The following is a 67,390-nucleotide window of genomic DNA, read 5'->3' as shown; positions in this document are numbered from 1 at the left end:
TCTTTTTCATGCCTTTGCCAAGAAATGCCAGAATCCCCTCATCTTTTCCTTGAAGCGTCACAGAATCATAGAATAGTTTGGGTTGGAAGGGACCTTTACAGGCCACCTAGTCCAATCCCCCTGCCATGGGCAGGGACTTCTTCAACCAGCTTAGGTTACTCAGAGCCCAGTCCAACCTGACCTGGAATGTTTCCAGGGATGGGGCACCACCACCTCTCTGGGCAACCTGGGCCCATGCCTCACCACCCTCATTGCAAAAAAATTTCTTCTTTATATCTAGTTTGAATCTACCCTCTTTTAGCCTAAAACCATTACCATTTTTCCTACCACAACAGGCCCTGCTAAAAAGTTTGTCCCCATTTTTCCAGTACCTTTAGGTACCTTTAGGGACTTGAAGGGGCTCTAAGGTCTCCCTGGAGCCTTCTCTTCTCCAGGCTGAAACCCTCCAACTCTCTCAGCCTGTCCTCACAGCAGAGGGGCTCCAGCCCTCCCAGCATCTCCGTGGCCTCCTCTGGCCCTGCTCCAACAGCTCCATGTCCTTCTGATGTTGGTGGCCCCAGAGCTGGAGGCAGCACTGCAGGGGGGTCTCCCCAGAGTGGAGAAGAGTCACAAATAGGAAGTTTCTCCCAGAGTCAAGGAATCAAAAATCCTCAATTTCTGCTGCTTTCCTACATTTTTAATTAACATTTTATATTCAGCGTTGCTTTTACCCCCCTTTCTGGTTGTTTTTTTTAAAGGTACAATACAACACAAGCAGTAATGATACCCAATCCTAGTGGGTAAAAGCTGGAAAAAAAAGCCCACTAATTTTAGGACAGCAATAAATTTTTCTTTGGCCATAAAATCTAATCTTTGCATTCAACTGACCCGCTGCCAGAGCAGTCCCATACAGTAAATCCCCACTGAGACATTTCTGATGCCAGGAGGAGGCTGAGATAAAGAAGAGAGTGTTGCAGATGATATGTTTTGTTGCAGGCGGGTTGAAGAGGGAAGGTTGTGCTTGGAAATATCACACCAATGAGGTTTGTTTTCCCAGGTACCTTCTCCCAATTCCTTAACTGTGGCTTTACAGTTGTGCTCAAAAGAAACCCATAGCCCTGCTGCAACACCATATGTGCCATATAAATAAATATTATAGGGATATTTTGGAGTGCGTCGGGCTGCTGGGCATCATTTCATCTCCAGATCTTGAGTTACCATCAACCCCAACCCAACTATGCTGGATACAACAGATGGCATTAAGCAACAAGCAACATGGCTAAAACCTGGCCACTGGATGTGGCTGCTGAGGTGTAGGTCAGATTTATTCTTCAGCCTCTGGCCAAATATCTGGGATGTGGCATGGTCCAGCAGAGGGTTCGATAGCTGGATGATTCAAGCTCTCTGCTGCAACCTTTCGACCTTGCTTAACATCGACATTGCCAGCATCAAGAAATTACCAGGCAGCACCAAGAGATGGAGGAGATAATAAATAGTGAAAAGACCCAGTCAATACGGGAACAGGTTAAAATGCCGTGGTAAAAGCTGCAGATAAAAGGCAGAAAGGAAAATTCAGTAAAGGGAAAGTATCATTGGTTGATGGACAAAGATTATCACTTATAGATGGAAAGCCAATGATGGAAGAGAAATGGCAGAAAGAGAAGGGCACCTATGAAAACAGGGCTATGAAGAAGAAATTAGGGGTTTTAGAAACAACCGGGGTCCAAAATGCAAAGAAATAAGAAAACAGAGAAAAACAAAGGGAGGTTCTGATCGCCAACAGGAGCAGAGAATAACAGAAGAGAACGGTTGGGAAAACGCTGGCAAAGATGGACATCACTGACGAGAAAAAAACCCAAACCCTTTCCAGTGGGTTAAATGGCACAAGACAGTGCGAGAAGGAGTTTGCTATCAAACATACGCTTTTAATATGTTGGCAGGCGGTTCCTACTCGGTGCCAAGCAAAGGCAGGTGTCGGCGATGGTTTGCGCTCCGCTTGCCCAACCGGTTGGTGTCACACTGGTGGCTTCAATTTCATCGCAGGAAAAGGCAGGTCGGTGCCGCGCAGCATCATTAACTCACCGGTTTATTCCTCCCATTGAAAGAAATGACAGAAAGAAAACAGCGGTAACGTTACATTTTATGCAAAGTATCACCAGATTTCAAGGAGTTGAGAGGAAAAACTGAATATATCAATGTATTTACTTTTTTTCAGGTTAACCAATAGAGGAGCGGTGAGTACTGGCATACAGTCGCCCATCAAACCACACTGGCCAGAATGTGATGGGTGCCATGAGATGGGGAAGAAATGGGATTTAAAAACTGGCAGAAAAATGGGTTTAAAGTGGAAATAACTCCTGTCTTGGTGCATTGACAAACCTCCTTGGCTAAGCTCGGAGGCCCTGGATGCCTGGTGTGGCTGTCTCACAGCAACATGAAACCCTGCCATATTCCACTGGGTATTAACCAAATCTACCTGATTTTGGCCCTAAATATTTTAAGGACATGAGCAGCTAAATTTTGGGGGTTCGGGGGCTGAAACCTTGCTCAGAAAGAGGTGCTGCCTCCAGCGGGGTAGCCAGGCGACCAGGGCCGGTGGCACAGCCTGTACAACGCGTAACGCTGGGTTAATTAAGCACCGATCCGTGACGGGAGCGGTGGGGGTTCGGACATTCCCGTTCCACCGGGAGCATCACCCTGGGCCGGGATGGGGGCGCCCGTCGCGAGGGGGGCCAGCGACTGCGAGAGGCTCCTGTGAGCTGCCCGCCACCGGGAGACCCAGACCCGGCACCGGGAGACCCGGACCCGGCACCAGAAGCGGCTCGCACCCCGCCGGCGCGCCCCCGCCTCCCGCGGCGCGGGAAAACCCGCGGCCCGCCCCCTCGCCCCGCCCCTCAACCAATGTGAAGCGGCGGGCGGGCGTATGGCGGCGTTGATTGGCTGGGGAGCGGCGGCGCAGCGCCGTTGCTAGGGGGAAGCGGCGGTGGAGCGGCATGGCGGGCACGGCGCTGGGCGTGGGGCCCGGCGTGCTGGTGCTGCAGCTGCTATGGGGCCTGGCGCTGCTGCTCTGCCTGGCTCTGTCCCGCACGGCTGGCCGGGCTCGGTGAGCAGCGGGAAAAGGCGGGGGTGGGATCAGGCCGGGACCGGTGCTGAAGGCCGCTGTGCCCGCCTCTCCCCGCAGGTTCGCCGTGGTGCTGGTGGCGCTGGGAGCCGCCGTCCTTAGCGCCGCGCTGCTGCTCTTTCCTCGGGAGGATGAGCACCCGGCCGCAGCCGCCGCCGCTGAGGTGAGCCCACGCCACGGCCTGCGGGGCCCAGAGGGGCCGGGGGTGGTGGGATGTTACCTCAGAGATGGCCATGGGGACAGGCCTTTACCCTCAGGAATAGCCCTGGGGATGGGGCTTTACTTCGGGGATGGGCCCCACGGGTGCACCGAGGCCTCGGGGATGGTGTTTACCTCAGGGAAGGCCGCACGGGCTGCCCTGAGGCCCTGGAGATGGGCCTTTACCCCAGGGATGGGCCTTTAATTCGGGGTGGCCCCCATGGATGCCCCAGATCCCAGGGGTGGGCCTTTACCTTCAGGAATGGGTCCCAGGGGCTGCCCTGAGGCCCTGGGGATGGGCCTTTACCTCGGGAACGGCCCCTAAGGGTGTTCAGAGGCTGTGAGGATGGGCCTTTACCTCCGGGATGAGCCCTAAGGGCCATCCTGAGGCCCCATGGATGGGCCTTTACACTCAGGAATAGCCCTGGGGATGGGCCTTTACCGCAGGGCTGGATCCCAAGGGTTGCCCCAAGGTCTTAGGGATGGGTCTTTATTTCAGGTATGGGCCCCAACACCTGCCCTGAGGCACCGGGGATGGGTTTTTACCTTAAGAATGGGTTCCATGGGTGCCCCAAGGCCCTGGTGATGGGTCTGTACATCGGGGATGGCCCTGCGCTGCCTTTTCGGTCTCGAGCAGTTCATTCTGTGGCACAGGCTGCCATGGGTGCAGGCTGCATCACCCATGGAGCAGGGACCTGATTATTTCTTTAATAAAATCCCTTATTTATGTGCAGTTATATGTGACCTGTGGGGTTTAGCTCCCATTCTCAAAGGGGAGAACTGCACTCATAGTTTCATCCCACCCAGCTCAGCCCTGAGCTCCAGTAGCTTCTGCTAACCCTCTGCTATCCCCTTTCACACCTTGGTGCTGGTTTTCCATGCTCCCCACCTGCCTCCATCTTCCAGCACGCCCCAGAGCACGCCCATAGCCACATGGCAGATAGTTTTGATAGTTTTCTCTCTATTTCTGCAGCCTCTTGCTTTCCCCCAGCTCTGTTTTCTATTTTAAAGCCCAGTAACATCATTTTGGCTCTCTTGTAGGTGATTGCCACGCTCAGGCATGGAGCCATCTGTGTTTTCAGGCAGCCCCTTGTCTGTGGTGTTAGGCGTGGGGATCTCCCCAAATTTAGAGTCACATCGGGCTGCCTGCGCTATCTTGAGCTTTCCCAGAGCTCTTTGGGCTTTGAATACACAGAGTTTTGTGGCAGTTTAGGTGCTGTTTCCTCTGTTCTATTATTAACACACATCAATTATTGCTCTTCTGGAGCTTGATCTGTGTAAATCCCTGCTAAAGCTTCTTGTAGTTTTCCTTCTCTCTGCCTTGCATGGGACCTGTTCGTGTAAAGGTTGGAAGCAAGATGAAGGGCAGCTGGGTGCGTGTTTGTGCCCGGGAGGCCAACAGAAATGGAAAGCGGTTTTTTTTTTTTTTGGATCTTCAATTGGACTGGACCTGCCCTGACTATCAATAATACATGACCTGGGCTTTCTGCACCGAAACTCTGCTAATTGGCTAATTAAAAAGTGAAACGTGCAGAAGGAGCCAACGCATCACTCACAAGAGACTCTTTCTGCAGCAGCACCGAGGCTGAGCGTGTGCTAATGCGATTTATCAAACTGAGCCGGGGGTGAGCGGAGCTCTGGGGCAGTCTCAGGAGCCGAGAGGATGATTTCATAGCCAGCCTTCTCACGGTTGGCTTCTCATTGTGTCTTGCCTTGCCGCTGTGTCTTTTTTTTTTAATCTTTTTTTCTTTCCCCCTCCTCCTTGCCCCCCCCTTCATTTTCCTTCTAAAAGGGAAGAACTGTGTGCAGTTCCTTGCAGCGCTGGGAGGTTTGTGGCTGGGGAGAGCTTTTGACTTGTGTTTCTTCCCTGTGCTCTTCCCTGGGCTGTGCTGCTTTTTTCCTCCATGTTAGCTTTCCCTCGAGCAGCTTTTTTCAGAGAAAAGGGATTCTTCTTTCAGTCATTTGTCACACACCCCACTTTCCACAGAGAGCACCTGTGTCAGGAATGAAAAGCAAGGGAACAAATCTGGGGGAACCCCAAAGTTTTTTTCTCCTGGGGCAATCTTCTCAGACGGTCCTCTTTTCCAGGACGTGGTGTGCTCCTTCCAGGCTGTAATCTGTGGGGTTTTTCCATTCTCTGCAGATCGTGGACACCTTCTTTATTGGCCGCTTTGTCCTCCTGGCCGTGATGAGCCTGGTCTTACTTGGGTGCCTGTTCCTGCTCCTGATTTACCACTTCATGGAGCCAGTGTACGCCAAACCGCTCCACAGCAGATAGCGGCAACCAGAGGCAGCAATCCCCACAAAGAAGAAATCCTGATTTCGTGGCAATAAACCAGGAAGGGGGACCAGGAGACCGTTTGTGTCAGTTTTTCTGAGCTCAGAAAGTGTTGGTGAAGCAAGCGAATTGTGTGTGTCACTTGCACCCAGTGCTGCATCTTCCATCCTTAAAAGCAAAGTTCGCACTGAGCACAAGTGCCTTCCTCTCGAAGGACTCTGCAGATGGCAAAGGTGCTTTAACCTCTCTCTTTTCTCTTTTTCTAGGAGAGTTGAAATCCACGCACTTGGTACTACCTTTGATTCAATGAATTTAACTGAGTCGAGATGGTTTGTTATCATTATCCACAAGAGATGTTTTGTTACCATTCCTTTTTCACTGTAGTTTAATAAAACTCTCTTGAGAAACCCCTGACTGGGTCTTTGTTTATTCTCCAGGATCATCACCTTTTGCCAACCTTTGGCGACAGTGTCTCTGAAAACCACCTTTTCCCATGGCAGACGTGGGGGGTTTTGGAAATTCAGCATTGTTGGGGACGGTCCCTTTGACTGGGGATTCTCATCCTGGGAGGGGAGCTGAAGGCTCACGGTTTCTGCTACGCTATACAATAAAAACATTACTCATACTGGTGCTGAAGCCAGTAGTAGACTCTGATACCTTTCCTCCTGTGGGGAAAACCCACTTTATGTTGTTCTGCAGCAGTGATGGGGTCAAATCCCATTTTTCTCCATATTTTTTTTGGAAAGCAGGGGAAGGGCCCTGCCGAAGCGGAGCAGGGAGGCTGGGCCAGGCTGTCAGCTGGCAGACAGCTCAGCCTCCTGCCTGCACTGCAAATCAATCTGTTGATACAGCAGCTCGCACAGGCTGTCTGTCTGCACTTAACTAGCAATAACAACTGCTTTGTGCTCTCTGACCAATCCCTCAATAGCAATGGTTTATTTTCTTGCATGGAATTTCACAAGGCTTAACTTCCTTGCAGGAGAAAAGCATTTTGGTGGCCCGGAGCGTAGTGTGACTGTTTTGGACCCAGGAAGGAGCCTTCACCATCCGTACTGCACTGGGGAGAGGTTCCCACAGGTGCCCCGTGGTAGCTGGGTGAGGTGAGTTATGTTACAGGTTGTGTTTTCCGGCCCCAGGGGGATGGAGCTGCTCAGCCTTCACGGTTGCACGGGCAGCAGGTATTGCTGTGAGGTTGAAGCCAAGGGCAAGATGGTGCTGCAGCCCTGAGCTACGTTCAGGGGCAATATAGCCAAAAACCCAAGGGCAAAAAACTCATAGCTCTCATACAGATTATCTTTTTTTTCCCCCTCTTATTTTAGAGATTAATTCTTGTTTCATTTTGAGCTGAAGACAGTGAACAGGAAATAAAAGAACTGGCCGGCTTCTCCCAGCCCTGTCCTGCCAGCTGTCAGTCACAAAATATCGCTATCAAGACATGAAAGATTAATAAGGCAGAGCTAGTGACACTTTAGCAACAGCACCCAGGAGCCCTAACTCGGTCAGCTAAAAATGTGTAAGTACATTTCAAAAAAAGGCAGAGGAGAGGTGTCTCTACTTTTCCAGCCGTGTAAACGCTCAATCCCTTCCTATCCTGAAGCCTATGTCCAAGGGAGTCAAACTATCGTGTTCAGGAACACGCCGAGCATTTATGCAACACAAGTGTGTCGGGTCTCTTGGTGATTTTGAAGTTATGCCTGAAACAAAATTCATATTTAATTCATCATCTTAATAACATTTATGAACACGAAGCTAGCCTTGCAGCTCGCTCCGGCTCTGCGCCTGCCGTGTCTTTATTCCCTGTGCTTGTGTGAGAGCAGCAGGCCGGTTTGCAGAGCCTGGGTGAGGCAGCGTTTTGCCAGGCTTTGAGCCCCATGAATGGGGAAGCTGTGGCAAAAGCAGCTAGGGCACTAAAAAAAAGCAACCCTAAAAGCAGAAATGTGAAGCTTCTTCCAGTTTCGTGCCGTAAATAAACCCAAGGTTTTTGTTTTTTCTCTCAATCATTTTGTAACTAAAATCAGTCAAAAAGGCTCATTGTGTGTGGGAGATTTTTGGGGAGAGTGGAAAGCCGCGCTGCAGGATGGACACGGTGGCTCTTGCATGAGGAGGCTATTTCAGTGCTTTCCCAAAAATCCTATTAACTGGGGAAAAAGCCCCATGTGCTCTCACCCCTCCCAAGACGTCTTGAGCTCCATCCTCATCCTTCGCCACCCTTGGCAGTGGGGAACAACCAGCTGGATGAACTCAACCCGAGCTCTCTCCCTGTATTTATTTATTCAGGGCAATTCTGCTCCTCCCCATGCAGGGGCTTTCCAGACAGTTCCTGTTTATTTTTGGAAAAAAAAAAAAAAAGTCCACGTCAAGGAATTGGTATGAGCCAGAGCTGCTTTCCAGCCAGCCCCAAAAGCTGATTTTTGCTGCTGTCCCCCACCCAGACCTTCAGCTCCTGGAGGACAACCTCTCACTAGCACATCCGCCTCTGTCTAGCACCCTGATTATTGGGGTTTTTTGGCAATTAATGTGTAGCAGGAGGGCGGGTTTGGCTTAAATCCCAACTTCTCAGCCCCTAGCAAAGGTGTTGGGAGCTCAGGAGATGTTATAGCCAAGGAGCCTGCTCCGGCCCAGCTTTCTCCCAAAACCGCGAGCAAATGATCCCAGCTTTCCTCTTGCAGGGTGGGAGCACCAGGTGCTCCATGTCCCAAGGAGCCAGCCCTGTGCAGGCGAAAAATCCTGCTAAATCCCAGTGAGAGAAACCTGCCACACCAAAAGGGATGTTTGCACAAGATACCATGCATGCCCAGGAGGATGGCTTTCAGGTCAGGTGGGAAAACAGCCCTTTTCCCCCCTAAACTCTCTGCCTGGCTCGTTAGAAACAGGCGGGGATGCTCCCACTCTGGGATGCCAGTACCCAACTCATCGCAGGCTCACCGGAGCCAAGGGCAGCTGCTCCCTCATGCCTGAGGCCGAGCGATGCCAGAGCGGTGATGGAGGGAGAGCAAGTGTCTGCAGGAGAAACTCCTCTCCTTGATTTAAGATCCTTGAATGACGGCAATTCCTCACGCCTCGTGCTGCGCTCTGCCGGCACTTAATTACCCTCACTGGTAAAAGCCGGCCTCTTATTTCTACCTTGACTTTGCTGACTTCAGCTTCCCTGCCATTCCCTTTCCCGCTTTGCCTTTGGCTGCTAATTAAAAAGCCCTTCAGCGTTTACCGGCTGCTCCTTGCATAGGTAATTATGGGCCATGCCCCAGCCACCTCTTCACCTTCACAGCAGCCCGGCGGACCGACAGCATTCCTCCAAAATATGCGCAACCCCTTCCCAGGCTGCCTCAGCGGAAACGTTATTGCCATGGTGGGGGCTGGGGTGTCACCTACAGAAAAATAACCAGGCTCTGCATTTACCAAACAGACTTCCAACGAGCTCATTCGAGACGTGATGGGTTTTTTTGCCATCCACAGGACAGCAGCAGGAACGTGTTTGTGCTCTCCTGGCTCGCACAGCCCCCTTGCCGCGATGCTGCACCGAAGGGGCTCGTGGCAGGGGGGGAAAAGCAGCGGCCCCTTCTCCGGCAGAGGAAGAATGAGACGAGGTGAGTCGTGCAGACTTCTCCCGGAGGAGCTCAGCTCAATTTAAACAGTCCTCTGGCTGGGGCAAACCCACGGGACCCCCCCCGCCTTCCTGCCCACCCCTCAGTCTCTAAAATCTCAGTGAGGTCTGGGGTTTTCTTTGGCATTTGGCTCCTTTTTTTTTTTTTTTTTTTTTTAAAGTTTAAAACTGCGTGGGCCGTCTGCCCTTTCTCCTCGCTCCCAGCAGCACAGCCAAGGCTGCTCAGACTTTCCAAACACGAGCGGGACGTGGCCCAGGCCTAAATTTGTCCCGGAAAAACTATGAGCAGCTGAAAGAATAGGCAGGGGGTGTGTGTATGTGTAGATTTTTGTCAGGGCTTGTGGGATTTTTTTTTCTTGAAAATGTATTTCAAGCCCCCCCATCCTCCTCCACAAGGTGGATGGCAATTAAGCAAAGTGAAAGCTCAGTCACATGTGCACTGAAATAACTGTTCTCAGCCCGGTGCGCGGCACCTCTGCTGGCGTCATTGACCCGTGTGCTGCCAGAGGCCACATTTGCCAGGAGCCACACAGCCTGAGGAGGCTGCAATATCAATCCTTTGCCCAGGGGAGGGTTATTTTCCTGGGGAAAAAAAAAGGCAATTGGGGATTTTGCTTTTCTCTGCCTGTGCCATCATTTCTCCTGCACTCTCCCCCAGGGTGCAGGCAACCCGCGAGTTTTCAAGCCCCGTCAAGCATCTCCGGTCGGTGTGGAGGGGACCGAAGGCCATCACCTTCCAGCCACCTCAAACGCGCAGCTGCCACTCTCCAAGTTGCCTGCTCCCCCGTGCCATTCCGTCGCCTTGCAGGGGTTTACAGGGAGCTGATCCAACTGGCCAGCAGGTTTTCTTCTTTTTTTTTTGTTTTTTTTTTTTCTTTTCTTTTTTTCCCCTTCACTGATGAAATCAGCGCTTAATAAAATCACATTAGGCCCAGATGTTTTCTCCTCAGGTTAAGATCCAAGGAGGTGAAGTCAATTAGAGTTCAAATTTATACTGTGCATAAGCACAGGCCCTGGCACCAGTGCTTGCTCTCCCCTGGGCAGAGAGCCGGAGCCTGCCTGGGTGCAATACCTGGATGGCGAGCAGGCTGGGAAACACACCCCACAGCTCACTGGCACCCCGTGTCTCCGGCTCCTTGCACATCAGAGTCCCAGCACACAGCTGGCCGCGCAGCTGGCCCCCACGTTGATCAAGTGATGCTGCTGGGGCCTCCCAGACCCACCTCTGCCCAGGGGAGCCTGCATGGCCAGCAGGCCAGTGGTGCCAGTTTAACCTCCAGGGAGCCCCTGGGCTCCTGTCATATGGCTCCTCCTAATTAGGAGGCATCTAACGAAGACCATCAGCCGCCTGCGCTGAACTGAGGGCGGCCACTGTATGTGGTGGCTGTTTGCCATGGGGTGGGGGCTGATACATGGCTAGGAGTCCTTCCTTTGGGGCTAAATGGTACAAATTAGGAATTGTAATAATCAGGAAAAATGCTGCTTTGGGGTCCTTTTTTTGCAGTGGGATGAGACAAGGAGCAAATCCCACTTAGTTAGAGCTCAATGAAAAGTCCATGGATGTTCTCTATGTAGAATAAGCGGTGCTTTGTTGGTGAGATAGTGCCTTAAATGATTTGGCGCAGTCCTCCTGGTCCGATATCCTGAAATACCAAGCACTGGGATGGGGCAGGCTTGCAAACGAGAGGCTGCATGTGGAGAAAAGCGATTGTCGCCCCCAAGTTCACGCAGATCTGGCCGAGCCCTGCCAGGAAAAGGCATGGAGTGGCAACACAGGTTTTGCATGTTTTTATTAATAAAACAGCCGATGGCAAAGAATCGGCCCAGAAAACCGGTCAGCCAGGGCCCTCGGACTGCTCCTCACCGCTGCCTCCCTCCAAAGCAAACCCGTGGTGGCGGTACAAGCCTGCAGGGCCATGCCTGAGGCCGTGCCTCGGCTCTGCCGAGACCAACACGCTCCCGGCGCGCCCCGGCCTCTCTCCCTCCGGGCCTCTCGGCTTGGGGCGGCTTGTGGGGGACACGTCAGAATTCCTTAAACCTGTGGGGAGAGAATCGGGCGGCTGAGCGCAGCGGGCGCCGTTGAGCGGGTGTTGGGATCAGGGACGAGAGCTGAGAGCCCTGGTGCTGCTGGAGAGATGAAAAGGGAAAATGACTGCCGGGCAACCCCAGCCCCATCTGCACTGCAAGCCCAGAGGAGAAGCGGGTGCAAGGAGGAGACCCAGCCACCAGTCTGTCTCCAGACAAAGCTGAAACGTCCCCCCCCAGAAAAAACCCTCAGTGTTTGCGCCTTCTCTCCAAAAGCTGCTCCAGGAGACAACGCGCTCCCCGAAGCCCTCTAAGGCATTGCAGTATTTCCACAAACTGAGCTGCTGCCTCCCCCAGCACAAAACAGCCGGATTTTGGTGCAAATGGGAACAGTGCCAATCCAGCCAGGACAGTCCTCGCCCCAACCGATCCTGGCACAAGAGAGCGGAGCCTGACAGCCCTCCACCAGCGGCTGGAGAAGATTTGGGCTGCACTTACCACAGCGCGAGGCCCAGACTATTGATCTTTCACCTGCAAACACAAGACATAAAGGACCAAGCATTTTGGCGGGTTGTCCGGTGTCTGGCACCCCCACCACTGGGCTGGCTGCAGAGCCTTCCCCCTCGGTGCTCTCAGTGGGGCTCCGGTGGCAATCGGAGATGGGCCAGTGCTGCTTTGGAGATTATTTATACCTTTGCTGCAGTCACTTGGCCACGGATTTGATTAGCGAGCCTGTACTCTGTGTAATCAAGCTCATTAGCACGGGTGGGCAAGACAGCCTATAAATTCAGCCATTTCAAGTGCATTAATCAATGCCAATCACTTGGGCATCTGGGCTAGCGTCTCGTAAGTCAGCCGGAAGCAAGGGTGGGCTGCCCATCCGCCCGCCTGCATCCCCAGCCATCGTGATTTGATCCCTTGATTCCCAAATCTTAATCGTGGCCCTTAAATTATCAGTGGAGCATCTGTTTTTAGGCTGAGCCTGCCAAGTGAAACTCAAAATCGGGGTGAATCAGGCTTGCGTTTGCATTTAATCCTTGGGGCTTAAGTGGGGATACTCACACCGAGCTACTTCCCATCCAGCACTGACTCTGTTAGCTGCACGCTAGAGCTACAAAGACACAAGGACAACGTGTTTAGCACCGAGAGAGTATTGTGAGGCACGGATGGCTAAAATCCCCTGGGTGCTGCCCTGGCTTGAGGTGGGAATGTCTTTGTGCCCACAGCAGTGAGATGTTGGGCAGACGGCCTCGTGATGCCCACGTGGAGGTGCAATAGTGACAGCAAGGGGTAACAAACATCTTTCTGGAGTAGCACCAAGGCCATGTTTTGGCATTGCAGGACTGGAGGCCACCCCGGGACAGTACATACGTACCCTCTCTTCCTTGCTATGCAGCCGCACCACCCACGGACTTCTTTGACCACCACTCGAGCAAGGAGCTACAAGAGAAAAGGTGGAAGATCAGCATGGGGCTGATGGCTCTACAACCAACAGCCTTGGCATGAGTGTTTCCATCACTGGGAGATAAATTTTAAGGCTCTTCCTAGGGAAGATTGCATCAACTAAAATCGTGCGTGGAAGAGGTTGTTGGGAAAAGCCAAGCGAATGGAGGCAAAGGCTTGGAGTCAATATGGGGCTTTGCAATTTGCCCTGTGCCTGGTTGTCTCCTGAGGACTGTCCCTGCCCTCTGCCAGCAAGCGGGTGGCTACAAGGAACCCCTTGAATATCCACAGTAGCAAAACACTGAGGAGGGACCTACCAGGCAAGCCAAGACATCGGCTGCAATCAACATGTAGAAGACGTTATTCCAGCCCGTGGGGGAGATGAGTCCTGCGAGCAGCGGCCCCAGTGCGGCACCTGCGAGAGGGCCCGAGGCACATGAGGAGATGCCCTGTGTATGGGGGAGAGGGGACCAGCACCCCCCAGCACTGCAGCACAGAAGAAATCAGTGCTCAGCACCCCCTGGATGTACGTACCTATGGATCCTGTGCCATCAATGATGGCCGTGACGGTAGAAAGAGCTTTGGCATTTCCTTTGAGAGACTCGTGGGTTCCCTGTAGGGATGGAGGAGTAAAACATAAGGAGGAAAAGCAGCTTTGGGATCTGCAGCCAGCATGTCCCAGCGTGAGGTTGCCCAGGCAGCAATTCCATGCATCGGACCCAGCTGTGGATGGGAAGACTGAACTTGGATGCTGCCTGCAGCCAAGCCACAGCAAAACCGGGATCACCAGCAGCAGGCAGCAATCCTAGGTGATTTCCCAGCAAATTTTTCCACCGTGACTGTACTTAGAGGGAGATGCAACAGAGCTAAAGCAGTCGTGCAGCCAAGGTGAAAAAGCTATAGGAAGAAAAGCTGTGTTTAAGGAAAGGTGCTGACTGTGGCATGAGGAGGTGTGACAGCCCTGCCCTTCTCTGCTGAGCTTCAGAGGCATTGGAAAACAAAATTAAAATGCAAAAATCCCCAGCAAATATTCCCCCAGGAAAGAGGGAGCAGCCTTTGGGTGGGTAAGGTGGCTGGGGCGAGGGGCCTGAGGTGCGCCTCTTACCAAATCTGCCGAAACTGCTGTTGTGATGAGAGCATAGGGCCCGTTAACCAGAGCACCACAGACGATCAGCATCGCTACAAGGAACAAGACAGGCACAGAGGTACCCAGGAAGAGATTAATCTTTAAGTGCAGGGAGCAGCAGGACGTTGGGTCCATTGTTCCCAGCCCGTGTGCAGACATCACTGTCCTGCGCATCTGTCTCCTGCTCATCTCCATTTTCCCCAGGAGATCCCACCCAGCAGGCAGCAAACACTCATCCAGCACCACCCACCCCCAAATTTCGGGCTGGGAGTCCAGCTTGAGAGAAGAAATAAAGGCAGGTGAGTCTGCAGCATCTCTCCCATCACCCCTTCGGTGAGGGTATCTGGCTGCTCTGAGGAGCTCCTTACCTATCGACGTGCCAATGCCATTCTGGCCAACGTGGTTATACAGGAACAGCTGGAAAAGAGACACAGGATGAACCAGTTTATGGCTATTCCAGCTGTTTTCCCAAGCATTTCCCCTGCAGCAGCACCCCAGGTACAGGACAGAGAAAGGTGGGGACCTGAATTATCGCCGTCGTCAAACTTCGCAGCTCCCCCTCTATTCAGGGTTTGAAGAGAGTGCCAGCCGGGACAGAGAGCTGAGTGCGCCCTTGGCTCTGCATCCCACTGTCTGCCTGCCAGATGAAATACCTGGCAGCTGGCAAACAGAGGTGCCGCTGCGATTTATGGCCCTGTGAGGCTCGCACGCCTCCCCGCCGGCCAAAGCCAGACAGTAATTTGCCCCGCCGTTGCTATCGGGGGACGTGGACGTGACGTGGCCTCTCTGCTTTTCAGTGCGCGCCACCTTCTTCACAGGGGAGAGACTTGCGACCCAGAGCCAGCCAGGCTTGGATTACAGCTAATTAGCTGCATTTTTTGCGGCAGCAAAGCCAAACGAGCTCTGTGCAGGTGCTCGGGAAGGACGTCCCGGCCAAGTGCCAGCAGAGCATGAGGCCGTCGGCATGGGGGCTTTTGGGATGCAAAGCAAAGAGACGAAAAAGCTAGCCCGGCTTGGTGGGATCCCCAAGGCTTTAAGACAGAGCAGGGTTATAGCAGGATGGAGGTAAAAAAAACCTGAAGGGTTTGGGTTTTTTTTAGCTGTCAAGGACTCTACAATCCCCTCCCAGCCCCCAGATCTGGATGTCCACCCTGGGAACATCTGGCCACGTGGATCGATCCCAACTCTCATCTCAGCTGAGCACATGACCAGCTCATCCCAGGCATTGGGAAGAGGAAGGTGGCTGTGACTCAACAGAGCCAGAGGAGAGGAAACCCTCGTGACTGGGTTTTTTCCCTGTGTGACAACACACCATGGGAGCGGCGACGACCAGCATCACACAGCACGTGGTGGCTCTGCCGCCAGTATAGTCGGAGATGAGGCCAGCAAAGATCCCCCCTGCAAGGAGGAGACACAGGTGTCTGTCACGCTGCCCCAGCAGCAAAGCTTCGCCCTGGCTCAGCCCAGAATCCCACAGGATGCTGCGCCGTGATGCTCTTTCATCCCCTGACTTTTGAGCATGATGCCCCCACAGTTAAATACAATACTATCAGAGCGAAGAGCTTTGATTTATCCCTGCCGCTTGCTCCCTGCAGATGGTTTCCCTACACCTACACGCAGCTCTGGTCTCCTCTAGGCTTGCAAAATGTGTTATTTATCTAAGAAAAAGGAGAACCCGAGCAAACAAGGCTCAAGGAAAGGTGTTGTGATGGTCACCTGGATGGCAAAATAAAAGCAAGGGGTGTTTGCTGCCTGCTGAGTGCTACGGATGCTGAATAAACCTCACTGTGCTGCTCTGGGGAAACAGATGGTGTTACCAGCAAAGTGCTCCCATGGAGGGGACTGTCCATCAAGGTCAGGATTGTCCCCAAATTATCCCTGATCCACCCTCCACACCCGGATAAGTGACGCACCTAAAATGCCCCCGACGTCAAACAGGGTCGACAAGTCTCCGGCTTCCTTGGCACTGAAATGAGCTGCGAGGGGGAGGAAAGGTGTGAGGAGATGCTCCCCTTGCCAGGCTCACTCCCGCCTCACCCTCCCCAAAAACTCACCCACGTTGACAATGTAGAGGGGCAACCAGTAGAGGAAGGTGTAGCTCACCAGCTTGGCAAAGAGCAGGCAAAGGGAGAACTCCACCACGCCCTGGGAGAAGAAGAGAATACATCAGAGGAGCCTCCTTCTCCCAAGCCTCCTCCAGATGGTGGGTTTTCCCCCAGTTTTCTGCCCGGTGGGCATCCCATTGATCGGGTGAGCTGCCCCGGCTTGGCTCTTTCCTCCATCCCCATCACGACACGAGGGGCATCCCGCAACTCACGGGTATCTGGAGCGCTCCAAGGAAGCTGATGGCTTCAGGCTCCTCAACTGGCTCCTTGGGGCTGTTGGAGCAGTCCACGCTGCTCTGGCCTGAGATGCTCAGCTGCTCCTCATTGGACGTGACCGCTTCAGGATCCTTCTCATTGGAGGTCACCCCTCCAGCGTCATCCTCGTCAGAGGCCATCTAAAAGCAAGCCAAAAGCAGGACATGTGGCTCTCCTTCCTGGAAGGGGCTGAAACATCAGAGTCACTGCCGGGATGTGACCTGGAGGATGCTCACACCAGAGTAACGAGCATCCTCTGTGATAACTGAACATCCCTCTAACTTCTGGCATTATGACCTGACACCCAGGTTGTTTCGCTGTAAACTGAGTGACCATCCAGCCCAGGACGAGCCCGTTGGGAATCATTTCGACTCACATGATGCAGAGGCGGACTACAGCCCACGTCCTCGGGATCTGCAGGGAGAAAGGAGAGCCCATGAGAGCCTGGACCAGCTCCGCTCTGCCTGCTCTCCCTCCAGCATCTCACACCGCAGGGAGAAAGGTGAGGCAGGGAACTCCCCGGGGCTGGGCCGCATCTCCCAGTACCCACTTCCTGGTAGCGAAAAACCCTGGTAAAATCCCAAAGGGCTTCCTAAATCTTCCCTAGAAATACAGGCTGAGAGGAGCGAGCGGCACAGGGGCTCAGCCTGCCTGGATGAGCCCAAAGGATACTGAGCATCCTTGCGGGCATCAGCTCCACCTCCCTGCTTACTGCAAGCTGGAAATAAATATTTGGGGTTGCCAAAAACAGTTGGAGATGGGTAAGGAGAAAAACTGTGGCCCTGCTGATCTCGGGATTACACCAGTCATCTGCTGTGACCGAGCCACTCACACTCCACAAGGAAGAAGAAGCAGATGATGCCCACAGTGGCGATGATGATGCCGGGCACGATGAAGGACAGGCCCCAGGCAGAAGAAACCCAGGCACCGGCGATGAGCGACCCTAAGATGTTGCCGACGGAGGTGTGCGAGTTCCAGATGCCCATGATCAAACCTCTCCTGGGGAGGACAGAGCCGGGATTGGTGTTGCTGGGGTGGTGACAGGGATGAGGACAAGGGGAGACACAGCGGACAAACACTCACTTTCCTTTCCCGAACCAGTTCCCGACGCACGCCACGACGGCGGGCCAGCCTGTCGTCTGCACCAGCCCATTGCAGACCTGGTAAGAGATGGGCAGCGTTACATGGCGGCAGGAGCACCTGGTGAGTGCCAGCTTGATGTCCTGTGATGTTTTGGGTAGCCAGGCTCAAAAATAGCTGCCCATCCCAAAGCTGTTGAGAAAATGCTCTTTTGGGGTTTTTTTTCCCTCCTGTTCCCCAGTCCTGGAGCTGTTTGTATCATTCCCATAGCTAAATTGGGAGCGGCTGGTGTTGCCAAACCAGCCGCCCGCCCTGCTCAGCAAGACAGGCGTGCCCGGTGGTTTCAGTGCCCACACCACACGCGACCGGGTTTTGCGGGGATTAGAAATGCCCAGCATTCTCCCGCTAGGAAACTGGGCCACTTCCATCCCCGAAAGCCACCAAAAAAACAGGATAAGGCTGCAGCGGTAAAATGCAGAGCCAGAGCATCCTCCAGCGCGGGCGCACCTGCATGATGATGAAGTACCAGAGGACATGGATGTCCCAGAAGTAGCCGAGGCCGAAGAGCGCGGTGAAGAGCCCGCTCAGCACCATCCCCCCAGAGAGGTAGTAGCGCAGGGGGAGACGCTCCCCAAAAATGCCACTGTGGAAAGAGGGAAGAGCACGGACAGGAGCCGTCATGATGGCTGATGCCACTGATGGGTGTTACCACACCAAGCCAGTGCCCTGAATCCCAAGTGGCTCCCAGCACCCGGCTGCTTTCCCATTAGCATGACCCCAGCCCAATGGAAACCAGTTTTGGGGAGGACTGGTACAAACTGGTGTGTGGAGGGAAAGGGGTGCAGAGGGTACCTTATAAACATCCCAATGGCGTAGGCCACCAGGAAGGCATTGTCTAGTGCCCCAAAAAGTTCCTTGTAGTTGTCCCCATCTGGAAAAGAAATATTAAGGCCACATCAACCTGGTCCCCATCTTGTTTTCCCTCCCTGTGGCCACTGGCTCATCCTTGTCCCCTGTCCCCAAACCCCTTCTGCCCAGTGGGGGGGTCTCAGCGTGTGGCCAGATGCCATCGGCACTGGGACCCGGTCCTGTCCTGGCCCCTATTTCACCACCTACTGCTGCCCTTTGGCCTGGGGGCACAGGGCAGACACAGGCTGCTTAATTACCTCCGGATGCCTAACGAGCAGCCGGCCCCCTGCCAAAATCTCCAGCCACGACCTGGCTTCGGGCATGGGGGTGGGGAGCCCAACTTGTCTGGGTGGCTTTAGGGGTGCCGGGGGGGGGGGCACACAGCCTTACCAAAGGGTGCCCAGCTGCACCACGTGCTGCTGTTGGAGTCGTTGTGGGGGTTCGGGCCCAAGGCTGAGCAATTGGGGTGCAGCTGGCTCTGTGGAGTGAGAGAACAGGTGAAATCCAGATGCTCGAGGACATCCCCCCCCCTTCTTTGTCCCCATGCCCCCTCTGCCTGCAGTTGGGGTGAGGCTGGAGCTGACCTTGACGATGCTGATGGGTTTTCGGGAGAGGTGGTAGCTGGTGTAGCAGAGGAAGGTCAGCACCAGCGTCAGCCCCCGGTACCTGCGGGATAAAGCCAGCGGAGGGGTTGGGGGTGGCAGGACAGGGAAGAGGACAGGACATCACCATCCCAGCTGGGAAAGCCAACCCCAGCTGGGATGTCTTGGACGTCTCCAGCCTTGTTGTGAGCTGTGCTCTTCTCTCCCCACCACCCCAACCCCTCCATATTCATGGGTTTTGGAGAAAAATATGAGCCGAAGGGGGATGAGAGCCGCCACGGCTGAATTCGCTTGTGATGTGGATGTGAATTTGGGATGTGCACATACAGTTCTGCCACTGTTTGTCCTGCGGGGTCTCAGGAAAGTGGGAAAACGCTCAGTTTCTGCTCATTTTCCCAGTAAACCACCAAGCGGGGACAATTCTGCCAGATGGGTGAGCTGAACCAGCTGAGGCGAGGGGGGAGAGAGGGGACTAGTGTCGTGTCCCGTCCCTCCCCCATCCCCCCCCCCAAGTCGACAGGGAGGTGGCACGAAAAGATGAGTGTCTGGGGGGAGCAGTAATCAGTGTTTCCCCCTCCCGGAGCTGCGGGTGTGAGCAAACGCCTTCCTGGCGTCACGGGTGGAAACAGGGCACGAGAGCGCGGCTGATTCATCGTCACTCCCGGCGTTAATTAAAGACGAGCAGGGAAAAAAAAGCAGGGGGGGGAAGACCCAAACAACACCCGCTCCAGTTCCTCCACCAAATAGCATCTTTATCTCTTTTGCTTGAATTAAATGCAGGGAATTAGGGAAAAAAATTGGGGATTTGGGCTTGGGGACAGGGATGCTGCTCCTGGGAAAATTGATTGATAAATCCTGGAGAATCCCAAATGGGATGCGGAGCAGGATGAGCACCTCCCCATTCTGCATTTAGGGGGGGGTTTATGGCAGCGCAGAGGATGCGAGAGGTCAGGGAGCAGCTCCGGTACCATGAAGTGTCACGGGGTTGCTCCAAGTTTAGAAAACAAAAAAAAAAAAAAAAAAAACACCAACAAAAAAAGCCTTTTTGTTTTTTGGCCTTTTTGCAGCTTTAGCCCACCCCGCTCCTCTTCGCGGTTTCACTTCTTCATGAAACTGCTGCAATTCCAGACACACTGCAAAAACCACCAGCCCCCAGACTGCACCGCAGCAGAAAAATCCCTGCTTCCCACCCCAAAAAATATCTGAACCCCCCCAAAATCGCTGCTGGAGACTTGGGGGGGGCTGAGGTGAGGGGAGTGGAGGGTCCGTGGCAAGGAAGGGGAAGAGAAACTTCACGTGTGATTCCCGCCGCGGATGGGTGCTTGGGGTTGTTGGTTGTTTTTTTCGACCCCACGTGTTCTGGCAGGAGAAGCTGCAGCTGATGGGGGGGTGTTCGGCAACAGGCTCCCAAAATTCAAATATATTCAAATATATTAATTGTCTCCTTGCTAAAAGGGAGGGGAACCAGCGGGATTTCGGTGTTGGCCACATCCCACCAAATTTGGAGGGCCTGGCACATGTGGTGGGACAGCTTGAGGATCACCGGGTGCTGCTGCCCGTCTCGGGGTCCCCCCGTGCCCCCCTGCCCAGCCCCACAGTGACTGAGTGCCCTCCGTCCCCGGGACAGGACCTCAGTCACGCCGAAAGCCATGGGCTCGGTGCTGGAGCCGCTCTCAGGGTGGACCTCGCACCTGAGGGGTGATGATGGACCCTGGGCAAGTGACCCCCAGCCCGGGGCAGGTCCCCAGCCCAGTACCGGTCAACCGGGAGCGCGATCCCCCGGTCCAGGGCCGGTCCCTTTTCCCGCTGCCAGTTCCCTGGTCCGGGGCTAGTCCCCGTCCGCGAGCCGGTCCCTATCCCAGCGCCGGTCCCCGGGCGAGCGACCTCGGTCTTAGGGCCAGTCTTCATCCCGGTGCCAGTCCCCGGGCTAGTCGCCAGGGCCGGTCCCTTATCCCGGTGCCGATCCCCTGGTCCAGGACCAGTCCCCGTCCCCGAGCCGGTCCCCGGGCGAGCGACCTCGGTCCGGGGCCAGTCCCCATCCCGGTGCCGGTCCCTATCACGCCGTCGGTCCCCCCGTCCCCGATCCCCGCTCACCGGCTGTCCCGGGGGAGGGCGCGGAGCAGGCGGACCCCGGGGGCGAGCGCTGCCCTCATGGCGGGCGGCGGCGGAGCTGCCGGTCCCCCCCCGCCGCTCCTTTTCACCGCCCCGCGGGGCCGCCGCTCCCCGCCCCGCCCCGCCCCGGCCCCCGCTCCTTCCCCGAGCCCGTCCTCTGCCCCGGCCCCGGGGGGGGGAGACCGCGGCGCCCCTTCGCTCCTCAGCTCCGGTGCAAACAAAAAGCGATTTAAAATCCGTCTCGAAACGGGGGCAGCGGGGCGGAGGGAGAAGTCGCGGAGGGGGGGGGGGGGGAACTCGCCCCCAACCGCTCCCCTCGGCGGGGCTCCGGGATTTTCCCCAGATGTTGGTTTTTCCAGCGGAAAATGCTGGGTTTGACTTTTCCACTCGCTTTCCCATCAGCGCTTTGGTGCCCTGATTTGGGCCAAGCCATCCCAGACAGGCTTTTGGGTTTATTCACAGGGATTTTAGGAGCCCCCCCTCTCCTGCTGGGATAAATCCCCCTGCTCTCAAAGGATGCCATTTACAGCGCCGGGATGGGGCGGATCATGAGGTGGAGGAGCAGCAATTGTTTTATTTAATCATCATTCCTTTGAATTAAGCCACAACCCAGCCCACGGCCCTTTGGGGGCCACTCCACAGTGGTGAAAACTGGGTGTCCCAAGGGTGTCAGCAAGTGCTTGGGGACCTGCTAAAGAAACACTTGTCCTCAGCTGCCCTCAAATCACTCAAAAAACACATTGGCAGCTTTAGCGCTTTGCTTCCCTGGCCCTGGCTCATGCAAAAAGCTCCCGGGCCAGATCCTGCCCTTCACGAATCCACCTCAACACCCTTTATTAGGTCGGCAGCGTCTTCCCCTGACGCAAACAGCGGTTAATAAATAGCACCGGCCACCACACATCATTCCATGAATGATTCTCCAGGGGGAGCGGGGACCGGAGGAGCATCCCCAGGCACAGCTACCTCTGGACTGGGGTCTTGGGATGGTGACAGGGAAAAGAAACCACGCAGCACGCTTGGGCGCCCGTCCTTCCTGCCACGGTTAATATTGGAGAGGTGGCGGGAGGGCAGTAGGCGAGCAGTAAATATTAATGGTGGGTTATGGTGCAACCTCCATCCGGGAGCACGTTACGCCACCACTGTCATTTTTCCATGGAAGAGATTGATTTGTGGATTTTAAATTCGGGGAGGAAAAGCAGCATCCCTGGACTGGGGTAGCATCTTGGGAAAAACGGTCTTGCCCCAGCAGCAGCAGGGGGAAGATTCACACTCACCTGGAGATGAAATACAGATTTTTTTTTTCCTAGGAGAAAGCTCCTTTCTGGAGCAAAATAGAGGGAAGTTGGGTAGGGAGCTGGGTGGATGTTACTAGAGGAGAGGTCCTCACCAGGAAGAAAGTGAAGGAGCAATAAATACCTGTAGAGTGACCTGAGGGGCAGGGGCTGGCAGGAACCATAGGGAAATGGAGAGAAGGGAGTGGGAAGGAAGATGTTCAAAACCGGGAGGGTTTTTAACCCCAAAAGATATTGACTCCACTCCCACTGAGACAAACAAACCTGGAAAACAGTTTATTCCACAGCCAAACGCCAAAATTCAAGTCCCTGTCTAGAAACCAGCTGCACAGAGCAACAGGTTCCTCTGCACTGACCGTGGCCACCAGGCTGAGCCCTGGGAGGCGGAGAGTGAAGGTGCCATTGTGCAGGGACAGGGCACAACCCCGCTCTCTACTTACAACTGAGCCACAGGAGGGGCTGGGGAACAGGCGGCTGCCCTCGTCACAGGCGCTTCCCCGAGCAAGCGAAGAGCACGGCCAGGTCCCGGAGCAGCGGCAGCACCAAGGGGCTCCTGTCCACGGGGACGCAGGAGGAGAGGACGGACTGCAGCGTCTGGCTGTAGGCTGAGGGGACACAGAGCCAGCATTAAGGGACAAGAGTTTAACTTACAGCCCGATACTGGGCTCAGCTTCAGCCTTTTACCGTAAAACACAGAGAGAACAACTGGTTTTTAAGATAAATGGACAGGCCTGTAGTTTTCCACACGCTCCTGAGTACAGAGCAGTAGCGAGCCAAAGCAGGAAAGCCAAAGATTTTTATAGAACCCCAATTTCTCTACTTTTTTCTCCCCTAAAAGACAAATCCTAGTTGCTCAGCCAGGTATTTTTCCAAGCTATACTCAAGATCAGAGCACTCTGTCACCTAAGACAATTTCCACCACCTTCTTGCCTCCTCCCAGCAGAATATTCAGTGTTTAAGGCAAAGAGGTTTTCTGTGCTCATTGTGCAGCATTTTCCTTACAGCTCCCCGCCTCCCAATGCCGTCCGTGTGACAGCAGCGTTATTTAACACCTTAGAGAGGCTGGGGCTTTGCTGGGGACGCCACTAAGCTCCTTGAAGGAACAGAGGAAGAGGTTGAGTTAGAAACAAGCAGCAGAGCTTGCCTTCTCCAGAGCATATTTGTAGGAGCATCTCTATGACGCAGCCCAGGACCACGGAAAGGTGCCGCCAGGTTTGATTTCTCCCGGGATAATAAGGGATGCAGGTCCAGGTGCCTCCTCTCTGGAAGCAGGAGCCCCTACCTTTGTGGTTTTTGTAGAAGACACAGTTGTTGGCACAGGTATTTGGGTGGGAGTCCCAGAAATCAGACCCACAGGAACACAGCGGGGGCAAGTCAATGTTATATAGTTTTATCTTCTCCCTCATCTGGGCTCTCAGGGCGTCGATGTACCTGCAAGGGATAAAATACCTCTGCCAGTAACACCCACCCAGCTCCGCACAAGGAGAGAGGATCCGGCCGTACCTCGCATGCTCCTTATTTCGTTGTGGTTTATCCTCAACCTTCCTCACTCTCCTCTCCTCCAGTTTAAGCTGGGCCAGGGTTTTGCAGGTCTCCTCTCCCAGGGGGGGTTCTTGCTGCTCAGCCGCCTCCTGCATCCTCCGCTCTTCCGCCCAGCGCTGCTTCTCCTTCTTGCTCTTAATCCTGCAGGCACACACATGCTTAGAGAAAGAGCTTCCCCATCCCAACCTCCATTCCCCACCAGCCCCTGGTTTACAATCAGGGCAAGCAGATCGGGATGCTACTGCTGCCCGTGGCAGGTGAAAGTAACTGTGCTAATTGCAGCACTGACCTTCTAACAGCTTTAAAGTGGTCAAAAATGCTTTATGAGCCTCTTTTCTTTCCCCCATATGGAACTACCAGGCTATGAATGCTCTCCTTCCTTTGACCTCCTCCTGTCCACCAGCTTTCTCACCATCCTGGAACTTCTCCTTCCAGCTCATCTCCCCATTCCAGGCACGCATTCCTGTTACGAAGTGTCACCTGAAGTGCCCCAAAAGAACTGCTCTTCTGGCCTTCTGAAACCAAGTGCAGGGCCCGGGCTCTTTGATATCTACCAGAAAGGACCAACAGGTTCCCCTCCCCACTTCTGATTTCTTCAGATTATGGGGCAGCTTGGATCATACCCTGGCCTTGCAGCTTCCAGGATGGAGAGCAAAACAGAGCTGTGGAAGGGTGCTGGGTACAGCAAAGAAACTCCAAGGGTCCCATGCGTACTCCAAAAAAAGCTTTAAGAGGCATTTTTAACCAAATCTTCCTCTATTTCCTCAGTCTCCCTCACACCTACACGGCTCTCCAGCCCTTCCAGTGGAATCTGGGTTGTATGTCACACCAAAGGTGAAGCACGTTCCCTTGACGAGTGGCAATTATGAAGCACAAAGACTTTAAAATTGAAGCATCTGCCATTTTATTCCCACTGATGAGTACCAAATGCAATAACACATTACAGGCTGATCGCTGCCAAAAGGCATTCAAAAAAACCTCCAGTCTGGGTAGAAGCCAGGGGGGAGAAAGCGTAATCGAAGGAGACATTTCGGATGTTACTCCATTCAGGGGGTCAGTTCTTTACATCAAGAAGGAAAGTGCTGAAGCCAAACTTCTCTAGTCGAGTTATAAACTCCAAAATGTTTTTCAGGTGAAGTGGTAATAGAGCCTTAACTACCCCACCATAAATCTTTCTGCTATAGAAACTAGGGCCAAGGCCAACTTAAGGCTTTACACTAAGTAATTACAAAACCAGCTCTTTTCCGCATAAGCCCCAAGCAGCTTGCAGCTCCAGCAACTGGGGAAAAAAATATAATAAAAAGATACGACATTAACTAGCAAGTCCCTGGTGTCTCGCCAGCACTTGCAGGGCAGGAAAAGGTTTCTGAAGCTCCCAAGTGCCAATTTAAACGCCAGGAATGTGGCTGGAGGAGCCTTTCTTTAGACTGGCAAGAAAAGACCGTGAAAATCCTGCCCTCGGGTGCCTGTCCTGCTCCCACAAAGCCCGCCCAGTGCAAAGCCGCTTGGAGACCGAGAGGGTCAAAGCCACGTTTTATTTTAGAGCAAGCCAAAGACAAAAAAAATAAATCTAGAGTCTCTTTCCTATTTTGGTGGGAATTTGCAGGGCTCCTCCTCAACAAACCCCTTAAAGGGAGATGATGACTAAACCACCAAAACAAGCACTGACACTTCTACACAGATACCAAGTTTTCAACTCTGGAACAAATCCTAGGAAATCTTTTTATTACATTTATATAATGTTTATAGCTGGGAAGGTGAAGGGTCTGATGATAAAACCCACGGAGATAAGATCAGTTTAATAATGATGATGTGACCTCAGCCCAGAGTTTCTGAACACAGACTGTGGCAGAGGGTCTGGGGATCAGTTCCCCAAGAGTCACGGTTTAGGGAGCTGCGACTCTCCCAGCCTGACGCTTTGGTTCCCAGCTCCTATCCAGAAGCAGATAGAGAGGCGCTGGGCACCTCTGAAGGACTTGACCTGCCCCAAGGGTCTCTCTTGGGGGGGTTAGGGAAGTGAATCTCACCCCCGGGTTAACAGACTGGGCACTAAAATGAACCCAGGAGATAAGTCAGGCTTTACAACTGGCACTCACATCACGGGCCTTCTTTCAAAGTACTCCTGTGGTTTTCATATCAAGCAGGACACTCTTCTCAAAGCCTCTGCATTTGGGCTGCAGAAGTGCTGTGGAAACCACAGGTGCCTGGGTCACACCAGACAAGCTCACAAGACCTTCCTAGCCTTAGGTGTCACCTCCTTCGTCCCTGCCTGCAACCAAGGCAGTGACGCCAAGAGACTGGCTCTCACCCACATGTACTCACTCAGTGATTCTCTTCTGCCTCTCTCTCTGCCTTAGCTGTTCCTTCACTTGCTCTCGCTCGATATTCATGAAGAGGCGCCTGTTCCTCAGGTACTGGTTCTGATGCTGCAGGAAAGAGGAGGCACCTTTGAGAAGGGACATCTGGGATCAATGTTGGGTGATATCGGCGCTCAGCTGATTTCTGCAGTGCACGTCTATCAGGAGAGAAACCTCCCTCCTTCCCCAAGAGATCTTCAAACATCTCCTTGTGCACATGCCCCAAGACTGAGAAGCTGGAGAGACAGCCAGGAGAGGAGGCCCAAGACGTGTCTTGGTACCAGCATCCCTCACTGAACCTTCCTATGGACAGTACCTCTGTCAGCTGAAAAATTCCTAAACTCTCACTTTCCTGGGAGTAAAAGAGCTGGTTCCCACTTCAACCCACTACAAGGATGAGAATTTCGATCCACCTGGGGACTCTGCAGTTCACTGGAAGCCAGTATCTCCAAAAAGATAATGAATGTACAACTCCAAGCTGGACCCACTACACGCAGGAGAACCACAGAGGTGGCAAATTGTACATTCAGAAGAGCATGGCCAGCAGGTGGAGAGAGGTCATCCTTCCCCTCTGTTCTGCCCTGGTGAGGTCACATCTGGAGCACTGGGTCCAGTTCTGGGCCCCCCAGTTGAAGAAGGGCAGGGAACTGCTGGAGAGAGTCCAGCAGAGGCTATGAGGATGATGAGGGACTGGAGCATCTCTCTGCTGAGGAAAGGCTGAGAGCCCTGGGGCTGTTCAGCTGGAGAAGAGCAGACTGAGAGGGGACCTCATCAATGCTGAGCAATAGCTAAAGGGTGGGTGGCAAGAGGATGGGGCCAGTCTCTTCTCGGTGGTGCCCAGTGACAGGACAAGGGGCAATGGGCACAAACTGGGACACGGTTCCACCTCAACCTGAGGAAAAACTTCTTTCCTGTGAGGGTGGCAGAGCCCTGGAAGAGGCTACCCAGAGAGGCGGTGGAGTCTCCTCTGGAGACATTCAACCCCTGCCTGGACGTGATCCTGTCCAACCTGCTCTGGGTGACCCTGCTTAGGCAGGGGATTGGAGGAGATGATCTCCAGAGGTCCCTTCTCACCCCTGCCATTCTGTGACTCTGTGAACTTGTTGCCGAGCCAAACCCCAGAGCCCTGCAGGGAACAACCACTGTACCCACCAAGAACAAAGAGGTTTCATGTCTGGGCTTCAGCTTAACCATGGGGATGCAGCAAGGGCAGGGAAACTTCCTGGCTGAAGCTCATACCAAAAGTCCTCCCACCCACATGGGTACACAGCTAGTGTGATCTCCACGATGCTAGAAGTTCAGGGCATGGATTTTTCCTCATCAACGCCATGAGTTTTGGGCTGAGCTTGTCCCTCTCACCCAGAGGAATGCATCCCACACAGCTGGAGATAAAGGAGCAGGAGATCACCAGGCTGAAAGTGGAGAAAGCTGGATGGAAAAAACCTACACGGAAGAAAGTGCTGCAAAACCAGTTATCTCAGGGTGGATCAGAGCCAAGGAGATAAAAAGCAAGGAGCAGAGAGAAGCACTGGGGGAAGGAGCAGCGTGATGAGCCCCAGCTGCTGTCACACCATCTAGAAACCGCAACTGGCGTCTGGGTCAGCTTGTTAGAAAATGCAATTCTCTCCAAGCCCTTTCGAGTCTTAGGCTGCAAGCTGCAAGCAAGCCGACAAGAGGGAAGCGTTCCTCTTCACGTCAGAAAGAAGCAGGAAAATAAAAGTCACTTCCTTTAGGCATCCAGGAGAAACATCAGCTCTTTGCATCGCCTGGATTAGGGTGAGCCTGGACACAGGCTGGTGAGCCCTCCCTGTTAAATCAGACACGCAGCACCAGGCCTGCAGCCTGTGCCACCACCTCGATGCCTGCGAGGTGCTGATATGGTGGAAACCTTTATATTCCCAACAAGATAAAAGTGGGGGGTTTTTTTTGTTTGGTTGTTTTTTTGGTTTTTTTGGGGGTTTTTTTTAAGCATTTTTGGCAGCTTCTCTCTCTCCATACAACTACGGAAAGCAACAGCTTTGTTCTGCCAGGCAAAATGAACGAAGCCCGTTTCTCCTCCGGTGTTATTTGGATCCCAGATTTCGCGGGAGAAGCATGTAACAGTTGCACACACTGTCACGACACACCTTAAAAAGAGAACCCAAGGGCTGAGACATCACCAACTCTGAGAAACTCATACTTCATACACTAAAGCTGCTCTTGAGGTAGCAGCATCCCCCACACTCAATACCTTTCAGTACCAAAACTGGAAATGAAACAATGAGGACTTGGCTCCAGTGGACAAACCTGTTTCTTTGTTTCCTCTTGGTCTACACCAGCCCAGAGAACAAGGGGAGCTTGGTGATGGGTGTGCAGCCTCTGGGGAGGTTCGGATAAGCTCAAGTCCTTCACTGATCCATCACAGAACTGGAAGAGAATGTAAGACAGCAGCATCAGCATCTTCACGGCCAAAACACTCCTTGCTGGAGGTGAGTGCTCCATGCGACACCCCCACAGTCCTCAGTGGGGTAGCCCACCTAGGAGCTGTGCTTTTTTTGGAGTACAGGTTGGCTTCTCCTTCCTGTCACCAGACAGGAGAGACATGTGCAGCATCTCCACAGAGGAGGCTGAGCACCAAAGCTTTGTCAAAAGAAATCCTTGGAGGAGGTTTGTGGTTTAGTTTGAATATGGTTCACATCTCCCTTTCCCAAACTTCCATACGAACTTCGTGAAGTGCAAGAAACATAACAATAATAAAAATAACTTAAGCATCAGGGGAATTCAACAATCAACATCTCCCCAAAACCTCAGCATAAACCTCGGCCTTCTTCCCTCTACTTGGTATTTGTCAAGCCAGTATTTCTGCTCCTAGCTGGAGTCATCACCAGGTAAGGCTACAGCCATAAAGTATTTGCTAACTGCTCCAGGTAATCAGGGCAACACATTTCCACACCTCGGATGCTTAATGAAAGCCTGCCTGAAAACAAAAGAGGAATCGATAAATACATTAGCTCAGTCATCACGAGCAGACACATTCCCGCTGCCTCTAAGGGAGGTGTTTCGCCAGCCTTGAGACACAGGAGTCACGAGCCAGCTTGTTCCTCTGATGCAGCGCTTTCTTTTTTAAGTTTTCTAGGAGGTCTGGGGCTTATCTGACGCATCACTCACAGCTCTTCTGCCCCGCTGCTGCCTCCGAGCAGGGCAGCCAGACCAGAGGCAGCTGCAGGTCCTGCTGGCCGCAGTTTGGAGCTCGGTTAAGTGGATGATGCGATTGCACGCTCCGTTTCAGACTTCTGCTGAGCGCCAGCCAACTGGCATCACGAGGCAGGCACAAATAAAGCCCCTTTTGAAGCCACAGCTGTAAGATGAAAGCAGCGAAACAGAAGCAGCCAATCTTGCTTAGCTCTGACACTGCTCTCCAGGCTGTTTCGATGACAGTAGGCTTCAGAGTTAACCAAGCCTGAGGCAGCAACTGCTCTTCTACAACAGCAGCCTCACCAACTGCCGAAATAAACCCAAAAAATCAAACAATCTGAACCTCTTAGGACCAACTGGCCCAGCCCCGTACGAGTCTTACTTTTTCAAATTTGATTTTGATGTAGAAGTCATTGTCTTGCTGTGCTGGGTGCAGGGCCATCCCCTGGTCTTGCAGCTCAGCTGGAAGATCGTGATGTCCTGCCAGAAGCAGTTCCTCACTCTCATCTTCTGCAGGCACCATGGCTGTCTTGCAAGAGCCTGGTTTCTGTAGGAGAAGGGAGGAGACAGGTGTAAATATGGAATTCAAACATGGCCACTTTGGTGCCGAGGGCAAAGTCAACATCCTCGTGCACAGGTAAGAGGTAGCTTTAACCTGAGGGCACTTGTTCTGTAGAGTCAGCTGAGATCTAGTGAGCAGCAACGCAACGTCCAGTATCTGAAGGGGGCCTAAAGAAAGCTGGAGAGGGGCTTTTCACAAGGACATGTAGTGATAAGGACAAGGGGTAATGGCTTCAAACTGAAAGAGGGGAGATTGAGATGAGATGTGGGGAAGAAATCCTTTACCCTGAGGGTGGTAAGACCCCGGCCCAGGTTGCCCAGAGAAGCTGTGGCTGCCCCGTCCGTGGAGGGGTTCAGGGCCAGGTTGGACGGGGCTTTGAGCAACCTGGTGTGGTGGGAGGTGTCCCTGCCCAGGGCAGGGGGCTGGAATGAGATGATCTTTAAGGTCCCTCCCAACCTAAACCATTCTGTGATTCTATGATGTGTTCAAGCATCACTGTAGGGCACGAGAGCCAGAAAATCTGAATTTCACAGGGTAACTCATGACGAAGTTCTCGCCAACTGCAGAACTAGAGGGACAGATGTGCGGGGGGTGAAGGAACGACAAGGAGAAGACCTCTCCAGGCGCTGCTTCGCAACTGCAAGGAGCTTGGGGGGTGGTGGGATCTCTGGAGTGACACTCAAGTACATAGCGTACTCCTTCAGATGGTAAGTGGGCAGGCTCCCCGGTGGCAATTAACAATATTTTGAGAGGCAGCAGATTGTTTCCTACAAACTAAAAAATCAAAATGCCAGAAGCAAGATCGGAGCCAGGATTTTTTTTTTTTTGTTCCTCTCCCTGCCTTGCCATCCCTTTAGCACGCTGGGAAGGGAAAAGCAGGGCTGCTGGCAGAGGGAGAGGCTGGATCAACTGGCCAGGGATGCCTTGAGATGCCTCCACTGCAGTGCAGGAAGGACGGAGGGCAGCCCGGAGTTAGTCTGAACATGGAATTATTTGATAGGCATAGGAATTACTCTATCAACCCTATTATGACAGAGGCACAACACAGAAAAGCTGCTTTGGTGAGGACAAGGGAAAAGAGAGCAATGGTTATTGCTTTGTAAGGATGCTCTGAAAGGCAGAAGGAAATGAAACTGTAGAAGAAAACACCGCCCAACTTTGAGGAATGATCAACCAGGGGAAAGAATGTGGGTGCTGTCCCACTGGGGACCTCCAGCAGTCCACCAAGCCCCAAAGGCAGAGCGGCTGAGGACTTGGTGAACAGGATCATCTGAAACACCGGACAGGTCATTTCCACGCGATAACCATCTCGGTATCTGTTTGGGAAAGCAGGGAAGAAACTCTTTGGATGTTTTCGACCTGAAAAGAAATCTCTGGGGGAGAGGAAAAGCAACGATTGTGGGAACATGGATTATTATTGATTGCAGGGAATGCCACTTTCAGGAGGGAAGAAGGGGAAAAAAAAAAAAAAAAAAGAGGAAAACGCAGAAAACGGGACTGAAGGAGAAGCAACAGTTCCTTTAAACTGAGCAAATGCAAACTACCCGGCTGGAGTGGGAAGACAAGAAGCGCAGCATGAGACAAGCCTGGCTAAATCCCAAGCTGCTCTTGCACCCACAATCCACGCGAGCACAGGGGAAGCAGAGCACGGCTCAGATCACCAAAGGAATCACGCAGGAGACAACACAAACGCACAGGGACAAGAAAACAAAACAAGTGCCAGAAAGACCAAAGCTGTAAGTAAAACACGAGAGATGAAGGTTACAAGTCAGGCTTTGGGAAGAGAGACAAAAGGACTCGCTACTCAAGAAGGACAGCTATCAGAGGACACGAAGAACAGTGTTTTATGCTTCTGGGCATCAGTGTTCAGCCAAACGCTCGCTCTGAGCCAATAGCAGCAGCAAGAATTGGGAAAGAAAAAGTCAAGATTATTGCTAGTTGCTAAGGTTTTTAAGCAGGCAGGACCTGCCCTGGGCTACTGCCAGGAGTGGCACAGAAGGTGCTAACAGTCCGCCTTTCCCCAAAATCTGCGGAGGTCCAGATTATCAGAAAATGGCATGACGATGCCTAACTTTGAATAAAGGAGGGCAAAAGGAAATACAAAAGAGAAGATGTTTGCCTCAAGAGTTTAACTGCCTGACTTTTGGAAAAAAAAAAAAAAAAAAAAAAAAGAGGAAATCACCTTGCAAACGGCCTGTAAGCTGCTAGAGAACGAGATAAGCAGCAATCAGCATATATTTGTCAAGACCAAGTCATATCTAGCTGGTTTGAATTTCTCCTGCAACAGAAGAAAGAGGCCTCAGGCAAAGCACAGCAGAAGATATCTCGATTTGAGCTTCACTTTTGACATGGCCTAATTCAACACTTGTGTAAAGACATACCTGTCAGATGAAACTATTATATGGGGCTGATTGAATCTGGGTAGTGTTTTTAGTCTCAGGAGTTCACAGCACAAAAACAGAGTAAGAACTTGCAGGGTTCTGCTTGATAATTTCATTATCAGTCTGGATTATGGAAGGAAGCAGCATCTTGCTGACATTCGCCAACCCCGCCAAGCAAATTGAAGTTGCAGAAGTATTTGAGCACAAGCTAAAAAAGCTTGGGTTCGAACAAACAAATCAGCTGGAATGGACAGTACAAGGAATTTCAGCAAGGACAAACGCAAAGGGCAAGGCAGTGCACTAGGGTAGTGTTACGGTTTGAGAAACCCATAACAATTTACTGTCAATTAGACAATTGATAGAATACTTAGAATAACTAGACCATCTGTCACCTGATGACCCCTCTCCACCTGGGAGGGGAACTGGGGAAAACAAGGAAACACAAGGGTTGAAATATAAATAGATTTAATAGGATAAGTCTAGATAATTAACAGTAACACTAAAGGACCAGTATTGATCCCGATACCAATATAAAATACACAAGGAATACGCTCAGCCCGTTCCATCCCAGGGAGCCGTGCACTCCCCGCAGGGACCCCCAATGTAGGACCCTGCGAGCGCTGCGGCTTCGGGAGGAAGGGAAGGGCTCAGGGCTCCGGCACCAGGGCAAGGAGTTCTCAGGGTGGCAGCCATCAAGGGAGAGAGAGCACTATGCAGCAAACTTCCTAATTTACATATAATGTGACGTTTATGGTATGGAATAATCCTGTTGGCAGCCTGGGTCAAGTGCCCCGGTCTCACTCCTCCTTGTCCCCACACCTGGCAAGGCTCAAAAACACCGAGACCCTGAATCTCACATCCCGTAGCTGGCTATAAAGCAACTATTTTCATGAATTCAGACACTGGAGTCTTCTGAAAGTGCAGTTTTCCCAAGCATTAGAAGATAAATTAGTCCTGTGGTGTCACTCAAACCAAGACAGGCAGCAATTAGCAGGGCGGTCAAATCAGCCTTTTGCATCGGAAGAGAAGGGAACAAGCTGCTGTCCTGCCTGGTGTGAAGATGGCAAACCTTCACACAGCAAGAAAGATTCTGATTAATAGTAGAGCTTTTTTTTCTTTGCTCTCTTGGAGTAATAAAACAGCCATGCAATAAATCAATATATTCCTCCTGGAATAAACGGCCTAGGGAAGCCGTTAAATCCTCCTTGCCAGACGTTTGAAGAGAGCGCAGATTAACTGTGGCTGCAGCAAGGCTGAGGTGGGAGCACGGCCCCGATACCCCCAGCCGCCTTCTCACTGCTCCAGATGACTTGTCACGGGGCCACGGGACTCCCACGCATCCCGCTTGCCATCTTCTGTCACCCTCCGGCTCGCATACAGCCACTGTATTATTAATGCGAGGCTTTAGCGCTGCTAATAGCCAAGTAATGAATCACTCCCATCTTGCTGAGCAGTCTGAACACACTGAAGACTTACAATGAAGGTATGTTTAGTGTCCGAAATAGATAACGAGGTTTTTCAAACCCATAATTATACTGTTTCTACAACTCTGGTTTGCAAAGCTGACTTCCTTCAACAGAAATCCAACAGTACACAGAGAGCAGGAGCAGCCCTTATATAAAAGGTATTTTCTAGGTAACCGCCAGCCAAGATCTACTTCACCTTTGATGAACCCCAGAAAGAGACGGGAATGAAGAATTGCAAGATGGGCAGGAAACTGGCTGTGGAGGAGGCAGCAAGACAAAACACCGGGTTGGGCTGCTGCTGGTGCTCTCCAGGACGGACAGACAAAGTACGTCAGTTCAAGAAAGGTCTCGGCACGGAAAGCAGGATAATAGTTGCGACACAAAGCTGCTCTTCACAACTGGAGTGACAAAAGCAGGATGAAATTCAACAGAACAAAAGGTGAGGCACTGGGGACTGACCTCCTTACAGTGCACTGCTTCGAGGAAAGCAGATGTGTGCCAACGATTCTCTCTTAGTCAGCCCTGGGTGAGGAAAACCCTCCCTATCTTTGCCATCCACACAAAACAAGGGATTGATGCAAGGGAAAGAGTTGTTGAGGTTTGTTGAAGAAATAGAAAGAAAGGCACATAAGGGGAGGGCTGATCATCACATTCCTCCCAATCTCAGCCTTTAAAAAAAAAAAATAAAAAATAAAATCTTTCTTGAATTCTTGTTTCCTAGTTTATCTCCCATTAGTCTCTGCAAACAGAGAGGTTTTCACCCACTTTATCCTCCTGCCTTCTCTGAAAGGCAGCAAGAACAGAGGGACAGAGCCCTCAGGCCACGGAGTTCTGGGGGAAGTTTGTCTCACTTCTGCAGGAGAAACTCACTGAACTACACTTTGGATTCGCTAATCAGAGCCAGACCTTCAAGGGTTTGCAAGATGATTCCTCTCACCCCACCCCAGGCAGCCCTTGCTCACCTCTAGCCTCCAGATGCCACCAGGGAGCTCAGGGTCACCCGCTCCTTGGGACACGGTCCTGCAGGACGCCAGCCTGCGCCGAACTTGCTTCACGGTTCTGCTCAGCTGCCGTGATGAGGGAAGGTAAAGACAAGGAAAAAAACAAGAGATCACGAGCTGCTTTCCGTGAGGGCTACACCCAGGAGTTTAGCTGCACAGAAGAGATCTCCTAACGTACCCTGCTCCAACCAAGGGGCTTTAATCAAGAGACTCAACACAATTAGGTTCACAAATTGGTATAAGGTAACCCGCAACCCAAGGTGTCTTTCAGAGCTGCCCCAACGTCCTGATCCATGCACGGTGGAGATCTTGGTGACAGCCCATCTGCTCCCAAATCACCCTGCTGAGATGCCACAGGTCCCAGATCCTCAGCTGTCCTGCCCAGTGTCCAGCCGGGAGGGATTCTCTGGCCCAGGGGAAGCGGTGCTTCACTCGGAATAACCCCAGCCCCTGGGGCAAACACACTTCCTAAAATGCCACATGCAGCATAAGCATCACTAGTAAAAAATAGCTTAAAACAGTCCCTTAAGGCAGTTTCTCTGAGATTTGGCGATCCCACACTCCGGGCTGCAGGAGACAAGCTGCAATGAGGTGGCACCACCTAGTGCCGCCTCTCCAACACGACATGCCGGCCCAGCAGCAAGGCCCTGCCTGTAGAGGGAAAATCCCCCAGATCTACAAGCAGAAGGGCAAGTTCAACCACAGCATCCTCCAGGAGGACATTTACTATCAGTTTTGAGGCTCCCATAAAGGATATGGAGGAGTACAACAATTTGCAGTAAACCAAAGTGAAAACACGAGTCAGTGTTTCATTCAGTATAAAAAAAAAATAACTAGGGATGTGTAGTAAAAGAGGGTAGAAAGATAAATATTGCCTGTCCTGCCCTTCAAATCACGAGCAACCAGCATCATGAAGCAGGGAGACAAAACGCAGGAGGGGAAGGGCTCACCGTGTCGGCTTGCTGCTGGAAGGGCTCGCTGTGCCCCCCCTGCCGCTGTGCGGGGGCGGCGGGAATGCCGGGACAGCGGATGGCGGGCGCGGGGCAGCTGCAGAACAGGCACGTGCTCTTCTTGGGGGTCAGACGCAGCGCGGAGTCCCAGCACTGCACGGCGAGGCAGCGCTCCCTCTCTGCCTGCCGCCACACAAAGCCCGGGGTTAAAAAGCAGCACGCGAATCTCTAATCATCATCTAGCAGGACGTCACCCGTCACACCTGGGAGCTGCTAGCTCTATTTGGTGGCATTTTTGGGGATGGCCATTTCTGCTCTCCATGATGAGAGGGGCACGAAGAGCCATCATGGGGTGAAGGCATCTGCAGGCTTTCAGCCTGGAGCGGCGCTGGCAGAGTTGGGCGAGGACATCCCCACTCAAGCATTGCCCTCCCCAGCCCTGGAAAGAGCCCAAATACCCCAGGGGCGGCCACAACTGTTGACGTTTTAGTGCATTCCTCTCTTGCTCCGCAGTGAGTGTTCCTGGCAGTTGTTTAAAAGCAGAAAGGATTAAATATATTCACAGGATAACCTAAAACAAGCCCATGGGGGAACTGGGAACGAGGAGAGAGCACGGAAGTGTTGCTTGCAAACTATTTCCCCTGGAAAAGGGACAGCAGGAACAAGCTGCTGGGTTTAAATTTTGACCAGGAGACGTCCACATCATTCACAGCCTGGCCTGGCTATTTTTTAACTCCGTGCAATTCCGCACGGAGCACCGGGACTCTCTTCTGCTGCCCCAGAGAGCCAGCGACCTTTCTGTAGGGAGGCAAAGGGCTTACAAAAGCACCTTCAGCGCCAGAGCGAGCCACGCTGTCACACTGACCTGGCTGGAGGGGACACCGTTTGCGGTCATGGCTTCTGCTGTGACCATGAGTTTCCTCATTTTTTCTTATTAAGCCCTTGACTTGAGGTCTAGTGGGTTTTTTTTCCTGATTTACGCTGGTCCAGAAGCCTGCTTACCGCTTCGCAGGACTTCAGCAGCTGCTGCTTCCTTCGCGTCCTGACCTGCTGGTTCACTCGCTGCTTCACCTCTCCCTGGAAGCGCCTCAGGCTGGCTGCCTTCTCCCGCTGCTGCTCCTTCAGCTCCTCCTCCACCCGGAACGCTGCTGCCTGCAGGGGGTGAAAGACAATTTCATATCATCGAGTTTTGCCACATCACAGCATCACGGCAGCTTGTATTCCACCTCCCCTTCCCACACCTGCATCCACAAGCCAAGCAAGCGGCACCCAGAGCGAACTTAACAATGTTTTATTTCAAAATCTGTGTGATAACAGCTTGGACAGTGTATAATTAATTATTATGAGCTTGGATTGAATCTAGCTAGACAGATCGGGAGCGCACACACCTCTGCAACACACCAAAAGGAAAAAAGGCAGCCTTATACAGCAACTCCCAGCTCCTGCTCCCAGGAAAGGATGCTCAAATATTCCAAGCCCAGATGGGAAAGGAACACAGCCAACCTCTGATCCCATTAACGCTCCACAAAAGCAAGTCTGGAAGCGCATCAGGGAAGCAGTTTACCATCTGAAGGTTTAAGGCAATGACCTACAAAAAATAAGTTGGGGTTTTGTTTGTTTGGTTGGTTGGTTTTTCGTTTTTGTTTTTTTTAAGGTTCTCAAAGTCATGCCAAGTGATTCTGCTGATGCTACCACAGTTTAAAGAAAACCGGTATCACTCTCCTGGCTGTCACCGCAGCACGGCCTAAAGCGAGAAAAATCAGTCTGAAGGGATGGAGGAAAGGGGTGAGTGAAAATCAGCTTAATAAACGCCGGGTGAGACGCTCACAACATCCTGCGGGCTGCCAGGAGCATTACAGCAGCAGAGCAAGGTCAGCACAACCAACCCAAGCAGGACAGGGAGAAATCCGCCCTGGTTCCCGTGAAACCAAGCCAGAGCGACACCAAACGCTGCCAGCTCCACTCCATCAGCAATTCCGCTGCAGGAGGCACCAATATATCTATTTTTAATATGATCTGCTGGCGTACAGAAGCGTATTAAATCAGCTCTGACAACCCCACACACCTTCACCGACACCAGAAAGCTCCCATGGTGGGGGGAGGCCCCCACCTCCCCCGAGCATCCAGGAACAGTCAGTCTCCCCCAGAAGTTTCCCAGCACCAAGATGGAAGTTATGTGGAATATGGAGATGATTCATTTCCATATATTATCTCAACCTTTCAGGATTTAAATTACAATATGGAAATAAATCATGGCAGAAGGGCAGGAGCTTCTGTAACGTTTAGGTGTTAATTACAGGGGACTGAACTCATCATCTTCCATTTAATGCACTTTTAGTCCTCTTATAATAACCCTCAAAGCAGAAATCCCAGAGATAAGCATCAATAAAGATTTTCTTAAGTGCTTCTAACGGGGTACACAGTGGGGATTGGCTCCAGACCCTGAAACATTCAACTTAATTATTTTTTTTAAAAAAATAAGCAACGTGGAATAAAACCTTGGCTCACCAACATCCTTAATTAAGTAATCAACGGGAGCTGATTAGAGCATAGGCTGCCTTCCCCACCCCACTGATGTTTAAAACCAATGCATTTCTCCTAAAACCCCACAGCTTATTTGAGGGGAACTGACTCAGGGCTACTGGAATCGGGACACCAGGGGACATGGACACGATGGTGGCTTTTAACCACACCAGGAAATTATTAAAATCAATTAGTCTTTTTAGGAGTGACAGTCCCGGCTGAATTCCAAGGGAGGAAAAATGCTCATTTTTGGCCCCAAAAAACCCAGCAGCACTCACAAAGGCCAGGCTCTCCTGGGGGCCCCCAGGGCCACCCTCCACCCAGGCGCCCACAGGGGCTACGATGGGGTTCCTCTCGGCCAGCAGCCACCAGCACTGCCGGGGGGGTCTCTCCTGGCACCCCCCCGCCTGCTCCCTGGCCTCCCGGGGAGGCAGCATCCCGGCACGGCGGCTTCGGTCCTGGGGAAGGGGCAAAGGAGGTGAGCGTGGACCCCCTCTGCCCCAGGTATGCCAACCTGCACCCACAGGGGCATCCCGGCACCCCCCTCACACCTCCTTGGCCCCCCCAACCCCTTATACCCGCTCTGTTCCCCTCACCCCATGGGCACTCCCGACCCTTGCACCCCAAACTCCCCTCTGAGCCCCCGGGCCCCCCAACACCTGCACTCCCCCATCCCTCACCCCCTGGGCACCTCAGCTCCTGCACACACACCCCCACTCCCTGGGCACCCCCGGACCCCCGTACCCCTCCCGCTTACACCCCCGGAACACTCCCATTCCTTCCATCCCCCCTCCCTCACCCCATCATCCCTGCAGCCCCCATCCCTCACGCCCCAGGGACCCCAACCCCCTGCACCTCCCCCTCCCCCCACGGCTCCCTCCAACTCCTGACGACCCCAAACCCCTGCACCCCCTCCCTCCCTCCCTCCCCTCCCCTCGGGCCCCCCGAACCCCTGGCCCCTCCTCTACTCACCCCCTGGGCCCCCCCCCGGGCCCTGCACCTGCCGCCCCCCTTACACCCTCCCTCCCCTCCCCCCTGAACCCTGCACACCCCCCTCCTCGCTCCCTAGTGCCCCCCAACCCCTGCACCCCCCGCACCCCTCCCTTCCCACCGGCCCCACCGGCCACCGCTTCCGGATCAACCGACGCTTTGAATCCCGGCGCCACTTCCGCCTCGAGCCACGCCCCTCCAGTAGCCACGCCCCATCCAGTAACCACGCCCCCTCATCCAGCCGTGCCGCCCCGCCCCGCCCCCTGCTGGCTCCAGCCCCGTCCCAAGGCGCTCCGGAGCCGCGGGTTCGCGTCCCGCCGCTGGCGGGCAGTTGTGGGGGGGCGGCAGTGACTGCCCGGTGCCCCCAGAGCATCCCAGGGACACCCTCAAAACGTCTCTGCAGTGTCCCCATAGCCCCCCTGAGCCACCACGGGATCTGACGACAACGTAGAGCATCTCCCCATAGCATCTCCCTATAGCACTTCCCAAAGTACCCTCCCGATCACCTGCCCGCCACATCCCCCTATCCTGTCCCCCTAGAAGTCTCCCCCCGAGCATCTCCATCTCGCCGGGGCTGGACGCTCGAGGCCTCACCGCCCTTCCCGGGGGCCCGGAGCCTCCTCGAGGGGGCGGGGGGTACCTCACTGGGGTGATGAGCTTGGCAGGTCTCAGGAGGGGGGTGGGAAGCGATTCTGGGCATCCTGCCCCGCATCCCTGCTGCCCTATTCAGCGATGCCCAGGGAACCAGTGCTAATTGGCACCAGAGCTGGAACTAAGCCTGGATATGGCCAGGACTTCGTTTTAAAGCCTGGGAAGAGAAAAAAAAAGTAGGGGGAGCTCCTTTTGGGGGAGGGGGGGAAGGGGGAGACAGTCCAGCTTTTCAAACTGCCCCCCTAAAAATAAACCCCTCAATTTAATGGGAGCCCCAAATCCCATGGGATTGTCTGCAGAGGGGATGGCAAACCTCAGCCGGCCTCGATGGGGTGACAACCCTGACCTCCAACATCGCCCCAGGCCGGGGGAAACATGGAAAAGGGGAGGGGAAATTGCAAATCTGAGTGTTTTTTCCCCAAATAAATGTCAGCTCGAGGCCTCTGGGGAGGCCAAAGCTGCCAGGACACAGGGCTCTATTGAGAAAGGAGAGAACAACATAAAAAAAAAGGAAATAAATAAATAAATAAATGAGCCGGGCAGAACGCCAAGCCGGGAGCGCCGAGGGACGTGCCCGGAGTGGGGAAGCGGAGCGATTCGGGGGGCGAGCCTGCCCGAAATGTGGGGAGCGCCGGCCGCCCCGAGGGGCCACCCCGCTCCCCCCTGCTTGCTGCAGGTGGCCTGGCTCCTGGCGCTGCATGCAGGTAGGGGGGGTTGCCCATTTTTCAAGGGTTTTCCCCATTTTTCCATGGGTTTTGGGGGTATCCAGATGGAGGATGGGGGGGGTGGAGTGTGAGGAGGATGGATAAATGGAGGGCTTGGAGGGGGGTTGCTGCACCATCAGGCATCCCTTCTCTTGGGAGAGGAAAAAAAAAGGGGGAAAATTGGGAATAAAAACCGGGAAAAACACTTTTCCAGAGCCAAGTGGGTTCTGCTGGGGGGGTTGGATCCGGCACTGGCACCCCCTGAGCTTCTCCCCAGGTTTTCAGCTTCCCTAAAACCCCTTTTTTTAATCATTTTTCAGCATTCCCAAATCTATTTTCTTACCCATCCTTCAGCTTTCCCAAAAAAACCCTTTTTTCACCCTGTTTCTAAATGCAGTCCCGTTTGCCCCATCCCGTTGCGACCCCCGTTTATTTATTCCCTAAATACCCACATTTGGGGGTTCAACCAACCCCCAAACCACCCCATCCAGCAATGCAGGAAAATGACTTTCAATCATTTTGCACTGTTTTACCAAAGTTTGGACCCAAACCCAGCCCCGAGGAGGCCCCATTTCCCTCTGGATGAGCCAAGGGCGCAAAGCGAGTTATCTTTGATTTGCACCCCAAAAAAGCACCTGGGTTGTACCCATGGGCCCCCCAAAAATGCTGCTGCACTTTTTTCCAAAGAAATAGGGACTTATTCCACAAAATAGGGGGAAAATGAGGATTCCAAGTGGGTTTTTTTCAGCAAGGAGGGGTGGGAGATCTCCATCCCTAAGCCAGGGATGCTGTAGAATATGGGAATATTGCCTGATTTATTAATTAACTCCCAAATTTATTACCCAGAGTGGACAAAAAAATTAACAATTGGGTTCAAAAAGGGAGGAACCAGTTAAAAATGCAGCATTTTGGAGATGCTTGGGGTGCAAGGATGCATTAAAAGCCGTGTTCCCACCCTGTGCTTGGCTTTTCCCGATAGGATTCCAATAAATATTTGTGGTCGGGGCATGTTTTTGGGGCCGAGCTCCGCGGTGCTGGGGAGGATGGACGGACGGACGCTGCATACCAATAGGTCCCATGACTTTTCGGGCTTGTTTAAAGCCTTTCTTGCTCCCTCTTCACCCTTCCCAGCTGCTTTTCCCACTCTTCCCCCCCCCTTCCCTTCAATATGGGGTTTGTTCGCCATCGCATGACGGCATCTGGGTGGCGGTTCGTGGGTGAGACCCCTGGGCTGGCAAGGGGGAGGGGGTGAGGCTATGGTATTTTGGGGAGAGAGGTTGTTTTGGGGGTCCCCTGCAAAAAAAACCCACCATCATTTTTTTCCACTTTTTCCTGCCTCTTTTGGCTTAAAAACAGCGCTGAGGAGCAATGCACGTGCCCCAACCCCCATGACACAGTTTTGCACCCTGTGGGGGGGTGGGGGTGGTTGACTGCACCAGAGTATCCAGCGGGGCTGGGGGTGGGATGCAAAAATCCATACCCCACCCATGCAGTTTTTGGGGCAACACATGCATTTTTTCAAAGCATTCCATCAGTTTGTTTGCAGGATTTTTCCCACACTCCGATGCAATTTTGGGGGGCAATGCATGCATTTTTGCTGAGGGTTGCGTTGTCCTGGCCATGGGAGGGCTCCCGCTCCCTGCACACCTTCTGGGGACGATACATGCATTTTTGAAAGAGTTGCATCGATCCAGCTGCAGGCGGGTGCCCTGCAGTTTTGGGGGGTGATGCATACATCTTTGCAGAGAGGTGTATCAACCTGGCTGCAGCAGCGGTCCCACCCTCCCATGTAGTTTTTGGGGTGATTTATGCATCTTTACAAAGATTTGCATCAACCAGGACGCAGGAGGGCTCCCACCATCGACGCAGGTTTGGGGGTGATGCATGTGTTTTGGCAAAGAGTTGCGTTGACCCACCTCCCATGCCCGATGCACTTTTGGGGGTGATGCATGCATTTTGCAAAGGTTTGCATTGACCCAGATGCAGGAGAACTTCTGCCTCCATCCACTTTTTTGGGGTGATGCATGTGTTTTTGCAGAGAGTTGCATCAACCTGGCTGCAGGAGGGCTCCCACCATCGATGAAGGTTTGGGGGTGATGCATGTGTTTTTGCAAAGGGTTGCATTGACTCACCTCCCATGCCCGATGCACTTTTGGGGGTGATGCATGCATTTTGCAAAGGGTTACGCAAACCACCTGCTTACATGACGGTTGGGCATCCTAGCACCCGTGATGCGTTCCAGGGGCTCTCAGCACTGGTCTGGGAGAGGGTCGTCCATTTTTCTCCGGGCTCAAAGGACCAGGCAACCTGCCCGGACTTGGCACCCTACTGTTTCTCCCCACCCCAAGGTCTGCTGGAGGGGGTGAACATCACCAGCCCCACACCGCTGGTCCGTGGCACAGCAGGCAAAGCGGCGCTGCTGTCAGTGCGCTACGCCAGCGCCAGCGCCGACAAGCCAGTGGTCAAGTGGCAGCTGAAGCGTGACAAGCCCATCACCGTCGTCCAGTCCATTGGCACCGAGATCATCGGCAACCTGAGGCCCGATTACCGTGACCGCATCCGGGTGCTGGAGAATGGCTCGCTGCTCATCAACCCCCTGCAGTTGGCCGATGAAGGTGCTTACGAGGTGGAGGTGTCCATCACCGACGACACTTTCACTGGCGAAAAGACCATCAACCTCACCGTGGACAGTAAGTGCACGAAGGACATTCAGTGGAGACTGGATTCTCCATGAAACATCTTCCCTGACCACTTTTTGGGAGGGATTTCTCCAACTGGGAGGTGGTTTTTGGGAGTTCAACCAGCCCATGCTGCCAAGCTATGTCCCCGGTGGGGTTTTGATGTCCTCTTTACCATCCCCTGGGCCCATCCGTCCCATGAGACACAGTGTCACCCTGGTTCCCCTGCTTGCCTGCAGTCCCCATCTCGAAGCCGCAAGTGCTGGTGGCCTCCTCGACTGTGCTAGAGCTCAGCGAGTTCTTCACCCTCAACTGCTCGCATGAGAATGGCACCAAGCCCACCTACACCTGGCTGAAGGACGGGCGGCCACTGACCAACGACTCCCGCCTGCTCCTCTCTCCTGACCAGAAGATCCTCACCATCACTCGTGTCCTCATGGCAGATGACGATGTCTACAGTTGCTTGGTGGAGAACCCCATCAGCCACGGCCGCAGCATCCCCGTGAAGCTCACTGTCTACCGTAAGCCACTCGTTCCCCCCTACCACACACCCAAGCTGGCCATGCCTTTCAGACGCTCCCAGCTAAAATTTGGAGTGTGAGTCACCCCTTATTCCTCTCCCCCAGGCCGGAGCTCCCTCTACATCATCCTCTCCACGGGCGGCATCTTCCTCCTTGTCACCCTGGTGACAGTTTGTGCCTGCTGGAAACCCTCCAAGAAGTACGGCTGGGGGTAACGCAGGAGCCAAAGGGGGTTCCTCTTATCCTGTCACATCTTGTCCCATCTTGTCCCGTCTCATGTCGTCTCATCTCATGTCATCTCATGTCATGTCGTCTCATGTCATGTTATGTCATGTCATGTCATCTCATCTCATCTCGTCTCGTCTCGTCTCGTCCCATCCCGTCACATCACACCTCATCCCATCCCATCCCATCCCATCCCATCCCATCCCATCCCATCCCATCCCATCTTGTCCCATCCTATCCCATTCTGTCCTGTCCTGTCCCATCTTGCCCCATCCCATCCCATCCTGCCTTGACCCATCTGTCCTGTCCCTGCCCCATCCCTATCCTATCCCCCCACACCACATCTCATCTTGTCCCATCCCATCCTACCACATCCCACCCTATCATGTCTCTCCCTCACCACAGCACTGTGTCCTTTCCTGGCTGAACCACAGGCCATTCCCCACACCGTGGTGCCAGTGCTTCTCCACCTCTCCCCCTTCCCCAGGGAGAAGCGGCAAGCGGAGACACAACCGGAATCCGAATACACCGAGCAGGACGAGGAGCGCCTGAAGCACGAGGGTGAGTGCCGGCCGCAGCACAGCGGTGGCGGGTTGGGGAACGCCAATGCTGCCGGTGTGGTAAGCAATGCCTTGCCTCCACGCAGCCGAGGGCATCCCGCGGAGTGGCGAGCACGAGCGCAAAAACCCGGTGGCCTTGTACATCCTCAAGGACAAGGTGAGCAGCTGGTAGCGTGTTGGTAGCGTGCCGGCTTTGCGCCATGGTGCCGGGTCTTGCACGCTTCGCACGCTCGTCCACCCTTGACTTTTGGCAGGACTCGCCGGAGGCAGAGGAGGATTCATCACCCGAACCCCGTGGCACGGTTGAACCAGGTTACACTAGCTCACCAATCCCAGCGGCCGGCCGCTCGCCGGGACCGGTGGGGCGTTCGACTCGTCGTTACCATCGATCACCAGCTCGCTCACCCGCCTCGACACGCACGCACAGGTCACCACCAGGGTCGCCAGCGCGGTCCCGTGGAGCCCCGCGGCTGCTGCGAACTGCTGGCGTCCACGTCATCCGGGAGCAGGAGGAGGCCAACGCCGTGGAGATCAGCGCCTGAGCGGGGGGGGACATGTGTGCGCTTCGGCGGCGGCACGTGAGTGGGGACACTGGTACAGCCCCGCTCCCGCCACCGGGCATCGTTTGGCTGGGCGTAAAGTCACTAATTTGCTATTGATCCCACCCGGAGCTCCCCTCTTCCGTCCCCCGCCTTCCCGGGGCGTCGCTTGAATGACTCTCTCACCGGGACACGCGTGCAGGGAGCGTGTAGGAAGCACGTGCGCTTGCTGGGAGCGTGCAGGAGAGAGCGCGCAATGGGGCATGTACAGAGTGTGCATGGAGTGTGCAGACGGAGGGTGCACACAGAGCACGCAGACAAACTCTACACGTAGTGTGCAGAGAGAGTGTGCAAGAGGGCAGGCACAGAACATGCAGAGAGAGTGTGCACGCAGTGTGCGGAGATTAGCATGGAAAGAGCGTGCAAGACAGCGTGCAGTCAGTGTGCAGAGAAAGCGTGCACAGCGTGTGCAGATTGAGCGTGCAGAGAGAGCGTACATGGAACACACAAGAGGGCATGCAGGGAACGTGAAGATAGAACATGCAGAGAAAGCGTGCACACAGTGCACAAAGCAAGCGTGCGTGGAGTGTGCAAGAGGACGTGTACGGAACACGTGGAGAGAGCTCGCACAGAGGGTGCAGAGGCAGCATTTGGGGAGCATGCAGAGAGCGTGCACAGAACACGCAAGAGGGCATGTGTGCTCTGGAGAGTGTCCACAGCGTGTGGAGGGATGTCACGCAGAGCATGCACAAAGTGTGTGGAGAGAGCGTGCACGGAGCGTGTAGACCGAGCGTGCCCCAAGCATACAAAAGGACACGCACAGTGCATGCGGACAGAGCGTGCTGGGGGCATGCAGAGAGAGCGTGACAAACGGTGCAAGGCGTGCACAAGGGTGTGCAGAGAGAGCACGCACAGAGCATGCAGGAGAGCACACGGAGCACACAGAGACAACGTGCACAGAGTGTGTGGAGAGAGTGAGCACAGAGTGTGCAGCCAAGACTGCAGGGACTGTGTGGAGAGACCACGCTCGGAGCACGTGCAGAAAGTCTGCACGGAGTGTGCATGGAGCGTGCAGACACGACTGCACACGGTGTTTGCAGAGAGAGTGTGCCAGCATCTGGAGTGCTCTCCGAGCATGCATGGAGTGTGCAGAGAGCACAAGTGTGCGGAGAGAGTCTGTGCAGAGTGTGTACAGAGCGTGCGGAGAGAGCACACGTGCAGTGTTTGCAGAGAGCGTGCACGGAGCGTGCGGGGGAAGCGTGCATGTGAGAGAAGAGCACGGCGAGGCTTGCAGGAAGGCACGCACAGAGCGTGTGAAGAGAGCACGTGCCTGCAGCGCTTGCAGAGGCCACACACGGAGCATGCGGAAGAAGCGTGCATGGAGCACGCGAAAAGAGCGTGCACAAAGCATGCAGCTAAGACCATGCATGGAGCGTGCGTGAGCACACCGGGAGCGCACAGGCAGCACATCGAGTGAACACACCCATACCCGGGCCGTGCAGCAGCGCCGTGCCCACCCGCCACGGCACGCAGACCCGCGCACACGCGTGTGCCCAGCGCTGCGCAGAGCCGGGGCACGCTAGCACTCAAGCTCACCCAAGCGCACATGCACGCAGGTGGCCTGAATGGGGGGCTCACTCCTCCCCCTGCCCAGCTCCGTGGCTGCACCATCCCCTAAACACGGGCTCGAACCCCTGGCCCAAGCGCTAGCCCTCTGCTGCGCCTGGATTTTCTGTGAAAATCCCTGGTTTTGGGGCGTGCACCGTCTCCTCTCCCCCAGGCCTTCCCGGGAAATAGGTTTAGGATGAAAACCGGCGAGTGGCCAGCCGAGCGAGCCAGGCCCCGGGGCACCCAGGGTGGGTGCTGGGGCACCCCGGGGTGCGCTACTAACCAATAAACTAAACGTGCTACCCGGCTGGCGGCAGCACCCTTGGGTGTCTTTGTGGGACAGGGTGCCCCCAGGGGTGGGGGGTGGGCATATCAGAGATGGGTGATAGCTGAGACCGGACAAGCTTGGCACACCTGGCTGGCACCCAAATTTAAGGAGACCTTGGACTGTTCACTCTGGCCCCTACTGATGGTGTCCCCAGCCGAGAGCTCTTTTCTTCTTTACTCATCTTCCTCTGAATACAGCGGCGGATGGGGGGGGGTGTGTGGAATTTCTTCTGATTAATTAAATTCATTAAACACCGGTGTCCCCAACCCCGCTGCCTCCAGGTGCTGCCCATGCCACGGCAACTGGGTGCTCCCACCGCCGTGGCTTGGCTGAGCTGTTTGTGTCCATCTCTTCCCCCGGCGCTTCCCGGCCCTCATGTCCGGCTATTGTCACCCCCCATCCGGAGCCGGAGCCAGCCCCGGTGCCGGCAGGGAGGGACTGGGATTTAGGGAGGAAGCAGGAAGGCTCGCCGGAGCCAGCATGGCGGGCAGCTGGGTGACGGCATTGGGGTTGGGGCTCTGCCTCGCTGCGCTGCCCCGAGGAGGTGAGTGGAGCCCCCGGGGGGGGGGCAAAATACCCTTAACTCTGTCCCCCACCCACCCACTGTGGCTGAGACCATGCCTGCTCAGTGCACCCACCGTCCTCCATGTCACCCCACAGGCTGCCACACCCCCACCACAGCCCCAGCACCCCAAACCACAGCTGGTAAGGAGACTCTGTGGGGATGATGTGGGTGGGGGGACCCCAAAAAATCCTGTCCTGCCTCCCCCCACCCATGGTGTCCCCTCCTCACCGCAGCGCTGCGAGACAATTTCCGCCTGCAGCCAGGGGATTTGGTGGCCACGGTGGGGCAAGTGTTGGAGCTGGATTGTGTCCCCCCCTCGGGGCACCCTGAACCCCGCGTCACCTGGAAGAAGGACGGGGTGACCTTGGACTTGGTGGGTGACCGGTATGTGGTCACCAATGGGAAGTTGCGGGTGGCACCGGCGCGGCGGAGTGACTCCGGGATCTACATCTGCGTGGCGGCCAATGCGGCGGCCGAGAGGGAGAGCCGGGGCGCCCGCGTCTCTGTTCTGGGTAAGCCAAGGGTGTCCCATGGGTGGGGAACGCGTCACACTTGGTCCTGATGCCACATCCTCAATGTCCCCCACAGAGAAGCCGACCATTGTGCGGCGCCCAAGTGACACCGTGGCGGTGGCCGGCAGTACTGTGGAGCTGGACTGTGGCGCCCAGGGTGACCCAGCGCCGCGGGTGCAGTGGCACAAGGAACGTGGGGACCTGCCCTGGGGCAGGTAGGTAGTGGCAGGGTGGAGGTGTCCCACCCCCGGGTGGGGTGATGATGGGGCTGATGGAGACCTGGTGACCCACAGGCATGAGGTGGATCGGGAGAACACGTTGCGTCTCTACGCTGTGACGCCCACTGATGCCGGCACCTACGTGTGCACGGCACAGAGCCAGCTGGGCACCACCGCCGCCGCCGCCCGCCTCCGCGTGGACAGTGAGTGGTGGGATCTCTGTGGCCTCCACTGCCGTGGGGACCCAGAGTCATCTGGGGGTCCATGCAAAGGGAGCCATCTAATGGGGTCCATCTAATGGGGTTCATCCAAGGAGGTCACCCAAGGGGAGTCTGTCCAAGAGAGGTCTATTTAAGGGGGATTGTCCATGGTGGGAGGTCCATTAATGGAGGATCCAACAAGAGGCATCCATTCAAAGGGTCCGTCTAAGGGGGATGCATCAATGGGAGTCTATCATGGCGTCCATCAAAGGAGGTCCATCCAAGACAGATTCATCAAAGGGTATCTGCCCAAGGGGATCCATCCAAGAGGTGTCCATCCAAAGGGTCCATTTGAGTGTGTCTTTCTAAGGAGACTTCAGGGTCTCCAGGCATGGGTATCTGGGCTGGGTGCTGAGGGACCTTGCTCCTGCCCAGGGCCGCTGTTATCTTTCCTCTGCCCCATAGACCGCCTGCCGATGGGTCGGCAGGAAGCTGTGCCACGGGACCTGCTGGCCGTGCGGCTGCACCTAGACAACGGCACTGCACTGCCCACTGCCGCCGTCTGGCTCCGCTGGCGGGTTGGTGTGATGTTGGGATGTCCCCACCACAGGGGTGGGATGGGACACAGGGTTGAGGCTGGAGCCCCATCCCTGTGTCCCATCTGTGTCCCACCATGCCTCGTAACCCTTCCCATCCCCTCCAGATGCTGACGCCGGCACCGGTGCCAGAGGGCTACATGGTGCTGTACCGCTGCCTGCTCCCTGCCACCACCTCCTGGACCCAGCACAACGCAGGCAGGGAGCTCAGCACCATCATCCCCGCGCTCCGCAGGGGCTACAAGTATGAGTTCAAGGTCCAACCCTATGCTGGAGGGACCCAGGGCTTGGACAGCAACAGCAGGCACCTCTGGATACCCGAGGAAGGTGAGTTGGGCATGAGGCGCTCCCAGGGATGCCCACCTGGAGGATGGGGAGGTCGGTTGGGGGTTCCAGGGGTCTCAGCACCTCCATCCCGGCAGTGCCAAGCGCAGCACCCCAGCACGTCACCGTGGGCGAGGCTGAGACGGGGAACGGCACCGTGGTCGTGAGATGGGAGCCACCTCCTCCTGAGGCCCACAATGGCATCATCCGGGGTTACAAGGTTTGGGGTGGTGAGGCATAGGGGGCTTAGGGGATTCTGGCCAAGGAGCGTCCATCCAAGGCACCTGTCTAAGGCAGATCCATCCAAGAAAGGAGCCTATCAAAGGTGGGGGTCTATCCAAGGGTGGCCATCCAAGGAGTGTCTGTCCAAGGGGAAATCCATCCAAGGGGTCCATCCAAGAAGGATCTCGATAAGGAGGTTCGTCCAAGGGGGTCACCCAAGGTAGAGGTCCATCCTGGGAGATCCATCTACAGGGAGAATCCATCCAAGGGGCCAAACTAAGGAAGGAGGTCATCCAAGGGGTCCATCCAATGGGGTTCAACCTAGGTATTCATCTATGAGGTCTGTCCAAGAGGGATCCATCAATGGGGGTCCATCAAGGGGATCCATCCAAGGGGGCCCATCCAAGGGGGTCCATTCAAGGGGGGTCAATCCTGTTGGGATCCAACAATGAGGATCCATCAAGGCAATTCATCTAAGGGGACCCATCTTCTTGGTGCCTGCCAGGTCTGGTCAATGGGAGAAGGCTGGCAACGTCCCATCAACGGGACAGTGGACGGAGGCACCCACCACCTGGAAACCTTCCTCCCAAGCGCTGGGGCCGAATTCTGTGTCCAGGTGGCAGCTTTCAATGGTGCAGGGCTGGGAGTCCTCAGCAATGCCACCTGCAGCATCCTGGGTAGGGGACAGGGAGCGAGGCAGGGTGCAGGGAGGGTCAAAATGATGGCACAGGAGTGACACTGGTGGGACCCTTGCAGGGGTGACGGCGAGGAGCACTAGAGTGGTGCAGGTGCTGCGGCAGCCTGCCGTCATTGCAGCCGCTGGCTCACTGCTCTGGTTGGCCTTGCTCGCCCTCCTCCTCCTCCTCTGCCAGCGCCGTGCCAGCCAGGATGCTGCGGCTCGCCACAGGTGAGCGTCCATAGGGTGGGGGACATGGGGGATCCCCCTGCGTGGTGGGGATAGGATAACCTGATGGCACCTCCCACCCCACAGGCTGGTGGCTGGTGACTCACCGTGGCTCGGTGGCCCCTGGAAACCTGGATGTGCCCCTCACAACCTCAGCAGCAGCAGCAGCCTCAGCAGCCGGCTCCTGGGCAGTGATAGCAGGGACCCCCACCCCTCCAGTGAGCCTCATGGGCACTGGGACCCCCACGCAGGGCCATGGGACCCCCACCCCTCCAGTGAGCTCCATGGGGCAGAGACTCCCAGAGCCATTGGACCTCTACTCCTCCAGTGAGCCGCTGGGTCAGGGACCCCCATCTGGTGTCATGGGACCCCCACCCAGTTCCGTGGCATCTCTCACCCACTGCCATGGGACCCCCACCCAGTGCCTAGGACCCTCACTGGGTGCTATGAGGCCTGCTAAGGGTGCCCAAGACCCCCACCTTATGCCTAGGACCCTCCTCGATGCCATGGGACCCCCACCTGGGTGCCCCCCATTGCTGTGGGACCCACTCTGCAGGCAGCAGGGGCCTGGGGACAGACAGATCTGCGGACAGAGGGGAGAAGGGACACCCAGCTCAGCACCCATGGGTGCCCTGACTGCTCTCGTCTCTCCAGCCCTGTCCTTGGAGCCATCAAGCCTCGGCCCCCCCACACCCCCCAAGCGCAGCAGCCTCCGCAGGGGGCACCCGCCGCCCCTTGGGGACGCAGGGTGCTACATTGGGGGACACCCTGGAGTGCACACCTCACCCAGCACCCCAAACCCCGCACCCTGGGAGCGTATCCGCAAGAGAGGTGGGTATGAGGGGGGACACAAGGGGGCAGGGGGATACACCGGGGAGTGTGTCTCGCGGGGGGACTCACGGCTCTGTGTCCCCCTGCCCCATGCAGAGCTGCACCAAGTACACAGCACCCCACTGCTCACAGGTGGCCCCAGCCAGGTCCCTGGGAGAGGAGGTGAGTGGGGGACGGATTTTGGGCCAGCAGCCGGGTGGCCTCAGCAAAGGGGACACGAGGACGGTGACACCGACACCGCCGTGCTGGCCAGAGGGGACCTGCGGCAGCTGCCGGTCTTCAGCTCTCCAAAACCACGTCGGGGCAGCGCCTCACTGGCCTCTGGTGTCACTGGCTTACCGGTGACACCACCGAGGCCACCCCACGCCTGGCACCTGCCTGTGACCCGGTGAGTCTGTGTGTCCCTACCTTGGGGACGCAGATGTGTGCCCCCCACCCTGACCCTATGCTGCAAAAGCCACTGTGTTCCTTCCACCTGCAGGTCCCCAGCCACTGTATGTCCCAGAGACACGTCCCCAGTCACCAGGAGCCCCAAGGACATGTCCCCGGTCACTGGTATCCCCAGGGACACATCCCCTGTCACCAGGCACCCCAAGGACATGTCCCCGGTCACTGGTAACCCCAGGGACATGTCTCCAGCCACGAGACATCCCAAGGACATGGGTGCCATGGTCACTGGGATCCCCAGGGACACATCTCCGGCCACCCGGCGCCCCAGGGACACATCCTCAGTCACTGAGAGCCCCAGGGATGTGTCACTGGTCACCAGGCACCCTAGGGACATGTCCCTGGTCACTGAGAACCCCAAGGACATGTTCCTGGCCACCAGACACCCTAAGGATGTGTCACCAGTCACCAGGCACCCTAGAGTCATGTCCCCGGCCACCAGACACCCCAGGGACCTGTCATCAGCCACTAGGCACCAGAAGGACACAATCTCAGCCACCAGGCACCCTGAGGACACATCCCTGGTCACCAGGTGCCCTAGGGACATGTCCCTGGTCACCAGGCACCCCGAGGAGATGTCCCCAGTCCCTGGGCACCACAGGGACAAGTTTCTGGACAGCAGGTACCCCAAGGACATGTCACCAGCCACCAGGCACCCCAAGGACACATTCCCAACCAGTGGGCACCCAAGGGACAAGTCCCCAGTCACTAGGCTCCCCAAGGAGAAGTCCCCAGCCACTGCGCACTGCAGGGACAAGTTCCTGTCCACCAGGTACTGCAAGGACATGTCCCTGGCCACCAGGCACCCCAGGGACCCATCACTGATGACCAGGCACTGAAGAAACATGTTCCTGTCCAGCAGGTACCTTGAGGACATGTCACCAGTCACCAGGCACCCCAAGGACACATCCCCAGCCAGCAGGCACCCAAGGGACACATCCCCAGTCACCAGACGCCCTGAGGAGAAGTCCCCAGCCCCTGGTCACCGCACGGACACATTCTTGGGTGGCAGGTACTACAAGGACATGTCCCTGGTCACCAGGCACTGCAGGGACACATCACTGGTGATCAGACACTCAAGGGACATGTTTCTGGCCATCAGGTACCCCAAGGACACACCCCCCGCCACCAGGCACCCCAGGGACAGGTCCCCACTCCCTGGGCACCTCTCGCCAGTGCTCAGCGATGGGGTCCTGACGCCACAGCGGGTGGCCGAGGACCTGGAGATGGACCAGGACACCATCTGCCCCAGGTACACTCCATCCCCCTGGGACACCACCATGATGGCAGCATTCCCCGGTGCCAGCAGCATCCCTGCTGTGTCCCCCACAGCCCCTCAGCACCGACCATGCCACAGTCCTTGCCGCTACACACCTACGGCTACATCTATGGGCCACCAGCCTCCGAGCTGGGTGAGGAGGAGGAGGAAGAAGAGGAGGAAGAGGAAGAGAGGCCAGTGACAAGGGGCTCACCAGGGGGTTCGCTGCTGAATGGCTGGGGGTCTGTCTCGGAGGACAACTTTGCCAGCGCCCGCTGCAGCTTGGTGAGCTCCTGCGATGGCTCCTTCCTCCTGGACGCCAGCTTTGCCCGGGCGCTGGCAGTGGCCATCGATGGCCTCTGCTTCAGCCTCGAGGACACCGATGGGAGCTATGGGGGTGAGTGATAGGTTCCTCCACCCTGACCCTGAGCGTCATCACCTCCTCGGGGAAGGTGGCCCCATCATGACACCATGGTGATACCTTCTTCATCTCCTGCCTTCTCCCCAGCAGGTCAATCACCACCACCATCACCCTTGGAGGGTGTCTTCTCGCCTGGGGTCCCCACCCCCACCTGGGACTGGGGGATGGCACTGGGAGTGCCGTGGAGACCTGGGATGGAAGCGGCTGCAGGCATCCCACAGCATGGTGAGTGGTGCCCTGACACAGGGGTGATGGGCACCAGGAGTGGTGCAGGGTGTCACCCATTGCGGAGTGCTAGAAAATGTCCCCTTTTTTTTTCAGGTGGCCACGGGATGGGGAGTGACAGCCCCTGGGTCAGGGTGGGTGGTGAGACAGGGACAGGAGGGACAGGAGCAGTGCAGTCCACAGGGTGTAGGATGCAGCAAGGCCAGAGTCCCCTCAGCTCAGCCAAAAACCAGCTTTATTAAGAAGTTCCCCAAAAAGGGGCTCTTTTCTAACAAAAGTCACCCACCAAGGTGGGTGGCACCAAGGTGGGCAGGTGTCCCTCCTTCTTCAGCATCAGTGTCTTCCCCAAGTGTCCTCATCCTTCCCCGGTGTCCCCATCCCTCCCTAAATTCCCCATCCCTCCCCAGCATTCTCATCCTCCCCAAGTGTCCTCATCCCCTCCAAATGTGCTTGTCCCTCTCCAGTGTCCTCCTCCTTCCCCAGCATCCTCATGCCCCAACCAGCCTCACCCAACCCAAGTACCGTCATCCATTCCAAGTGTCCTTGTCCTTCCCCAGGGTCATTGTCCTCCCGACCATCCTCATCACCACTGACAGTTCTCATTCCTCCTGACCATCCGCATCCTTCCTCAGCACCCTTGTCCCACCTCAACCATCCTTGGCCCTCCTAAGTGTCCTTGTCCCTCCCAAGCCACCTTGTCCTTCCTGAATGTCCTTGTGCCCCCTCCAAATGTCCTCATCCCTCCTAACGATCCTCACCCCCAGGGTTCTCATCCCTCCTGAGCATCCTCATCCATCCCCAACTGTCCTTGCCCACCGTCAAGTCTCCTCATCTCTCTACACCATCCTCACCCCTCTGTGACCATCCTCCTCATCCCTCCCTACTGTCCTTGTCCCTCTCAAGCAACCTTGTCTTTCCCACATGTCCTCTTCCACCCAGCGGTCCTCAACCACTGGGTGTCCCAATACTTCCCCAGTGTCCTCGTGCCCCCAAGCACCCTTGTCCCCCAACATTCCTTGTCCCTCCCCAGCACCCTCATCCCTCTGCAATGTCCTTGTCCTTGTTCCTCCCATGTATGTTCGTCCCCCCAGCTGTCCTCATCCCTTCCAACTATCCTCATCCTTCTCAGCCATCCTTGTCCCTCCCCATCCTCCTGGTCCCTCCCAACTGTTCTTGTCCCCAGGATCCTTGCCTCACCTGAGCATCCTCCTCATCCCTCCCCAGCATCTCATCCTCATCTTTCATGACTGTCCTTGGCCTCCCAAAGCATCCTCATCTCACCCAACTGTCCTTGTCCCCAGGGTCCTCATCTCTCCCTGCATCCTCCTCATCCCTCCTGAGCATCCTGGTCCCTCCTCAGTGTCTTCATCCCTAGCAACTGTCCTTGGCCTCCCCAACCATCCTCATCCTTCCCAATTGTCCCTGTCCCCAGGGTCTTCATCCCTCCTGAGCATCCTTGTCCCTCCCCAGAGGCCTTGTCCCTCCCAACTGTCCTTGTCTTCAGGGTCCTCTTCCCTCCCTGAGCACCTTCCACATCCCTCCCTGAGCATCCTCATCCCTCCCAAGCGTCCTAGTACATCCTGACTGTCTTTGTCCCACCCCGAGCATCTTTGTCCCCAGCTTGCACTGCCACCTACCAGCCACTGGCTCTGTGCAACCCTATTTACATGGTGCCACTCAGAAATTAAAGAACATCCTCCCTGTCCCTATCGTGTCCCCATCCCTGTGTCCCCAACCCAGCCACCAGCTTGCCCTCTGCTTCATTGCTTCTCCTGTGATGGGCAGGGAAATGGGGGACCTGGGCGGCGGCGATGGCCGATCCCTTCGCTGCGGTCCCCCAGTGTCCGGCTGCGCCCTGAACCATGGCCGCGGGAGCCAGTGGAGCCACGGGACGAGATGCTGCCTGTCGTGGAGCAGCTGCCGGATGCTTGACCCCGCGGCAGGCAGGAGAGTTTCCCGTAGGGGGCGACTTCGTCTGCAAGGGAGGGGACAAGGTTGGGGCTGGGGGTTGACACACACCCCCAACCCCTTCGGCACAGGGCCGGTTGCTCCAGCTTACCCCTGCGGGGTAGGCGATGGGTGACCTTGCGCTCAGCCCCGCTCAGCTCCCGCTCCTGCAAGGGGCCAGGGGTCTCTCCCGGTGGCGGCAGTGGCGGTGGTGGCAAATCTGCATCAGAGAGGGAGGAGAGGGCTGAGCCCCCCATGGACCCTTCCAAACTCCCCTCTTTTTCCCCACACCCCACTCACCTCCTGGCTGCTTTTCCCGGTGGTAGCGGCTGCATTTGGGCTTCAGGCGGCTTTTTGGGGTCTCCCCACGGGTTTTCCCTGGGGGTGATGGCAGCATCAGTCCCCCCCCAGCCAGTGAGACCCCCACCCACCCAAAATGGCTCCCCAGGGCTCACCTGTGCCAAGGGGGCGACGGGCTTGTGGTCGGTGGCCCTCCCCAGCATCTGGACTCGGCAGGGGGCTGGGTGCCTGGGGGGGGGTAGCGGCGCCGTGTGGGGGTCTCCTGGCAAAGATGGGGTGTGGGGTGAAGCCATGGGTGGGGGGCTCGGTGGCAGCTGTTGCGCTGGCAGGATGCCCCCGTCACTGTGCTGTGCCAGAGCAGGGGGAAACTGCATTGTGGTGGCACAGCTGGATGGCAATGGGTGGGTTGAAGCATCGCAGCTGGATGGCAGGGCCACAGCTGGATTGCAACTGGACATGTGCAGTGGCACAGCTGGCTGAAGGGCCACAGCTGGACAGCAGGGCCACAGCTGGATCGTGGCTGCACCACAGGGTTGTTATCTCACAGCTGGGGCACAGCTGGATAATGACTGCATAGCTGTATTGCAAATGTATAGCTGGGCTGCCAGCTGCACAGCTGGATCACAGCACAGCTGGGTTGCCATCACACAGCTGGATTGCAATGGTACAGGTGGAGCCTGATGCCACTGCTGCGTTGCAGTGGCATGCCGGTATGGCGATGGCACAGCTAGATTGCAGTGGCACCACTGGATCGTGGCAGAGCCGGGCCACAACAGCACAGCTGGATGGCAATGTCCCAGCCAGCTCATGACAGCACAGCCGCATTGTGGTGGCACAGCTGGATTGTCATGCCACAGTGTCATGGATGGGCCATGATGGCATGGCCAGAGCATGACCAGACAGCAGGGATGGATGGTGACAATATGTATGGATCATGAAGGGACATTTGGACCATGGTTGGACATCTAGACCACAATGGGACATCTGGAACCCAATGGCATGGCCGGACCACGATGGGACAGCATGAACACACAGATTGTGACAACATGAACGGATTGTGATGGGACATCTGGATCATGGTGGGACATCTGGACCCCAATGGACATCCAGACGCCAATGGCATGGCTGGACCAAGTGAGACCTATCTCCTACCGGAGCAGGCCGGGGCTATCAAAATCACGGAGGCGAGGGATGTCCTCGGTGGTATGTGGTGATGGCGTCAGCGTGGCGGTGGACTGGCAGCCGGAGGAGGCAGCAGGTGAGGATGTGGCGGTGACACAGGGGACATGCTCACTGGGGTACCACTCCTCCATCCCCAACCTGCAGGGTGGGGGCCACAGGGTGGGTGCTGGGGCCAGCATGTCCCAGCCCCCCGGGCTCCTAAACTCACCCTCCAGCTGTCTCTTCCTCTTCATCCTCCTCTTCCTCATCCTCCTCCTGGGTGCACTGGCTGAGCTCGCTGGCCGAGGGTGGCGGGGGCAGCAGCTCCGTCCAGCTCACCGCTGGCGGTTTCACCGCTTGTCCCAGCTTCTTCCTTTTGGCCCCTGCGGCAAGGAAGGATGCCAGGGTTGGGCTGCGGGGAGGGGACCATACCACCTGCACCCGTGTGTCTCCCTACACATCCCACTGCCCTACCATGCTCGGCCCGGCCGTGTGGTGCCTGAGGGGCCGGGGCATCCATCGGCTGGGGACCCCCCCCAAGGTAGGGGGTCCCGTGCTGCGAGAAGGGACGGGGGAAGGTGCGGAGCTCCTCGCCCCCTGCCTCAATGGTGCTGTAAACTGGCCCCTCGCTGGCCCCCGCCCCAAACTGCTCCGTCTGGGCGATGTAACGGGTGATGCCGGCCTCTGCAGAAGGCGATCAGCACCGTCAGCATTGACTGTGACTTCCCCCAGTCCAAGTCACCCATCCCCATGATGACGCCTCACCATTGTAGTATCTCTCGGTGGTCCCCAAGCAGCTGGAAGCACCGGCCGCCCCGCCGCTGCGCCACATATCTGCCAGCCACAGGTGGCCCCCACCGGCAGCTGCCCTGCAAGGAGAAGGGGTGAAGGGATGCCGGCGGTCGGTCGGTGCTGGGGGTCCCGGGGAGAGGGGTGGGTACTGGGGGGTTACCTGGGGCTGCCGCGTGCCGGGGCCGGGAAGGCGACTGTGGAAAGAGGTGGGGGTGAGGGCGGTGAGGGGCCACGCCTGGTCCCCACGGCTCCTCCAGGCTTACCGGCGGGTGTATAGGCGAAGGATGCTGCAAAGAGAGAGGCGGTGGGTGGCGGGTGGGGTGATGGGTCCCAGGACGATGGGGGTTCCAGGTGTAGCACCCACCCGCCCCCGTACCAGCAAAGTGGCTCAGCTCCTTATTCCTCCGGCGGCGACTGTAGACCCACACGGCGAAGGCGGCAAGGATGACCCAGCAAGCGCCGCCGATGCCAGCGATGAAGGCCGGCCTCCTGACCAGCTCAGCCAAATGCTCGGCCATGCTGCTCCCACCCACCGGCCCTGCATCCTGCTCGGCCAGGGGAGCTGCAAGGGACATGGAGAAGGGAGACACACGGGCAGGGGTGCCGAGGAGCCATCCCCAGCGCTGAGGGGACCCCTGCCACCCCCCACCCATGGGTGCGGCGGTGGCGAGGAGGGACTCACCGATGCGGATGGGGACAGGGGCACTCCGGGTACCCACGCCGGCGCCAGTGGCGGCAGCGACTTCTGCGTGGTAAGGGACACCAGGCACCAGTCCCTGCAGCACTGTTGCCAGCACTGTCCCCTCCACACTCTGGTTGATGTGGAAGCGGCTCTCATTGCCCAAGCACCAGATCTGAGGGGGATGGAACACGATGGGGTTATCCATGGGGCACCGTGACATGGTGTCATGGTGGGGGCACAGAAGGGACCCACCATGTCCCCATCACCACCTGCCCTTACCCGGTAATTGCGGATAACGCCATTCTGCTCGGCTGGCGGCGGTGGCTGCCATGAGATGCGGACACTGGTGCCATTACGAGCCACGCTGACAGCTCGTGGCGGGGCGCTGGGGGCTGGGGGGGGGACGACACACATGCGATGTCACCTCCAGAGGGTTCCCGGGAACCCCCGCCATCCCCTGCATCCCCGCACTCACCCGCTTCGGGGGTGCGCAGGGCTCGCACGGTGCTGTCGGGGCCATGGAGTTGGTGGAAGTAGGGTCGGACCTTGACCTCGTAGTCCTGTCCCCGGCGCAGCTCGGTGAGCAGGGCCTCCCGCTCCCCCGGCGCCCGCACTGCCTGCGCCTCCTCCCAGCGCCCGCCACGCCGCCGGAACAGCACGCGGTACCCCTGAACGAGGGGTGCTTGGGGCTCCACCTGGGGACCCAAAGGGAGAGTGAGGTGCTGGGGGGGGTGCTGGGCACTGAGAGCCCTGTAGCGGCCACACGGAGCAGCACTCACGGTCCAGGAGAGGCGGACGGCGCCCAGCGGCAGCACCACAGGCTCCTGGAGGTGCACGGCCACTTGTGCCAGCTCCCTCTGCATCTGCTCAGGGTCCAGCCCTTGCTGCGTGGGGCTAGCATCTGCTGAAGACAGGAGAAGGTGGTGGGTCAGCGGACACCTCCATCAACACCTCCAAGCAGGGATGCTCCCAAGGATGGTGGGTTCATGGACACCATCACCGCTGGGTCTCACCTTGGGTGCGCACAGGCTCCGAGATGCCACTGGGGTCGCTGAGCCCGTAGGCGTTGACTGCCCGCACCAAGAAGAGATAGACTGTGTCGGGGACAAGGCCACTCACTGTGTACGTCTCACTCTCCACGTTGGCTGCCACCGTCTGCCAGGGGCCACCTGCTGCCTGGCTGCCAGGGGACAGGAATGACGCAATGGTGGGGTGACACCGAGCCACCACATCACCCCTGCAGCTAGTGAGGATGCTTGTGTGATACCTGAAAGCCTCCACGATGTAGGAGGTGACATCAGTGGCACTGCTGTCCTCGTTCCTTTTCCAGCTCAGGGTGACACTGCTTTTGGTGACATTGGTGACCATGGGGGTGGAGGGTGGCCTGGGGAGGATGCCAGGCTCAGGGGACAGTGGGGAGAGGCTGGATCCTTCATCTGTGGGAAGACGTATGGAGATCTGGGGTGGCTTTGCCCCTGGTGCCACGGTGTACCTGGCGCAGTGACGTCCCTGTGACCCACCTTGCACCTTCAAGGAGCTGCCCCAGAGTGTCTCGCCTGCCGAGCTGGTGGCCACACACTCATAGTGCCCGGAGTCTGTCACCTGGGAGGGCAAGAGCTCCTGCCCCATCACCCTGAGCACCCGTCACCTCGGCACCCACCACCCCTTGCAGCCACCACCCTGAGCACCCACCACGCTTTGCATGCACCACCCTCTGCACCCACAGCCTTTTGACCCCACTACCCCTTGCACCCACCTGAGCACCCATCACTCTGAGCTCCCACCACCCTGGGCACAAATCACCCTTTGCACCCACCACCCCTTGTACCCACCACCCCAAGTACTCACCACCCTCTGCAAACACCACGCATCGCACCCACCACCCTGAGAACCCATCATCCATTGCATCTACCGCTGTGGGCTCCCATTGCCCGTTACACCCATCGCACCCACAGCCCTTTAACTCCACACCACCACCCCCTCCCCACCCCCTGGAGCCCCTCCCATCCCTGCAGTGCCACCCCATGGGTGGCCGTGGGGGTGGGTGCCCTGAGCCCCTGCTCCGGGCCGGCTCACCCGGAGGCTGGTGATCTGCAGGGTGCCATTCTCCAGCAGGCTGATGCGGGGCTGGGCACCCACCAGGGCACTCCCGTCCTTCAGCCACCCCACGTTGGCCAGGGGGTCACTGCCCCCCACCGGGCACAGCAACCGTGCCGTGGCCCCCACCGGCAGCACTGTCTGATTAGTGGGACCCCAGCCCATCACCGGCGGTTGGTGCTCAGCTGGTGCTACGGTGAAAAATGGGAGGAAAAAACGGGAATTGCTTGGTGCAGGGATGGGTGCTACTCGTGCACCGAATGCACGTTCTCTGCTGGCGTGGGACTTACCGTCTTCAACCTCCAGACGTGCCTTGGCCAGGATGCTGCCGGCCACACTGATGGCCTGGCACAGGTAGTACCCAGCGTCGGCGGGCTGCACGTCCGCGATGGTGATGGCGCCGCTGGGGCTGACAGCAAAGCGGGCAGTGGGGTGCGGGGGCTGGCCTGGGAACAGCAGCGTCTGCAGGGAGGGAGGGGGACAGAATGGGCTGAGACAGGGAGGTCAGTGGTGGGGATAGGGTAGGATGGGATTGGGATGGGGACAGGGTTGGGAATGGGAATTGGTACAAAGATGGGGATAAGGGTGCTGATGGAGATGTGATGGGGACAGGGATAGGAATGGGAACAGGGACAGGGATGGAGATGTGGATGGGGCAGGGATGGGGATGGAATAGGGATATGGATGGGGATGGATACAGGGATGGGGATGGAGATGGGGACAGGGATGGAATGGAGATGAGGATAGGGATGGGATGGAATGGAATGTAGAAGAGGACGGGGACAGGGACTGGGATGGAGACGGGGATAGGAATGTGGACAGGAACAGGGATGGGAACAAGGAAAAGGATAGGGACGGGGACAGCAACAGGGACACTGACAGGGATTGGGACGGGGATGGGGATGGTGACGGGGATGGGGACAGGGACAGACCTGGCTGCCCTCCTTCTGCCAAAACACGGCGGGCGGTGGGTTGCCTTTGCTCTGGCACTGGAAGGTCACGCTCTGGCCGGGGGTGACAATCTGGTCACGGGGCCCAGTGACGAGCTGGGGGGGTACTGCCACAGCGTGGGGAGAGAAAAGGGCTTGCTGGGCCACTTTGCCAGCACCCATGGGTGCTCGCCCAGGGACCCCCCCTTACCGTGCACTGTGAGGGTCCCTGAAGCCTCCGAGCGGCCCACGCTGTTGTCGACCACACAGGTGTAGGTGCCCTCGTCCTCCACCCGCAGCCGGTGGATCCGCAGCGTGTTGTCAGGCAGCACCTCCCACCTAGGGGGGAACCCGCGAGGCCGCCACGCCAGCAGGGCGCTGGGTGCCGCGAGGGCACGGGGTGCCGCAGGGATGCAGGATGCCACAGGGATGCGGGGTGTGGTGGCGATGTGCGATGTGATGGGGATGCAGGGTGTGATGGGGCTGTGGGACACAACAGCAATGCAGGAAGCAATAGGGATGCAGGGTGTGCTGGGCACATGGGGTGGGATGCGATGTGGGATGCAATGGGGATGTGGGATGCAATGGGGATGCAGGATGTGATGGGGCAGGATGTGACAGCAATGCAGGATGTGCTAGGGACACGGGATGCCATGGCGACACGGGCATTGAGTATGGAGGTACTCAATGCCTTGGGGATGCAGAATGCGTCAGACACGCGAGCGGCTCTGCGCGCACCATGCCAGCCCGTAGCACTGCCACACCGCTGCCCCGCAGCCACCCACCCTATCCCTGTCCCCCACTGCCCCTCGCCCACCCCTTTACCTTCCTGCTGGCATCTCGCCCTCCTCCTTGTGCCACCGCGCCGCTGGCTGCGGGTCCCCCACCGCCTGGCAGGGGAACTCCACCGTCCCCTCCACCAGCACCGCCTGGTTGCGAGGCCTCTTGCTGAAGGCTGGGCGCTCTGCGGGGGTGGCCGTCAGTCCCGCCGGGAGGGCACCGCCCCCCCCCCAACAGCCCACAAATGACTCCCACGCACCGAAGACCACCAGTTCGGCCGGTTCACTAGCCCTCTCCCCCACCACGTTGGTGGCCACGCAGACGTAGATGCCGGCATCGCTCTTGCGTGCGCTGGCTACCATCAGCTTCCCACCGCGGATCTGGGGGGAGCCCAGTTCAACTGGGGGGGACAAGACGCCCCACGCTTTGGAGTGGGCTTTTGCAGGGGGACCCTCACCGTCAGGTGCTCGTCCTTGTCACTGAGCCGAGTACCATCCTTCTTCCAGGAGACGCTGGGCTCGGGGTGGCCGCGGGGGGGAATGCACTCCAGGACGGCTGGGTCACCCACGGCCACCACTACGTCCCCGGGGGGCTGGCGGAAATCGTCCCGCAGCACTGGGGGGGTACACAGATGGCATCAGCCCAGCATCAGTGTCCCTGTCCTCTCCTGCTCCCCCTCACTGTCCCAGCTCAGCATGGCTGGATCTGCCCCCCCCTAAATCTAGCCCTGCCCCCTGCCCCCAATAATCCCTGGGGACAGGGGCAGGGGGACCCAGCAGGTGCCACCGAGCCACTGACAGCCCAGGGGAGACAGGCTGGGGGTGGCACCAGGGACTTTATTGCAATTTATTTTAATTAATTTTTAATTATTTAAAATTTATTTGCAATTATTATAATTTATTTTCAAATATTCTGCATTATTTTCAACTATTTTCATGTCTTTTCAATTACTTTCATTTGTTTTCACTCATTTTCACTTATTTTAATTCCTTTTCACTTATCTTCATTTATTTTCACTGCTTCTCATTCATTTTCATTTTTTTTATTTTCCATTATTTTAACTTCGTTTCATTTCTTCTTTTCATCTACTTTCGCTTATTTTCATCTACTTTCTCTTATTATCACTTTTTTTTTTCCGTATTTTCAACTTCTTTTAATCTGTTTTCACTTTTCATCTGATTTCACTTGTTTCCACTTCTTTTGATCTATTTTCACTTTTTTCCACTTGTTTTCATCTGATTTCACTCCTTTTCACTCAGCAGCACCAGCCTGGGGGGGTTGGCAGCCCCTCACCCCCACTCACCACACCGAGCCATGCTCAGCAGTGGCACCAGTCTCCGCAGCCCCCACAGCACCCCAAAATCCAACCCTCCCCCCCCCCCCAACCTCCCCCCTGCCGTGCCCCTCCTGGGGACTCACTGGCCACCTCCAGCGAGGCGTTCCTGCTGATGGCCTCCCCCAGGTAATTCCTGGCCACGCAGACGTAGACCCCCTCGTCGGGCTTCCCCCGCCGGCCGTGGAGGATGCGGAGGAAGAAGAGGGCCCCCCCCGGGAGGAGGGTGCGGTGGGAGCGGGGGTCCTCCCGGTCCGTCTCCACCCGCTCCCCGTCCTTGTACCACTCCACCGCCGGCGCCGGGCGACCCTCGGCCTTGCAGCTCAGGGTGGCCGGTTCCCCCTTGGAGACCAGGAGATCCGTGGGGTGCTCCACGATGCGGGGGGCCGTGTCCTCCAGCAGAGGCTGGGACCCTGCGGGAATTAATGAACGCTCATTAATAGTGGGGTGATTAATGCTCATTAATGCTGGGGTGGGGGTGGCATGAGCGCTCGCGGCTGGCACTGCAGTTCAGGCTGCGGTCACCGAGCGTCACTGCTGCCACGGGGAGCGGCTGTGACACGCACCAATGCATGCCCGGACACGCGTGTGCCTGCACACACATGCACATGCATGGAAACGCAGGCACCCATGCACAGGCAGGCATGCATCCACACACATTTGCACACGTGCGTGCACTTACAGACACACAGGCACACGCAGGTATGTGCAGGTGTGTGCATGCGCACATGTGCTTACACACGCCCCTGCATGAACGCATATGTGTGCAACCGCATGTGTTTAAGCACACGCAGGCATGCATGCCCCTGCATGTGTGTGTACGTGCATGCATGCACATATGTGAGTGTTCATGCAGGGGCGTGCATGCACACGCTTACATACACAAATGCATGTGCACGTGTGCATTCATGCAGGGGTGTGCATGCACGCACAGACATGCATTTGCACACACATTTGCACACAAATCCATTCACATCCACACACGCATTCTGTTGGGGCACACAAGCTTGTTCTAACACACCCCCCTGCGTACCCACAGAAGCACATGCATGTACATGCATGCACATGCATGCACGCAGCTCTGCTCATTTACACACCCACCACACACATGTTCCTGCATTTCCACGTGTGCACACACATGCACACAGCCCCTTCTCCTGCCCAGCTCCCGAGCACCACAGGGGGAATGTCGTTATTTGGGGCGCCCTGGGGGGGTGGGAAGGGTTGCCATGGGGACTGGATGCGGCTGCCATGGGGACCGGGAGGGATGCTGCGGGGTACCGGGTACCCCCTGAGCGCAGCAGGGGCCGCAGGGGCTGCAGCTGGGCCCAGTGGCTAATTGGGACACGCAGGGGGCCAGGCCGGCTGTGCCGGGGCAGGGGGTCCCGCAGGGGGTTTGGGACTCCCCTCCCCACCCCGTTCTGATCAGCCACCCAGAGCCAAAAAGAGGAGAAAAGCTCAAAAAGGGATGAAAAATCAGGTGACATCCCTGTCCCCGGCCCCCTGGGACCTGCCGCTGGCCCGGACTGCCCCCCTCTGCCTCCCACTCCATCCCCACTGGGGCACATGGGGTTGATTTGGGGACCTAGAGGTGGTTTGGGGACACAGGGCTTGTCTGGGAACATGGGGACAGTTTGGGGACACTGGGATCCCTCCTGGCTCGGGGTCATAGGGCTGGTTTGGGGACATGGAGTCTCTCCCAACTCAGGGCGTGGAAGTTGGTTTGGGGGGACAGTGCTGGTTTGGGGACGTGGGGCTGGTCCTGGTTTGGAGTCTGGGGACTGGTGTGGGCACATGGGGACAGTTTGGGGGCACTGGGTTGCTCCCAGTTCAGGGACGTGGGGTCGGTGTAGGGACACATGGATAGTTTAGAGACATGGGATTGCTCCCAGTTTGGGGTCTGGGGGTTGGTCCGGGGACACAGGGACAATTTGGGCACACCAGGTCAGTCCCAGTTCACAGTCTGGAGGTCGGTGTGGGGATATGGGGCTGGCTTGGGGACACAGGGTCGCTCCCGATTTGGGGGCACCAGACCGGTCCCGGTTTGGAATCATGGGGACCATTTGAGGACACAGTATCTCTCCCGGTTCATGGTCCAGGGACACGGAGCTGGTCCTGGAGCGGGGACACGGGGCCGATTTGGGGACACTGGGTCGCTCCCAGCTTGGGAACACGGGGCAGGTCCTAGTATGGGGACAGGGGGCAGGTTTGGGAACCCGGGACTGGTGCCGGTGGGGCCCCGGCTGGGGCTGGCGGGGGTGCGCTGCGGGCTATTTCCAGCATCGCTGCTGGACCCGGACTGGGGACCCCGGGACGGCGGGACCCGGGGCACAGGGAGAGTGGTACGCGGGGACCCGGGGACAGCGGGACCCGGCGCCACGTACCGTTGCCGGGGAGCGGGAGCGCGGCGCTGGTGCGGTTGATGCCGAGCAGGAGCTGGGAGGAGTTGGAGCCCTCGGCCCCCAGCGAGTCGGCGAACAGGTTCATCTGCAGCAGCGTCTTCAGCAGGTACCGCAGCATCCCGGCTCGGCTCGGCTCGGTCCGACCCAGCACGACTCAGCCCAGCCCAGCTCAGCCCAGTATAGCCCAGTCCGGCTCAGCCCAGTATAGCCCAGGTCCGGCTCAGCCCAGTATAGCCCAGGTCCGGCTCAGCCCGGCTCGGCTTTGCACGACCCGGCTCGCCTTGGCTCAGCCCAGCCCGGCTCAGCCCAGCCCAGCTCAGCCCAGTTCGGCTCGGCTCAGCCTGGCTCAGCCCAGCACAACCCAGTGTGGCTCAGCCCAGCAAGCCCAGTCTGGCTCAGCCCAGCACAGCCCAGTCTGGCTCAGCCCGGCTCGGCTCAGCCCAGCACAGCCCAGCACAGCCCAGTCTGGCTCAGCCCGGCTCGGCTCAGCCCAGCACAGCCCAGCACAGCCCAGTCTGGCTCAGCCCGGCTCGGCTCAGCCCAGCACAGCCCAGCACAGCCCAGTCTGGCTCAGCCCGGCTCGGCTCAGCCCAGCACAGCCCAGCACAGCCCAGTCTGGCTCAGCCCGGCTCGGCTCAGCCCAGCACAGCCCAGCACAGCCCAGTCTGGCTCAGCCCGGCTCGACTCAGCCCAGCACAGCCCAGTCTGGCTCAGCCCGGCTCGGCTCAGCCCAGCACAGCCCAGCACAGCCCAGTCTGGCTCAGTCCGGCTCGGCTCAGCCCAGCACAGCCCAGCACAGTCCAGCACAGCCCAGTCTGGCTCAGTCCGGCTCGGCTCAGCCCAGCACAGCCCAGCACAGCCCAGTCTGGCACAGCCCAGCACATCCCAATCCAGATCAACACAGCAGATCCCAGTCCAGCCCAGCGCGGCTCGACTCAGCCCGCGGCACCGCCCCCCGGGTCCAGGGGAGAGCGGGGGGGCGCGGTCAGCGCGGTGCGGGGAAGGGGGGTGGGAGATGGGGGTGTCCCCGCCCCCCCGCTTTGGAAAGTGTGACGGGGGGCGGGGGGGTGTCCGGAATTGAGGGGGTGTCCATGAGAGGGGACGGGGGGGGATTGGGGAGACCGGAGGAAAAAGGGAGAGTGACTTGGGTTGGAGGGAGGAGGAGGAGGAAGGGGAGGAGGAGAGGCTGCCGTCACCCAAAGTTACACCCGGGGGACCCCCAACCTCAGTGAACCCCAAAAGGCAGCTTGACCCCCCCAGGGGGAAACGCGGCTGCTGGGGGTGGGGTGTGTGTGCACAGCCTCCCATCCACGACCCCGAGCCCCGGGGGACGCTGGCGGCGTGGCCACCACTTC

At 56.5% G+C, this 67,390-nt stretch overlaps 6 protein-coding genes across 6 annotated transcripts; 3 read left to right on the top strand and 3 right to left on the bottom strand.

Annotated features, from left to right (window-relative positions):
- The first annotated feature begins 2,955 nt into the window (after positions 1–2,955).
- TMEM218 (transmembrane protein 218) lies at positions 2,956–5,987 on the top strand. The gene is made up of 3 exons (XM_074162477.1): positions 2,956–3,082; positions 3,161–3,263; positions 5,442–5,987. Exons 1-3 carry the CDS (start codon positions 2,973–2,975, stop codon positions 5,574–5,576), a joined length of 348 nt encoding a protein of 115 aa, XP_074018578.1. The 5' UTR covers positions 2,956–2,972; the 3' UTR covers positions 5,577–5,987.
- Positions 5,988–12,273: 6,286 nt separating this feature from the next.
- Positions 12,274–20,878, bottom strand: SLC37A2 (solute carrier family 37 member 2). Its single transcript, XM_074162348.1, has 18 exons — positions 20,820–20,878; positions 18,708–18,789; positions 18,514–18,601; positions 18,067–18,145; positions 17,722–17,857; positions 17,218–17,294; positions 16,967–17,133; positions 16,511–16,548; positions 16,092–16,274; positions 15,829–15,919; positions 15,688–15,750; positions 15,087–15,172; positions 14,143–14,191; positions 13,754–13,827; positions 13,183–13,261; positions 12,966–13,063; positions 12,581–12,645; positions 12,274–12,316 (listed from the first exon to the last, which is right to left on the bottom strand). The coding sequence occupies exons 1-18, from the start codon at positions 20,876–20,878 to the stop codon at positions 12,274–12,276; spliced, it is 1,557 nt and encodes a 518-aa protein (XP_074018449.1).
- A 1,502-nt stretch (positions 20,879–22,380) lies between these two features.
- Positions 22,381–39,252, bottom strand: CCDC15 (coiled-coil domain containing 15). Its single transcript, XM_074162515.1, has 11 exons — positions 39,206–39,252; positions 38,364–38,543; positions 36,565–36,714; positions 35,563–35,745; positions 34,574–34,678; positions 29,585–29,749; positions 28,315–28,434; positions 25,994–26,097; positions 23,633–23,812; positions 23,412–23,560; positions 22,381–22,734 (listed from the first exon to the last, which is right to left on the bottom strand). The coding sequence occupies exons 2-11, from the start codon at positions 38,520–38,522 to the stop codon at positions 22,613–22,615; spliced, it is 1,437 nt and encodes a 478-aa protein (XP_074018616.1). The 5' UTR covers positions 38,523–38,543; positions 39,206–39,252; the 3' UTR covers positions 22,381–22,612.
- Positions 39,253–40,256: 1,004 nt separating this feature from the next.
- On the top strand, positions 40,257–44,956 carry HEPACAM (hepatic and glial cell adhesion molecule). The gene is given in 8 exon segments (XM_074162490.1): positions 40,257–40,322; positions 40,325–40,430; positions 42,779–43,120; positions 43,348–43,629; positions 43,735–43,828; positions 44,342–44,415; positions 44,501–44,571; positions 44,669–44,956. Coding segments are annotated over 8 exon segments (1,323 nt in total).
- Positions 44,957–47,369: 2,413 nt separating this feature from the next.
- Positions 47,370–53,854, top strand: ROBO4 (roundabout guidance receptor 4). Its single transcript, XM_074162505.1, has 18 exons — positions 47,370–47,433; positions 47,550–47,594; positions 47,688–47,966; positions 48,043–48,181; positions 48,260–48,387; positions 48,850–48,962; positions 49,088–49,311; positions 49,377–49,524; positions 50,032–50,203; positions 50,283–50,433; positions 50,518–50,648; positions 51,085–51,261; positions 51,358–51,649; positions 51,743–52,480; positions 52,568–52,960; positions 53,041–53,363; positions 53,478–53,612; positions 53,709–53,854. The coding sequence occupies exons 1-18, from the start codon at positions 47,370–47,372 to the stop codon at positions 53,852–53,854; spliced, it is 3,798 nt and encodes a 1,265-aa protein (XP_074018606.1).
- A 1,518-nt stretch (positions 53,855–55,372) lies between these two features.
- ROBO3 (roundabout guidance receptor 3) lies at positions 55,373–66,153 on the bottom strand. Its single transcript, XM_074162532.1, is given in 27 exon segments — positions 55,373–55,587; positions 55,672–55,779; positions 55,860–55,937; positions 56,015–56,121; positions 57,012–57,179; positions 57,250–57,403; positions 57,495–57,704; positions 57,786–57,889; positions 57,973–58,099; positions 58,189–58,411; positions 58,413–58,471; positions 58,474–58,666; positions 58,774–58,886; positions 58,970–59,189; positions 59,274–59,398; positions 59,508–59,674; positions 59,762–59,930; positions 60,015–60,096; positions 60,571–60,782; positions 60,882–61,053; positions 61,524–61,648; positions 61,732–61,859; positions 62,346–62,484; positions 62,560–62,680; positions 62,758–62,915; positions 63,720–64,046; positions 66,018–66,153. Coding segments are annotated over 27 exon segments (4,140 nt in total).
- Positions 66,154–67,390: the final 1,237 nt, after the last annotated feature.

This window comes from Numenius arquata, chromosome 22 (genome assembly GCF_964106895.1).
Source record: "Numenius arquata chromosome 22, bNumArq3.hap1.1, whole genome shotgun sequence".
In the NCBI taxonomy this organism is placed as follows: Eukaryota; Metazoa; Chordata; class Aves; order Charadriiformes; family Scolopacidae; genus Numenius; species Numenius arquata.
This window is presented reverse-complemented; position numbering and strand designations above follow the sequence as displayed.

Excerpts from the sequence above, each read along its gene's own strand:
- TMEM218 (XM_074162477.1), top strand. The coding sequence starts at position 2,973 with ATGGCGGGCACGGCGCTGGGCGTGGGGCCCGGCGTGCTGGTGCTGCAG. Across the intron at positions 3,083-3,160 it reads CGCACGGCTGGCCGGGCTCG|GTTCGCCGTGGTGCTGGTGG; the intron begins GTGAGCAGCGGG and ends CTCTCCCCGCAG. Across the intron at positions 3,264-5,441 it reads CCGCAGCCGCCGCCGCTGAG|ATCGTGGACACCTTCTTTAT; the intron begins GTGAGCCCACGC and ends CATTCTCTGCAG.
- SLC37A2 (XM_074162348.1), bottom strand. The coding sequence starts at position 20,878 with ATGAGGGCAGCGCTCGCCCCCGGGGTCCGCCTGCTCCGCGCCCTCCCC. Across the intron at positions 16,275-16,510 it reads GTAGTCCGCCTCTGCATCAT|ATGGCCTCTGACGAGGATGA; the intron begins GTGAGTCGAAAT and ends GCTTGCTTTTAG. Across the intron at positions 14,192-15,086 it reads TGGTCGTCGCCGCTCCCATG|CTGTTCCTGTATAACCACGT; the intron begins GTGTGTTGTCAC and ends TCTCTTTTCCAG.
- CCDC15 (XM_074162515.1), bottom strand. The coding sequence starts at position 38,522 with ATGCTGCCTCCCCGGGAGGCCAGGGAGCAGGCGGGGGGGTGCCAGGAG. Across the intron at positions 35,746-36,564 it reads TGCTGAAGTCCTGCGAAGCG|GCAGAGAGGGAGCGCTGCCT; the intron begins GTAAGCAGGCTT and ends GTGTGGCGGCAG. Across the intron at positions 23,561-23,632 it reads CGAAATAAGGAGCATGCGAG|GTACATCGACGCCCTGAGAG; the intron begins GTACGGCCGGAT and ends TATCCCTTGCAG.
- ROBO4 (XM_074162505.1), top strand. The coding sequence starts at position 47,370 with ATGGCGGGCAGCTGGGTGACGGCATTGGGGTTGGGGCTCTGCCTCGCT. Across the intron at positions 47,434-47,549 it reads CGCTGCGCTGCCCCGAGGAG|GCTGCCACACCCCCACCACA; the intron begins GTGAGTGGAGCC and ends GTCACCCCACAG. Across the intron at positions 52,961-53,040 it reads CAGGACACCATCTGCCCCAG|CCCCTCAGCACCGACCATGC; the intron begins GTACACTCCATC and ends TGTCCCCCACAG.